The 60,436-nt window shown below is 35.9% G+C and overlaps 2 protein-coding genes and 1 long non-coding RNA gene across 3 annotated transcripts; 2 read left to right on the forward strand and 1 right to left on the reverse strand.

Annotated features, from left to right (window-relative positions):
* Positions 1-14,699: 14,699 nt before the first annotated feature.
* LOC136256153 (protein NLRC3-like) lies at positions 14,700-25,663 on the reverse strand. Its single transcript, XM_066049094.1, has 4 exons — positions 25,353-25,663; positions 18,603-21,342; positions 15,006-15,190; positions 14,700-14,945 (listed from the first exon to the last, which is right to left on the reverse strand). The coding sequence occupies exons 1-4, from the start codon at positions 25,520-25,522 to the stop codon at positions 14,825-14,827; spliced, it is 3,216 nt and encodes a 1,071-aa protein (XP_065905166.1). The 5' UTR covers positions 25,523-25,663; the 3' UTR covers positions 14,700-14,824.
* Positions 25,664-41,607: 15,944 nt separating this feature from the next.
* LOC136256963 (uncharacterized) lies at positions 41,608-42,377 on the forward strand. Its single transcript, XR_010701749.1, has 3 exons — positions 41,608-41,664; positions 41,797-41,881; positions 42,078-42,377. It is a non-coding gene; the product is annotated as an uncharacterized lncRNA (long non-coding RNA).
* Positions 42,378-59,017: 16,640 nt separating this feature from the next.
* Positions 59,018-59,872, forward strand: LOC136256396 (uncharacterized). Its single transcript, XM_066049349.1, has 3 exons — positions 59,018-59,190; positions 59,410-59,514; positions 59,665-59,872. Exons 1-3 carry the CDS (start codon positions 59,077-59,079, stop codon positions 59,782-59,784), a joined length of 339 nt encoding a protein of 112 aa, XP_065905421.1. The 5' UTR covers positions 59,018-59,076; the 3' UTR covers positions 59,785-59,872.
* Positions 59,873-60,436: the final 564 nt, after the last annotated feature.

Below are 60,436 nucleotides of genomic sequence, written 5' to 3' on the forward strand. Positions count from 1 at the left end.
CTCAGAGGTATCAGGAAACCTGAATACCCAAATCAATTAACAGTATAGCTGATGAAGAAGTTTGGGAAAGTGAGGGTGTTTGGGAGGGAGTTAGTGCACTAGTACTGGTATTTACATCTGTTTTTATCTAACCATTGTTCCAAGCATCCTGCCATATACAGTACCAATCACTTAAAGTTGAAAATTTATGTACTGAATCACAAAACAAACAAACAGCTCTTAGATGCTGCAACCTCGGTAGCTAACTTTATAAATGCTAAGAAATAACTATAATTATTGTTTTTCTTGCATGAGGAAGCATTTCAATCCAAGCATCAAGTTTATAGCTATACAACTGAAAATACATATTAAACCACTTGACAGAAGAAGTTGTTTTCAGAAATAATTATTTAAATGCAGTTTGTATCTGTACCATACAGCTTCTGGAGTTTGCACTCACCCTGAAATTAAACCTTAAGTTCAAGTAATACAGCAGCATTTATACTGTCAGTGTTCCCAGGAGTTTAAAAAAAGGTGGCCTAAAATTATAATAATGATGTTTTCTTAAATATGACTTTGGACTCTAGTTGTCATAATATGTGGTGATGTGGCTATATAGTTGTGAAAGTGAAAATCAGATCGAAATAGCAACCTGCAGTCCTGCACCACAGCACAATGACTATAAAGTTGAAGATATTTATGTAACTTTGCATTCTAAATCTCTCACCATATTTATGTGACCTAATATCCAATCTTGTTCTCTTAGGCCACCATTTGACCTCATAATGCTCTTTATTCTCTTTGACAATCCACTATCATACATTCCTTAAAATCCAATAACATAAAGAATAAAACTGTAAAATTGCTTCCAACTTAACTCATCCATCTTGTAGCTACCCACAATCTTCCAGTACAATAATATCAGTAGTTTGGTTAAAATAGCTTCCAAGCTCAATCTGTGATAGCCATTTTCCAAAAATTTTCCTGTGGAAGCATGCATGCTCCAGACCTCCCTTTAGCTGGAGGATTACACATGTGCATGTACTTTGCACTCAGGTGAGTCTACTTACCCTTTCTTACCACACAAGCCCTCTCTTCATAGTTACTGTTTGGACATTATAGCTTGAGCCATGAGACTGCAAAGCACACTATACTTCACACAAATTGAAATTTTTTTTAATATCGATTATGTGTAGCTGATACACATCTGTTTCTGCTTCCTGTTCTTTAAGATTTAAAGAATAGATTGTTAGCTACTGCATGCCTGTGCCCTTTATATGACAGCCTAGTGTTACATCTGCCTTTGTGGAATAATGGTATCAATGGTGTTCTAAGGTTCGTAATGTGTTGAGTTCACTTGATGTAAAGAAAGCTGTAGATCTAGATGGTGTTAGCCCTTACATTTTGAAGTACTGTTAAAATGAACAGTGCATATTTTGTTTAGCCATGTGTGTAGATCTGGGGAATTTCCACTGTCATGGAAACTGTCTCATATTATTCCTGTTTTCAAGCAGAAGGACAGTGTTACTGATCCCTGTTTTTACCGTCCAATTGCTGTTCTTCTTACTTTAGCAGTGGTGTTTGAACAGGTTGTTTATTCACAGATATATCGTCATATTTCCCCACATATTCCAACTTCTCAATTTGGCTTTATGAAGGGTACTGGCTATGGTGCTTAGGACTTGTGAAGCTGCAATAGCATTCAAGCATTGAAACTTTATCAGGAGTGTTGTATTGTATAGGGCCTTTGATAGTGTGTGGTGGGCTGGTTTATTGAAACATCTTTGGAGTGTTGATTTGAGAAATAAGGCTTATGACCTTTTGTGCTCCTGTTTATGCAATAGGAGGTTATTTGTGGTGGCTAATGGAGATAGTTCTTCTCAGCAGAACTTCACAGCTGGTGTTCCTCAGAGTGGTGTCTGGTCCTCTATATTGTTTAATTTGTACATTGTCCACCTTACTACACAAGTTTTAAATTACGATTTGTTTGAATATGCTGATGACTCATCTCTTGTGAAGGTGATTAAGAGGAAGGAGGATCAGATAGCAGCTGCTGAAGAGATAATTGCTGACTTAAATCATGTTTTTCCTGGGGTAGAGTGTGGAACATTAATTTTAAACCAGTTAATTGTCACTCGCTGTGTATATCATTGAAGCATGATGTTGAATGTCATCCCCAAGGGGTAGGTAATGACCTGAAATTTCGCAGATCATCTCTGAAATTATTTCTGAAAGATGAAATATTGTCTGAAATTTATGCAATTTGAAAGATGAAATTTGATGATCGGGGAAAATTTGCAGAATTTTACAGAGTCTGAAATTTATGGATTTACTAATTTTGAAATTACTGAATTTCGTGGAGAAATGTAACTGGAATTTGTCTTGAAAGATGAAAATTGGGCAGCTATATTTCTAAAAGATGAAATATGGGCAGTCATCTTTGAAATTTTGTAGACAATTTTGGCTAGTTACCTACCCCTCGGTCATCCCCCTCTATTTATGGACTCCCTTTCCATAGAAGAGGTTGATAATTTGAAGTTTTTAGGGTTTTATTTTGATCATAGATTGACTTGGAGCTCTATGATTGAAAATATGTCCACCTATTTCCGACAGAGAATGGGAGCACTATACCGTGTAATCGATTTTCTGGGTCCAAGAGGCCTTGCTGTTGCTTTCAAATCTTTTGTGAGGCCTGTATGTGAATACGGTAGTGTTGCCATTATGGGTGCTTCAACCACTCACTTATCTAAACTTGATGCAATACAGAAGATGGCTGAGAAACTAAGTTCACTCACTGCATTCTTGCCGTGTGGCCAGTGCTGTGGGCCTACTTTGTATATAAGTTACTTGATTTCCGAGGTCGATGGCCTCTACAACCATTTTGTCCAACTTTTGCCACTGCTCCATTGAAACATTCTTATAGCTTAAGAAGCTTAAAATTAATGATGATCCTTTATTACTATCCTCATCAATTCAATACAAATCTTTGGATCTTTTTAGAAGCTTCCTTGGTGCGATCACTAACATATGGGCATCTACTCCTTTAGACATCAGGCTGAGAGGTTCTAAAGAGGGATGGTCTGCTGTTTTGAAACTGTTACAGGGACACCTTTGTATTTAATTGCATGTTGTTACATGCATGCTCTTTAGATGTTATTGTAAAAAAATCATTATTGTGTTTGGGTGACTCACACTACTTTGTAAGCATTGTAAGTCACCACTTAAGCAAAGTAACATCATTTTTTCAATCAAAATTATTACCAAATTCAATCTCAATAGACCAATTTTACAAAATTTTCCTGCCCTCCGACCCCCCCTAGATAGAGCATGCTTTGCATGCTGTATCAACAAGCTGTTACTATTCTTAGGCACCCATTATAAATGCCCCTGTTAGCACCACCACCCCTTCTGAAATCCTAGATCGCCCCTGCATGCGGTGCTTGAAAAAAAGCAAACTTCCTGTCATGGGAAATAAGACCAGTTTTGTACAGATCCAGTCACATAATATTGTTATTATAACGAGTGAACATGCACCATGATATCTTTGAACTGATTGGACATCAAATATTGTATATTGCTATGCGGGCTTGAGCCTAATAAATTATGCTCAAAAAATATCTCATTATTCCTTCCAAAGTTCCTAGAATTTTTTGCTGCCCTTATATCCTTTCTTAATTGTGTTACATTAATGGTTATACAATGCATTATTTACATATGCACAATGTTACTTTTTACACACAGGGAACTCAGCTGACTACAACTTCCAAAGAAGGTTTACCAGCTATTATAAAAGTTAACTATATGTTTTATCAATGTTTTAAGTGTGTACAACTTTTTTGCTGTTACAGTATATCGATAATGGCCTAAAGAATTCAACTGCTGGTTGTGTTTTTTGTGTGTTTTAACACTCACCAGCAATGTCAGGACAATGTGAAAGTTGAGCAGACATCAAACAACTATAGTACAAACTCACAAACATTTCAGCTTTGTTGATTCCTCTTGCTTACATACTTTCCTGTCATCTCAGCTGTTTTTTTGTGTTTTTTTTGGGATCATCAATGTACTGTAGAACTTATCACTACTCAACCACTCATTGACAATGACAGACCAAAATGTACAGCATTATAATAAGGGAGTCAAATGGTTTCTATAGCTTTAAGTTTATCGAAAGGAGTCGTAAGAATTTTTGTCAAAATTTATTAGTTGCCCCTTCAGTAAAATGAATTTGCCTTAGCAATGTGTGATCAAACTTAGCTAGGTTTGTATGCAAACTTACAGTATACTGTATCTCTAATTCATTACTAGTGTGCAATGAACAGTTTAACTCAGTACTGACCATTACTGTAGTTATCTGGCCATAATTGAAATTGTGTGGAAAGAATGTCCTTCAGAGTTTAGTACAAACTAGTAAAGTGTAAAGTATATACTCAGTGTTGGTACTTAAGTCCAAGCAGCCACAACTAGTTCATAATGTATCTGTACATGCTATATTATTAGTGCTTGAAGTCCGTAAATAAATAGCAAAGTTAACATTAAAATCTGCTAGATTGACGTGTGGCTTACACCTGTAGATCTCACTTAGTTTTTAAGCAATACAGCTGGCATTACTCTACTACTGAATTGATCATTTTTGGATAGCACTGAAAATGAAGATAATAATACAATGATAGATTCATGACCTGTTAATTATGACATTATTTGTTCATTCACTTTAATAATTAAATCAGGTAAGATGAAAGCTCGTTAGTGAGACCATAGATACTAAATACATAATGGATTGGAAACGCAATATATTTTTACGGTTACGGGCTCGATACGGTCACGTGATATGTTAGTGACAGCTGAGAATGCAGTGGAATGGCAAGTGGGCTGGTCAGAGGGGCTTTTTCTTTCCTTTTTAAGGATGGAACGTTTACTGGCACCAGTGAACAGAGCAAGACCGCACTTCATGAGGCGAACTTGTTAATTAGCAAAGTTGCTGAAGATAATTTTGCCGTTCCTTTCGACCACTTCGCAAGAAAGTTGCTGGCACTTCTAGAATCCTTGGTAGGCGGTTGCTGCAGCGCAGTTCGAAGTGAATGTGCTGTTATACAAAGAGAGAAGCTGTGGATTGCCTATAACCAGAAGCGCACAAGTGAAGTTGTCGTGATATCATCAGTATGGGAAGACTTGTTCGACGCAATTCATCAATGTCTGGACCCCTTGGTGTATCAAGCCGTGACACAGAAGTTATTCGAAGACATAATAACTAGAATTGCACCCGCCAATAACAGCAGCAGTAGTAGTAGTAGTAACAATGAGACACTAAGCTTCATTTCTTCTGTCGAAGAATGCATTGTGAGGTATGCAGCAGGCTATGTGCCATTTGCTTTGGTTAAGAAGTATGAAAAGCACCCTACACAGCATTCACTTGAGTGTATTGAGTGCCTATACAACATGGCAGTTCAAGGAGAGGATTCAGATTTCCTTGAATACACATGTGCTTGGATAACTCAAGTCAATAGAGGAGGTCTATTTGAACTCAATGATACAGCCTATTTTTGTTTAAAGAAATTGAATTAGAAACACGGATCACCTGCACCTTGCCATCTCACTTAAAGCGCAGCATAGAAACCAGCAGTAGCAAAGAATCACTTATAACCTCAATCATGAAGAACAACAAGGTGCAAATACATTGGTTTAATTTATGTACAGACATTCATGACACAACAGCAGCTATATGATGCTGCTCAAGGAGATTGTTGAACTCTGGCTGACAATTCGGGGCAACTCAATTGCTGGCCAATGGCTGGAGATGTACAAAAGCTGTACTGCAAAGAACACCAAGTGCAAGGCACGACTGAGGAAGGCTTTAAAAGAGAAGCAGTAGCTGAGTCAAGTATACAGTACTGTATGTATAAACAGTGTTATTATATATATATATATATATATATATATATATATATATACATTATTAGTAATTACCCCAGTTTTATAATTGTAGTGTGCATGTTCAATAGATAGCTATACCAGCATTGTATATGAAATACTAACGTTGTATTTATGTACAGTTTCTTTTCATGCTATATTCTCCGAGTTACTTTTGGAGGTTCTGCGTCGCTTTGGCAGTGGTGCACTATCAACAATATCATTTGGGGACCGAGTTGATGACTTCCTGCTCTGGTAGCTGTTACCCCTTAGTGGTGCTAGGGCTGCTGAACCTTGCACGCGAATTGATGCATTATTTTCCAGAAATTGTTTAGCCGATGGGTTGTCATTCCATCCTCCATGATATCTCTGCTTGCCGAAGAAACTTTCTAGTGGATCTTGGCAAAATCTTTCACTTAAAACATAACTGACATTGGGTACAGCTAACAGAAGAGGTATCAGTTCAAGAAATGACAGCATTATAACAGACAGCAATTAATAGTTGATTATACACACAACATACTTGCAATCTCTAATCCTTCTCTCGTCTCTCTCGACAATAGCATCATGTTCTGTTGGGCTGGTGTAAACTCCTGCCGTTTCTTAACATTTGTTTCCCATTCTTTCAGCCACTGTAGAAATTCCTCCTTCAGCCACTGATACATGCATGTATGTAAATTCATCAAGTTTAAGTTCATACCGTACATAATTAATTTGTACAGGCATGCACATGCACACAAATATATACAGACATGCATATTATGTACATTCAATTGATGTTACCTTAAGTCGTGGGTCGTCTGGTTTTGAGTACGAGTTCAAGTCTGGCTTAAGTGTCTTGAAACCTTCTGATGTACATCTCACATTAAAACAATCCAAAAACCTGTCAAACTTTCGAATAAAAGTGGCGGTCTCTTTTGTCTCCTCTTGCTTGAAATGTTCAAATGCACTGGCCACTGATGAACTTAGTACCTATACACATGCATGGACGATAATTTTTATACTAATTTTTCACAAACAAACTATTCTTACTTGAGCTGCCAACTTGACACGCATTCTGGAATAAGAATTCAGATGCAAATGTTCTAGCTTGATGTTTGGAGTGAAAGTCATCCCAGATAAGAACTGACACTTCTTCTGTAGATCAATTAGGTGAGTCCAACTTATGTGGTATCCATTATTCTGTGTAATGAAGTTAGCTACGTAACATAGTTATTTGAATGCAAAGTTATATTAACACACATTCAAGATCACTCATGCTCAGTGTTCCGACAATCTATAACTTAGCAACATGTTTAGCTCAACGTGAATTGGGTATATAACTGAATGAAAACTTATTAATGCAATGTGTATGAGTATGTGCAGTATAATATGTGCAGTCATTATGCCATCTAAACATTTATAGTAAAAATGAACTTATACTTACCCACAGAGCACGACTGTTACTGTGTGCAAATGAGTTGGACCAACAGTTGCAAGTCGTCTTAATTAAGTGAGGCACATCGGGCATAAATTAAATATCCCGCTTGTCACTGCTGTAAGGATTGGGGGTTTTGTACACTACCTCTCCTGGTGTTTGCCCAACTTTCTTATGCATCTGAAAAAACTTTCTATTGGGGGATGCTCCATCTGCTGTTATTGCAATAACTTTCAAACCACATTCTTCTATGTTTTTCACTGCTTCCCACATGATTGGAGATAGTTCTTCACCTGTGGTGTCTCTTGTTGGTACGCAAACAAATGGAAACTGCAAGGTTGTACAAATTCCTCTTACCATAAACATCAACATGTGTGTGGCAACATCATTGGGTGTAATCTGGGCTTCAGTCACTGCTCCATTACATCTCGATTCTATTGTATCTAGGATATTGTTAATATCACCCAAGTTGACAAATCCAATAAGCTCACAAGAATTTTTATTTTCTTCTTTAATCTTCATTTCATATGCTAATAATACCACATACTGATCTTTTTCTTCTTTAACATTGGCCTCTTTTACTAGTTCTAAGTTAATATATTTCTGAAAACCGCACCTCTCTTTTGTGTAGTGAGTATAGTCTCTTAGTGTCCTTTCTGAAGGTAATGTAAGTACTCCTGTACTTCTAATGGCATGATAAGCACTGGATGAGCGATATTTGACATGCAAGCACCATTTGATAACTGCTGGATGCCAACGAAGTTGGCGTTTGTCTGTTTGCTTTACTGCTTCTAGTTGTTGTTACCAAAAGATTCTTCGAAATGTACCTTCTGAATTTTCATTTTTGATTTCATTACTGACTTCTTTCATTATGCTACTTATGTCACTTTGTAAATCTTTCTCTAAAGTTATGCCTTCCTTATTTGTCAGCTGCTTCATAACTGTCTTCAGCTTTCTCTCAGCTGCTGTTGACCGCATTTTAAGATTTTTATAACATTGTAATTGTTCTGGTGGCGTAAGTAAACAAAAATTGGTGGTGCTACTAGTGGAAATCCTCTCATTTGTCACAGTAGATTGAGACTGAGTACATTTTTTTTGAATTCCAATTATGGTAAGAATTGCGAAGACTGTCTCTGTACAACACACAGTTGTCACATTTGGTACTGTTGGTTATTATTCTACAGGAATTACTGCGGACTGTTTGACTGTACCATTCACCATTTAATTCCACAGGAGCAAATGTGTCCAAACTTGCTACAATATCATCACCATGACGTGATGTAATTTTACCTCCTCTAGAAATTAGCATATCTACAAAGTAGTTGTCTGTGTGACCTGGACAAACATTGCAGTTATCCAACTTTACAATGAGAGAGATCAATGAGTCACGGTTTAGTTGTTTTGGAATGGAGGAGAGTATAGGTGATACAGAGTCACTCACGCAATGGCCATGCTCAAATGCTGTCCATGAAAAATCATTTCTAACTTATACAATGTGTAACTACTAATGGTTGAGTAGATGTTGTGGGCAGTGTGAAATCAGAAGGTATAGAGACTACCTTTCCAATGTTTACTGTGATTACTGCAGTATCATTTTTTTCAGTGGTGGTGGATATTGTCTAGTGCGGTGGCAAGGTGACTGACTGCATCAATTCATCTAAGGACTCATTGCACTGTATGGAATTTTCCATGACTTCAGTTAGGTCCTCATGCACTTGCTGACTGTAGGCCCTCTTGCGTTTAGGTGGGCGGCCGCCGCGAGCGGGACTTCTGCTATGGTCTCCACTACCTTCAGGCACTTTACCTCTGCGTATTTTTGGCTATTTAGTAGTTTTAAATTTTCTCCCTCCCATGGTCTTTAATTATTTTTGCACTCCTGGAGATATCGTCCTTCCATTGCTTAGCCGAACGAATCAGTAAGTCGCTTCTTGTCTCCTAGAAAACCCCCACAAAATGCCTAATTATATTACAATATAACATTATAATTTCCCAGCAATGTTTAAAACAAAGCATATTTATGCGTGCATAGGGCTAACACACAATTTATAGTAGGCTCTAACATCGTACAGTATTGAAGCGGTGAGCACGAAAACCCCCACAGTGGTTTTTGGCCACAAATTTCACATTGAAATACAATTAAACATACTACGAACGAACCAGACTAACCTTAAACACCTACCTTTCGTTAGCTACATTCCTTGCACACGCGAGCGATGACATTATAACGTAATAAACTATAATGACATGGTGGGTTGGGCTTATAAACCGTATCCATGCAATTCTTTTACGTATCACGTGACCGTATCGAGCCCGAACCGTAAAATGTATTGCGTTTCCAATCCATGTCTCACTTCACCATTAAGTGAGACAGGCACTTAATGGTGAAGTTTTAAAATGATACCCGGCCTTGTAGCTAATAATACGTAAGTGCTATATTGCTTCACCAACTAATTAAGTAAACCTGTATGGTTTCACATGTAATAACATTGATCAAGTCTAATAACAGTTTAATGATTGCACGTTTCCTTTGTACTCTTGTCTCTGGCTATTGTTTCTGGTAAAGTTCCTAATTGGCCTAGCCTTTTTCCTCCCTGTTTTCTAGATTACATAATCATGTTGTCAAATAATGTGAACGATTATACTTCCTATGTCACTGGATTTATTATACTTCATGGTATGAATGACTGTTTTTAAAAACACTCCCTGAAGTTGATAAAGCTTCACAGCCAAGGGCGGATTTAAGGGGTGCTTGGGGTGCTGAAGAACCCCCTCCAAATTTTACTATGTGTAAGCAAGAAGCTTCTATAGCAGCTGCAGTACAGATGCAATTGCATCTAATATGCATGCATTGGCACTGAAAAGATGGGAAGGGCAAGGGAATGGCTAATCTTTTCTAAGAATTACTAAGAGGGGTTCAAAATTATACTTATGGAGTAAGACGTAACTAAAAAGATGCTAAAAATCGAAATACTCTAATAGAACAGTCAACTACTTTAATAGAACATCCACCATTAAAACTGTAGTAGTTTTTTCAAGAAATTACCAGTGTATAAGCTGAATTTCCACCTCTTCTTGACCTGTGCACTAGCTGCTATCTCACATAAATAATTTCAACTTTATATTATAGCCACTGTGCTGTGGTGCAGGTTGCTATGACTTTCACAGCTACAGGGTATGGCCCCATCACCACATATTGTGACAACTAGAGTCCAAATTACACAATTATCGTTTGTGGCCATAACTGATCTCCTTTTTTAGCTCCTGGGAACACTGACAGCATAAATGCTGCAGTATCATTTGAGCTAAAGTTGAACTTCAAAAGGTTTGGGAGTGCAAACTCCAGAGGTTGTATGATACAAATATATATAAAGAAAAACAAACAGCTCTCAGATGTTGCATATCATCTTTGCTAACATTATAAATGCTAAGAAATTCTGATACACTGTTTTACTTGCAAGAGGAAGTATTTGAATTTTCAATGTGATCATCAAGTTTGTAGCTATACAACTAAAAGTATACCCACTATACATATTAAACTGTTTAATTTTCAGAAAGAATAATTAATGTTTTAAATGCATGATTCAGCACATAAAAAATATGTAAATTATTAACTTTAAATTGATTAGTATTTGGAAGGATGTATAATGTATAGCTAGCTGCATTTTAAATCTCTACATGTGACTAAATACATGACCTCAACATCCAGTGTATTTAAAAATTCTCTTATACAGGTCCATCATTTGACCTTATAACACTTCTTTATTCTCTTTAACAATCCACTATTACACTGTTAATCTGGTTTGCCATACATTAGTCTCAATAGTAGGAGTGCAATTAATCCCAAATCACATGGCCTTGTTTCTGTAATTGCACTGTAAACTTATAACACTTCTTTATTCTCTTTAAAAATCCACTATTACACTGTACATTGCCTTAAAATCCAGTAACATAAAAGTGTAGTTCTGATTTTCAGCTAAAATTTCTTCCAACTTAACTCATCCATCTTGTATAGCTAACCACAATCTTTCAGTACAATATTTTAGTTAAAATAGCTTCCAGATTCAATCTTGTGATAGCCATATTTCAAAATTTTTCTGTGGGAGCATACCCCCAGACCCCTCTAGCTGGAGAATTCTGCACACGAGTCTATACTTGCTCTTTCTTATCATGCAAGCTCTTTCTTCATTGTTACTGTTTGGACATTATGATTTGAGCCATGAGACTGTAAAACACACTATAAATAATAATATGTACTTCATTAATACAAATGGAGAATTTATTTACTATCGATTATGCATAGCTGATACCCATCTGTTTCCCCTTCCTGTTCTTTAAGATGTAAGTAATAGATTTTTATCAACTGCCTGTGGCCTTTATATGACAGCTAGTATTACAACTAACCCTGGGGAATAGTGGTTTCACTTCATCATTATTATGTTTAGGTGAGTAAAGTGACATTACTTTTCAGTCAAAATTGTTACCAAATTTAATCTCAGTAGGCTAAATTTGCAAAATTTTCCTGTCCCCCACACTCCCCTAGATTGAGCATGCTCTGCATAGTATAGTCATATCAACCAGTTGTCAGTTTTCTTATTCACGCTGTCGCACCTACTATAAATACCCTTGTTAGCACCTCCCTTCTGAAATCCTAGATCTGCCCCTGACAGCAGTCAGAAGAAATACTGTGAATTATTCCAAGTAACATGTGTAGGCTGAAGCACATTGAAGCCACTGGAAAAGTTGATTTCACATTTACAGTAAAACAAAGTACCCCCACAGAAATCATCAACTTAATTATTGCATAGCTAGGTTGCTTATTGAGAATGGACTATAACTATACACACACAAAAGCACACTCTATCACGGTCTACCTTCAGTACCTTGATCAATGGAGGTCTTACAGGCACAATCTATGTACCCACAGTTAATGAATTGCAAGTACTACTTGGCTTGCCAACCGATCCACTGTAACTTATGACTCAAGAAAACAGTGCAAGTATAAGTGTAATGTTGTGTTTGAGTGGATTCATAATGATCACTTAGCTAGATTTCAGTATAAAACACTAGAGTAAAAGATCCTTCTCTATAGCAGGTGTTACCAGTCTGGGCTACTATACCCTCGCCTGATTCCTCTGATCAGGCATCCAACCTTCCATCTATAAACTCACACAGCCAGACCACATTTTTTGTCATTGGGTTACAGGAGTATATCCCAGGTGGTACAGTGTGATATGTTATAGAATGGAATTCCATTAGTTTCTGTACTCACTTATCAGATGAATAGTGTCCATATACACTTGCTGATATTCTATTGTAATCCTATTATTCAGTCTTGCATGCCCATTTTTGGAAGAAAGTATATCCGTAATAGAAAGATGTTTATAACTAATAACAACAGAAGCCAGCAGCATTATATAAACACTCAAACGTACATTAATTATAACTACATGCTGTACCTCAAGGTTATTGAAATTAACTTTTAGATGACTAAATAACAAACTGCAATTATGGTTGCATCAATACACGGAGTGCTTCAACCACATTCAATGGCAGATATTATATATGCGCCACTAGTTTTTAATCTACTGAATATTAATTTTATGGGTTCCATGGTTCCATGATCCCACAGTCTGTACTGTATAATGACTACATTATTTTTATTCTGGCCTTTCAAGTAGAGCAAATCACCTTGAAACACCAATATTAAATGAAGTTGCTATTGCTCCGGCAGCCGGAAATATTTTATCAGGGCTATTGTTCCAGCAGTCCACTATATAGATTTCTCTCACTATCAAGCACACTAGTTGTATGCTATGCCCCGAGCATTCAACTTTATAGGGACGCATCTATATAATAGATTGCCCCGAGGGGACGTAGAAAGTAGTATTAGAATTAGGGTTAGGGTAGGGTTCAACTTTGTTTCTTCTTCACCTTTGTCTTCAATATACTAGAAATTACTCCACTTGGAGACATATAAGGTAGAAACTAAGGGAGCCACATAGCACAATGGCTAAGACTCTGGGCTAATACACTGGAGATCCCGGGTTCGATTCCCGATCAAGGATTTTGTGTTGTTGTTTGTTTTGTTTTTTTCATTTGAGGACCCTTTTTGTCTAAGCTTTATTTTTATTCACATGACTGCTGGAACAATAACAACAGCCTATTTTATATTCAAATTTTCTATTTAGTGTACACCACTGAAACAGCTATATTTACAAATTTTAAAAGGGTTTTTTTTCCAAATTTAATTAATGACTGCAGTGAATACTACATAAGAAAAATTTACAAATCCTAGCTACAGTAGACTGCAGAAAAAAGTTAACGTTTCATAATTTTAATTACGCTGTAGTAGCGTAATTACAAAGCGTAATTACGAATTATGCTCTATTGGTAACTATGAGTATATTGTATATATGGCTGGTGAAAACCTACTTTTTGCATAATTACAGATTACGGTCAAAATGTAATTACAGTACAAACATGGTAATTACTTAGTAATCACACCGTAATTACAATTACGAAACGTAAACTTTATTTTGCAACCTACTGTATAGCATACATGTATGTAGATCCAGATATGTACAGTAATTTTTACTTAAACTGGAATTTGGAGGTTTATGCCTTGGTGCACTAGCTATATGCATACTCACAATTAGCTAGGATAGTTTTAGTTAGTGCTTTAAAGCAAATTTAATCTGCCCTTCCATTGATGACAAATCTTTAGCGAACTCTCAAAGTCAGTGGCCGTGATCAATTTTTGGAGCCCTAAATCTAGTGCATCATATAATTGAACACATCATCAATCTAGATTACAAGCACCCAAAAGCAAAATTAATTACTTAATCAATTTGAATAATCATCTAAAGCATCTATTACACCAAGAATTTTATTTAGTTTCAAAATGTACAATGTAAATGTCAGAAAGAAAGCAAATAACCAACACATGGCACACTATAGCTATACACACATTTTAACTGCATCTCATTGCTATCTTAATACCTATAATATGGGACTTGGGACTGAAAAACATTTTACTAATAAAATACTTAAAACCAAAACACTTTAATTATTCAAACATCGTTGATATAATTGCTAGTCAGTACCTTGAATTAGAGTCAATTCTGTGAAATATTTATGCATCAACTTGAAGAAACCTGCAAACCAGAAAATTTCTCCATCTATTGGTATGTAAGTTGTTATTCACATCTACATCCATCTGTATATTTCAAGTCAATAGCTTTGAGTTGGTGTTATGAATGATCAGTTTATACATTTGATGAGTATGGAAAAACCAACCCTTTTGCAAATCCAGTCATATTAATGCCCCTGTAATACATTTACATACACCCAGTCCTGTATGATATAGTTGTGTGTAATAGCGCCATGCACCTGATAGTAATGCTAGTAGACTCTTATAATTTATTTTGTTATCACATGATTTGCTAATGCATATACACATAAAATAATGGTTACAACAAATGAACACATTATACAAATGGCTACTAAATTCATGCATATAAATCAATTGGTAATTTCCTGGACTTCTTTATACTGCCGATAAACGCCAAGGTCAGCTTTACAATGTGAGCAAGAATGATACACATCTTTACATGGGTCCAAAAAAAGCGGAAGAAGTGCAAACCTGTACATAGGATGAAATTTATACATATAGCTACTGTGTAGTAGAATTTGCAGTACTTACATCCAAAAACATGAAAACAACAGCCCTAACATTGTCATCAATGTGAACAAACCAATTTTGGTATTAGTTTCAGTTTCCATTTCTTCATCACATTTTGGGCATACAATCTTCACAGGGTATTCACCAAGGTTAACAGCTACTGGCCTTGATGATAGTGTGTCCTTGGTGATGATCCGCGATGGTGACTAATAGAAAGAAACATAATTATTAAATAGTATCATCACTGTACAGTAACCAACTAGTTTGACTACAAGATAAAACTGCTGAAGTTTCCCTACTTGTATTATGATACATCTTTTATGCAGCTACATGTTTCAGATAAAATGATAGACCCAATTTTGTACCTCTTATGTACAAAATCAACTCAATTTCTATGACGTGGCACAAAAATGACCTGATTTTCATCAGTTGACCCAATGTTACACACAGCAATATTTGCTGTAAAATTGATCCAACTTTAGCAACCTGGTTTTTATTATACAAAAATCGACTTGCTATTCATTAGTTACATAAATCAAAGTAATTTTACATAAAACTTGCTGTGGCTAGCTATTAAAAATCAAATGTTTTAAAAGGAAGTAGGGATTGGCATACACAAAGTAAGGAAACAAGAAAAATTAAGGAAACAAGCTCAAAAATGTTACAGCTGAAATGAGAATGATCCATGCAACAAAAAGTAAGGAAACAAGTTGAAAAAGATTAGATGGCGCTACTTGCTAAAATGACACATTATAATACCTATTTTCGACGAATATCTTGCTATGTCAGAATAGCCAACAGTAGGGATTAAAATGTGTATCATTTTAGCAAGTAGCCATCTAATCTTGTTCGACTTGTTACTTTTTGTTGCATGGATCATTCTCATTTCAGCTGTAACATTTTTGAGCTTGTTTCCTTACCCTTTATTGTTCCCTTACTTTGACTGTCGTAGCTATGCTAATCCCTACTTCCTTTTAAAATTTTTATTTTTAATAGCTACTTTGTTTACTTTTTATGTCTAACTAGCTATATTATACTCTTAGTTTTCCACATAATACAAATGTCACTTGAAGCTGCTATTTTTTTACCGTCGTATACAATAAGCTCCTATTAAATAATTATCGTTTTGTCTTTTAAAACGATTACAGCAACTGTTAAAGACTTCAGCTGCATTTCTGAAGGCTTAAATGTTAAGGATTTACAACAAAGCATTGCTGGAGAGTAGACCATTAAGAATGGAATCCCTCTTTTAAAATACTGATCTACCCCTCAAAGGCATGCACATTATTAGCTACTTCGCAAAAAAAGCTAAGCTGGTAAGACTATGAAATGACTATCCAGCATTAATACATGCTAGAGAGGACTCCTTGGCTACTATCACCCATTTACTCTAGTCTTACGCACACATATTCACACCTTCATTAAAATCACGTGTTTGGGCAGTGACGCACACCACAAATATTAAGCACCAGGTCTTACAGCAGGCAGGCAGATGAAATTCAGATGAATTCTGAAACTTTTAAAACTCACTGTATATCAAAAAATTTGACTTTCTGTTTCATTTAACCAAGGTACAGCATCATTACAGCAGTACTAATGCATTCCAAGTGGTTTTTTGGGTAAAACGTATTGCAAGGCTGTTTTTTTAAAGTGCAAAATGTCACGAAGCCATATGATATCTTATCAATTCCTACTATACAGCCTACTATCGTACTATATGATAAATTAATATCTGTACATTTCAAATAAAGCACACTTCAAATGGCGTGTTCTGGATGTCAATGTTGTGACACTGGAACAATCAACCCGTACAATAGCACAATAGCTATACATAGTGTAATATTATTTGCATGCATAATGACTTGTCAGATTAACTTGTCAGATTTGATTGTGGTTTCTACGTGTACATGTGTCTGATTTGAATCCCTCTCTCACTCACTGATTCACAGAAGAACATGGTCGTATTGTACTGAATTACACATCATTTACGGTGCTGTGACTACAGATATGATACTTAGTTATTACTTACTATATGATCACCACAACCATTGCTACAGTTGGCACAGTAGAGCATGTCACTGTGTTAGTGGGCAAACAAGGTGTCAAACATACCGTATTTCAGGTTGCTAGTGTGTTTATTATGAAGAATACGAGTGGAAATAAGGCTAATACAAATGTGACCGAATTTTGGAAAATCACCCATATGGGCACAGATGACACAGTAAATATTCAGTTCCCAAAAGCACCATTGAATATTGAATTTCTACCCACTTATGGGTACAATAAATCATAAATACCTTAAAGTACAATAAAATTTTGAGAAGTATTTTCTGTTATTAACAGCACCATGTTACATTCAAAAATCCTAATTGTTTCAGGCAAGACCATAAGGGTGATTTTCCAATATTTGGTCACAAATAATAATGAGAGTTTGCTACAGCCTACATGTAATTGGTGGTTAATCAATTTTAAGAATCTGAACATTCATCCTGAATCACACAATTTAATACTCTGTGTTGCTTAATATAATGGATCAAAGCATATTATCATATTTTTTAACTGGTTAGGCATTAGAAAGCTGTGTTCTGTCAATGCGCAAATGGTCCACGCATATATATACAGTCCTGGCGGAAAATTTATGGTGTCATAAATGTGCCTGCTGGACTGTTTGTGCTTGCATAACTGGTCCCCCGATGTCAGCACATAAATCTGGGCTGAACATAACTGGTCTGCCTTCAGCTTCATTTTTACAATGTAAATATAGCTATAGCTACGTACACGACAACTCATGCTCTCCAGTCCATCTAGTAATTATTATAGCATGCACATAGCAGTATAGCAATACTTCTTTATGCTTTTTTTCTGTCAGATGCCTACTTCCTCCATCAAGTCACATCCTTCTTCACATTCTCCAATAATTTCACGATCACTTAGTTTGATATTGATACTCATTTTGTTTATGGAGCCTGAGGTGGAACCCATAATATTATTCTTAGCTAGCTCAGTACATATATATATAGTTGATGAAGCTAAAATAACTTTCTGCTGCATGAGCTACAAGCCAGCCAGCTATTAAATTGCACCACTATATGATAATAATGATCTGTCCAGACAGGATATATGTAGCTTTACAAAGACTATACCACTGCAGTAGAGTTGAGAGAATTTTACAGCTGGATAATTCAAATGGCATGTGGTGTCCATAAAATATTGTGTTGCTCAGTTTCATAGAGTGAATTGATTTGAAGTAGACTTCAAAGAAGTGAGATGAATAGGTCCATAATTAAGCTGCTTTTTTAAAAATTACTGAGCTGGACAATTTTTGTATGGGTAGGACCACTTTTATTGTCACAATTGGTCCAGCTGGACTATTTATGCAAATATACAGTATTTGGTCCAGCCAGACCATTTATGCCCCTGGACCAAATAATATTTCCCAGGCAATGTCTGGGCAATTTAAACCCCAAGCTAATTAAAAAATAGCAATTATATGCCCTGGCAACAATATACAGCACAATGCAGTATAATACAATTTATACTATTATTGCAATAAATAAACAACGAGCTAAAGACTGTGCTAATTATTATAGCTACATGTATGAGGTAACACGCACTTACCGTTTTATTCCCAAGTCTTAAAATAAAACTATTGCAAAACTTGGGATAATTGATTCCAAAACAGTTGATGAGACTGATATTTAAAGTGTTCACTCCTTCCCATTGTCTCCTATTATTGATAATTTTCAACTGCTTTTGAATTTTGTGGGATATGTGAAACAGTTTATCTAAGATCAATAACTGTATCGTAAAATTGTAATTGTGTATTGTTTGTAGCAACATAACTGTATCTTTTTCTCTCAATGTTGCCATGTTGTCTTGCAACGAAATGCACTGTAAAGTTTTGTTTTTCTTCAAGAAACCAGCAATACATTTTGCACCTTCACTAGTAATGTTACAACCATTTAAATTAAGCACTTTTAAGCAAGTATTGTGCATTAGAGCATCTGAAAGCATTGCAATAAAGCTATCATCTACCAGTTTGCAATATGAAAGTATTAACCATTGAAGACACTTCTGTGTTTCAATCAGCTTCAGTGAGCCATCTATCTGACTTTGACTACCAACAAAATCAAAAACAGTTAAACTGTTGCCAGAATTAATATCACTGCAATAAGTTCCATTGTTGCTACATGAAAAATGAGTACAGCTATTACATGTCACAGGTAATTGTAAATATTTCAGAAAATAATTTGCTCTATCAGAATCTAATCCTTTACATTGAATCATCCACTTCTTTCCACTGTGTGCTACACAGTAGGATAAGGCAGATAAAACCTGAGGAGTTGCAACAGATTCTGGAATGGAAAACCAGCAAGTATCTCCTTGGAACAGATAGCTGTGAGACACATCTTTACACAGCTGGGGGTTTTGTGCTTCCATAATTGCTGCAATTAAAGTAACCTGAAATTCTCTTGATATATTCCTGGATATGTAATGAGAATACAGTTTTGTACTGTAAAATGTTTCAAATAGTTTACGTACATTGCTAAGTGAAATAAACTTATTTTTCAAAAAAGCCCACATGACATAAATAGATGATTTACAGATTAAATTTTTGATTTTCTGAATGCAAGTGTTTGGGAGAAGTTCTTTGAAGGAAACGACTGCAAATTTTGTCAAACCTGCATAGAATATCCAAATCATTTCAAATTGCTTCTTGTCAAAGAGTTTTCTCAACTGGGTTATTTGAAATGACTTAGTTTGCTGAGACAAATACCAAGCCGCCAATAGCTCCTGAAGAGTGCGATGGATGAACTCATAAGTTTTGCTAACAGACTCAAAATGTCTGTGATTGGTTACCTGCAACAGTCCCATCCCATCATAGTTTTCCAGGTTTTCACCATTTAAGTTAAAGCAATAGTGCTTAATTTTTGTTTCATCAAATGTAAGGACTAATTCCTTCTGTGTAATTTCATAAAAAGCCATTTTACCTAGCCTAAGCAACTCACCACTAATATTTTCTGGTAAGTCATCAAGACTTCTTATAGAAGCAATTCCACATGAAGTTTTAGCTTGGTAACGTCGTAACTGAATCAGCACTAAATTTTTGTACATATCTGTAAAGGTTTCTGGGAGCTTATAACCACTTTTTCTGAATATATAAAGTGCTATGCTCAAGTTTATAGGAACAAATACAAAGCATTCCAGCAGCGGAAGACGTTTAAGTTCAGATCTAAAAAGTTCCACAGCTTTCACTCCATTACTTCCCTCTAGATTTTGAAAATAATGAGTTATACTTTGTTTTACCTGTTGCTCCGTAAATCCTAGAATTTCAATTCTCCGTTTGATAACTGTGAAAGGTAGGCTTTTGATAGCAGAAGGACGACTTGTGATCACAATTACAGCTTCAGGAAGAAGGTCACCAAATATAAGACGTGTAAATAGGCTGCTATGTCGCTTGGTTTCTGGTAATTCATCCCATCCCTCTAAAATAATTAAAATACCTTTACCATTCCCTTCATAAATTTCATCAGTAATCACTTTAGCTGATCTTCCCATATACAGTTCAACCAGCTCATCGAATGTTTTTGCTCCACCAACTTCTACATCTCTCAATTGCAAAAAGATAACATAAGTAAATGTTTGTAATAAGCTACCATTTGCCCATTTTGTGCATATTCTTTTAGCCAAAAATGTTTTACCACTTCCAGGGTATCCTTGTATTAAAACTACTCTACAATTCTCAACAACTATGTCAGAATATGAGTTAAGGAGCTGCCTAGAATAGCCAGCTTGCTGTTTAAGAAGTAAACTGTAGTAATCAAAGAATGTAGTGTCTTCTTTGTGGTCCTCTTCACTGATTTCAATTAGTGCAATGTTGATGTCATCTGATACTGGAAGCTTAAAGTCAATGTCTGAAGTTTCTGTAAAACAGGAATTGGTGTATCGCTTTTGTAGAAAGTATTTGAAATTATTAAGCCAAATATTTGGGTATTCATCACTGACCATCCTAGCAACTAAATCATCCTGTTTCAATTCTCTGAGGCATAATAAGAAAGTTCTAAAGGAATGTACATCTTTGTCTTTCAATATTTCCATGATCTGTCTAACTTCATTGCACTTTTTTAACAGTGATTCTTCTTCACGTTCAGTGAAAAACTTCCTTTTCTTTAAACATGTAAAGAGCTTGCTGTAAGTAAGAGTTTTCATAATATATTCCTCATTCTTTAGAATACAATAGACCATTTTCATATTCTCAGCCACTTCATAAAACTCCTTGTGTGAATAGAAGACGTGGAGTAATCTTTTGAACTGGTTGACATTATGTACACTTTTTAGTAGTGCATCTACCATACACCTGCAGCAATAAGTACAACTTCAATCACAAATGTACCAAGCTGTATATAGCTATATAGTTAGTTTATTCAGTGAACATACAGAACAATACACATAATGTTTTAGACACATTACTATAATAACATACAATATGGAATTTTGAACTTTACCACGGGCGCATGTGCATATATTAGGCAATGCACAAATGTCCGTGATATCTAACATGCCACATGTTGAAAACTACTTGCATGCTTCACGGGTGCTTGTACTGGGCACTGAAAACAATGTAAGAATAATGACAAGTACTCATAGTTTGAACATATACATAATGACACAACAAAAAATGAAATTATTATTCAGTGTAAACAAACAAGTACAGAATATCGAAATGTGAGCTGATACTGATGTTTAAAATGTAAATTCACAGTGTTACCTTTATACACAGGGAACTCAACTATCTACAACTTCCAAAGAAGGTTTACCAGCTATTATAAAGGTTACTTATGTTTTATGAAGAAAGATGAGGATGTGACACAGTGTTACCTTTATACACAGGGAACTCAACTACCTACAACTTCCAAAGAAGGTTTACCAGCTATTATAAAGGTTACTTATGTTTTATGAAGAAAGATGAGGATGTGACACACAAAACACTGCATGGCCTTGTGGATATACCAGTAAAAGAGTTTTTCAATACAACACCACTTGTACAAGATCAAATGGATTAAAGTTACTGAAACCCCATGTTAAAACAAATGTGAAGAAGTATAGTTTTGCAGCTAGAGTGATAAAAGACTGGAATCGTCTACCTTCAGATATTGTTATGGCCACTGACACTAATTCGTTTAAAACTTTGCTGGACGTTTATTGGTCTAATCGTAGATTTACTATATTGTAACGTGTGGTATTATAAGTTTGCTTTATTCAGAACCACTAATAAATATATTTTTTAAATGTACGTTTTAAGTAGCTATGCAAAATTTTTTTGCTGTTACATCCTGTATATTCAGACTCATGAATCTTCAAGATGACGTTCTAAAGAATTGAACTGCTGGTTGTGTGTGTGTTTTTGTTTTTTTGTTGTTGTTTTTTTAACACTCAGCAGCACTGTCTGGACAATGTGAAGGTTGAGCAGACATCAAATGACTAGCACAAACACACAAACATTTCAACTTTTTGTCGATTCCTCTCGCTTACATACTTTCCTGTTATTTCAGCTGGTTTTTTTTAAGCACTGGAATTATCAATGTACCAATGTAAAACTTATCACTACTCAACCATCCATTCACAATGACAGACCAGAAAGCACAGCACTTTAAGGGAACTTGTCAGGTAATAAGGGAGTCAAATGGCTTTAAATTTATAGAAAGGAGTCATAAGGATTTATTAGTTGCCTTCAGTGAAATGAATTTGTTTCGGTAACATGTGACCAAACTTAGCTGCATAGGTTTGTATGCGAACTTACAGTATACTGTATCTCTAATTCATTACTATACCACGGCAGTGTGCAAAATAGAACAATGAACAATTTAACTCAGTACCAATCTATCACATTTCTGTAGTTCTCTGGCCATAATTGAAATTGTGTAAAAAGAATGCCTTTCAGAGTTTAGTGCAAAGTAGTAAAGTACATACTCAGCATTGGTACTTAAATCAAAGCAGCCACCTAGCTCATAAGGCACATCAGTACATGCTATATTATTAGCGGTGTTTAAAGTCTTTTAGGTATATAGTTAAATAGTACAGTTAGCATTAAAATCTATTAGCCATTAATGGTTTGACTTGAGACTTACACCTGTAGATCTCACTTAGTTTTTTTAGGAAATATAGCCAGTGCTTCTGGAATCACTCTATAGTTGATCATTTTGGATGGCACTGAAAATGAAGATAGTATGCAGTGATATATTCATGACCTGTCAATTACGACGTCATTTGTTCATGAGCTGAGTTCTCTTTAATAATTAAATCAAGTAATTAAGATGAGAGCTCTTTGGTGAGGCAGCCATTTAATGGTGAAGTTTTAAAATGTTATCTGGCTAAGGTTCACCAACTAATTAAGAAAACCTTTATGGTTTCACATGTGATAACATATCGATCAATTCTAATTACAGTTTAGTGATTGTACAGTATGTTTCCTTTGTATACCCTTGTCTCTGGCTATTGTTTCTTGTAAAGCTCCTAGCCTTTTCCTTCCAGATTGCACGATCATCATGTCTAGGGACCCGCCGATTATGCTCATTATTTTACCTATTATGCTATGCTGCACTGCTCAAAATTTTGCCTATTATGCTTAAATTTATGCTCAATATTTATACCTCAGTTCCCATTGTTTTCTAGTAAATTTGTACTTTATGGGAAAACAGTAAGTTTCTGAAGCACAGACTCTGAATCCTTGCTTGTCAAAATGCATGTCACAGAAAAGATCGATATACTCTAATAGAACAGTCAGATGTCTGATTATTCTCTGACTGTTCTATTAGAGTATATCGATCTTTTTGTGTGATATGTATTTGGTAAGTAAGAATTTATGGTAATACACAAGTGTTCTGCCTATTATGCTAGCATTATGCTCAATGCTTTTAAGCACCTATTATGCTTATTATTATGCCAGCATAATCGGCGGGTCCCTAATCATGTCATATAATTTAAACAATTATACCTCCTATATGTCACTGGATTTATTATGCTTTGTGGTATGGAGAACTGCTTTTAAAAGCACTCCTTGAACTTGATAAAGCTTCACGGCAGTCAGAAATACTGTGAATTAAGCCAACTAACATGCGTAGGCTGAAGCACATTAAAACCATAGGAAAAGATGATTTCACATTTAAACAAAGTATCGCTACAGAAGTCATTAATTAACTCACTGCATAGCTTGGTTTCTTATTGAGAGTGGACTACAACTACACACACAAGAGCACTCTATCACAGACTACCTTGATCTGTCGCATGAGTGGAGGTCTCACAGGCATGATAAATTGCAAGTACAACTTGGCTCGCCAATCGAGATCCACTGTAGCTTGTGACTCAAAAAACAGTGCAAGTTTAAGTGCGATGTTATGCTTGAGTGGTACAGCATACTGAATACATTATATGTTTCTATAATTATCACTTAGCTACAGTAGTATAATCTGATTTTAGTAAAACACCAGGGCAAAAGATCCTTCTCTACGCAGTAAGAAATAAGTAGTGCCGAGTACTGTGGCAAATGGTGAACGTCACTGTACATTATAGTGACCATCACTAAGAATTTCCAGTGACATTCACTATTTTCCACAGTATTCACTACTTATTTTTTACTGTGTATAGTAGGTGTTACCAGTCTGAGCTACTATGCCCTGACCAGATCCTCTGATCAGGTATCCAACCTTCTGGCTATAGACTCACTCAGCCAGACCACATTTTTTCTTTTATCATTGGGTAAATATCCCAGGTTAACTTAGAGTGGTACAGTGTGATAGAATGGAGTTCCATTAGGGTTAGCTTCTCTACTCTTTAAATGAACTTATCAGATGAAAAGTGTCAATATAGCTACACTTGCTGATATTCTATTGTAATCCTTAGCTATTATTCAGTCTTGCATGCCCTTTTTTGGAAGAAAGTGAATCCGTGATAGAAAGATGTTTATAAAACAGTGAGAAACCACTCAGTAACAACAGAAGCCAGCAGCATTATAAAAACACTCATACATCAATTATAACTGCCTACCTCAATCGGTTATTGGAATTAACTTTCAGATGACTAAATAACAAACTGTCATCATGGTTGCATCCGCTAGTATATGTGGGTTCCATGGTTCCATGATCTCACAGTCTGTAGCTACCGTATTATGATTGTATTATTTTTTATTCCGGCCTTTGAAACACCAATATTAAATGCACAACTAGCCGGCTGTCTAGCACACACACCCCCTTTACCCACTCAAAAAAAATGCTATAGCTAGCTTCTAGTAGCTAGACTATGTACAGTAAATTGATGTTATGCACAGTAGCTACGTAAGTATTATAAAAAAATGATAATGATAAAGCATACCTGTTTTTCTCAAACGATACCTGTTTCTTTTTGATGTTGCGGTATCTTTTTTCGGTTATCAAGCCACTCTCAAAAAGAGCTCTGAGAATATGTTCACAGTCATAAACAACGTCATCGATTTCTTCATAGAGTTTTGCAAACGTAATCTTCAGCAGTTCTAGTCCCTTCATTACAGCTACAGATAGCTACTAGCTACTGTTCAGTATAGCTAGCTACGTAGCTCAAGCTGCAAGGATCAGACGATTCAGGTATATATAGCTAGCTACGTATCAAGCGCTATAGAACGAAAAGCTCGCAGAATTTGGCCAGAAAAAAAACAAACAAACAAATAATTCAGGGTCAGCATCAAGGTCAGCATTAGGAACATGTCCGAGAGCTTGCAGTATTTATAGACTATAGCCCAGCCAAAGGGCCTATTTTTGGGGTTGATGCTATCATACATCGGGGTGTAAAGGAACTAGCCCTATGATGTAATTCTGTAACTATAGCTAATAAAATTTCGAGGGACAATTCCAAATATAGTCAGTGAGCCAATAGGGTCACATCGGTACCATTCAAAGTGGCCAATTCTGTCATACATTTCCTGATAGATACATGTCTATAGATTGTATATTGGCATGATAGCAATGCTGAATCAGTAGCTTTCCCACTGTCCAGCCCCTGTTTATGGTGTAACAAGATATCAACTCCAAGACACTTTTACATTTCATATTTCTTTTGATCTACACCACATATTTTAATTCTGTATTTTGTACATGATTACTCTCAAGGATTATCACATCTTTGTACACTTTTTACCATGGTAACAACCACAATTATGCCACTATTTGTATATCGATGGTTTATAGATTAGTATTTAGCCCGTGAGTTACTATGGTTGGTTGGTACCAATCAAGGTTCTGTTGGTATCATATAAAATATCTACTCATGGACATTAATAATAGGCATGATAGCTGTCCATAGCAGTAGCTTTCATCAGCAAAACAACAAAATTTAATACTGATTTGTTCCATGCTGCTTCAACTAAAGTATTAATTTGCTTTCGATTGGCTGCTTAATTATGTTTTCATGCATTCCCATGGAGATGAAGCAGTGGATTAATTTTGCTGAGATTCACTAATTTAAGTACTGGCTAGCTAGGTGAGTGGATTAGTGTTTCTAAGTAGTAGTTAGAAGAAGCTTACTACTGAAATTATGTTGATCCCAAGAGTTACTTATATTCAGAACCCAGTTAGTATACCTTTTTTCAACTGCTTGTAACAAAGAAACATGACAAAAATGTAGCGATGTAGCATAACTGTGTAGCAATTACTAAGATTTTGCTGAGGGAGAAGTACCAATTGTATTTTATCACAGAAATGTTGGCAGATTTTTACCATGAAGCGAGGAACTGGAGTGTAACAGTAGTAGCGCCATTCTACAGCCAAAACGACAATCTGCTGGAGGAAAAGCCCTACGGTGTGTGGAACTGCAAGTAGACGCAAGAATACATGAAGCGGCATTACAGTGTAATGATACAAATGTCTTAGTTCTTACCTCAAGAGACCTTGTTGCAGCAGAAGCATGGTATCTTAAATCTTGCTACAGGCTCTACACCTATGTGAAAGGTACTGATGAAGATAATAGCACTTTTCTGCAGTACAATCTGCAGGATCCTAATTAAGGTAGCTGAAAGGGAAGCGTATGGATGTGTGACACAGCATAGGCGGATCTAGGAGACACTGTCAGGGGGGCCAAGGGGGGGCAAGAAGTTTTAGTGCACAACAGTGTTTATTCTACTATGAGCTATGGGGAAATTCTAGAACACAAGTTATATTCATTTGCATAACCTTATTCAGCATATAGCTGGATGAACGATGGACATACAGTTTGTAAAACTGTAGTTGGAGAAAATTTTAAAAATCAGACCTCCCAGGTTTGAATTTCAGAGCATTTTTGATAATGCTTAGCTTAAAAGTGTATGATTTGCAATGCGTACAAAGATTGGTTAGCCTATCTGAGATAACCTGTTTGATGGTAAAGTGTATACCAAATCAAAATAAGGAGTAGCTAGCATTGTTACGATTTGTAAAATTTGTAAATTGATGACATCAGAATTGCGACTATTCTATTAGAGTAGTGACTGCTCTATTAGAGTAGTGACTGCTCTATTAGAGTATCTCGATCCTTGCACAAAATTCAAATTTATTTGCCTCACTTTCTTTACAGTGTACAGTTTAACTATAAATGTTAGGCACATTTATAAGCGATGTCTTCTATTTGCCAATTGGCTTTCTATACTTCTAAATGCAGTGTGAATGCATGATTCTAGTTTCTGGTATACATATGGTACTGTAGGTCCAAGGGGGGCCATTTCTACCATCAGCTTTGACTGACCTTCAAATTCCAGAAGATCTCACTAATTTTATGTTTACTTTAATTACTTGGGAAGCTGAATGCATTGAAACTGATGATAGAAGATGCTGAGCTACAGGAATCATTTAGTAGTTTTGGAAGAGAATGGATTGTACCAAGCCATCTGATGAACTAGAAACATTCACTTGCCAGTTATATTTGTCAAAAACATCAGCAACCAAGGTTGATGATCTGCGCTATGGGCTCTTTGTAGCAAAAAAGAGTAATGTTGAACCACATCATCTTTCACCCTGCAGTAATGCCATATTTCCGTGCCAACTATCAGACAGTAATTTGGAGATGCCTTATACCAAAGCCAGAAGTACCACTGCCCAATGGGCATGGTTGGAAGCTGGAGACATTGAGACTTGAGAGGTCAATGCACTCTTACAATTGATTGGATGGATATTGATACAGCTCCAGAGTCAGTTATGGCACTCCTGGCATGTAACTGTGCTAAGTCATGCACAGCACCAACGTGCAGCTGTGTTGTCAATGGACTAAAATACTCAGAACCATGCAGACTATCATCTTGCGAGAATCAGCCTACAGAAGACATTCCTCAAGGAGGACAGTTAGATGCCAACAATAATACAGATAGTGATGATGATGATTATGATGACTAAATACAACTATGGAAATATTTACTGTATTAGCAAATTACGATGGTTGTAACACTGTTGCATTAAATATATTAACTAAAACTTCCTATCTCTGAACAATAAGATCAACTAGTGGGTATATGTAACCTCACTCCACCATCAGAAATATATAACATGGCTTCTTTGGCTTTATCACAAATAAACATTCACAGTTAAACCAAGATGTCAATAATAATCTATATACCTGCCTTCTTCAGAAAATGTAAGGTAAAATTGGCCACCTTGAATGGTATCAATCAGTTAAATTTGGATAGTCAGCTCACAGACTAATGGTCTGAGTGTAACAACATAATATTATTAATTTTTATAAATAGTTAATTTATTGTTATCACAATTATACACATACAATGAAATCAAGTCTGCATAATCTACCTTTCTTTGTACATAATATAGGTTTAAGTATTGCACATGCATGTGAAGCTAGGTAGACACGCTTTGCTAAATTGCACAACAATCACAACATAGCTTTCTTTCAAATACACATTATTTTAGTAAATATCAGGTGCTACTAAATTTCTGCATTATTACAAAATTTAGAAGTATATAAAACTAGATACAATAGATCTAAAAACCATAAATATACAAATAGTGGCATAATTGTGGTTGTTACCATGATAACAAGTGTACAAAGATGTGATAATCCTTGAGAGTAATCATGTGTAAAAAACAGAATTAAAATATGTGGTGTAGATCAAAAGTTATAATCAAAGTATGAAATTTAAAATTGTCTTGGAGTTGATATCTTGTTGCACCATAAACAGGGGCCATACAGTGAAAAAGCTACTAATTCAGCATTGCTATCATGCCAATATACAATCTATAGACATGCATCTATCAGGAAATGCATGATAGAATTGGCCACCTTGAATGGTACAGATGTGACTTGCAGGCTAAATACTAATCTAAAAACCATAAATATACAAATAGCGACATAATTGTAGTGGTTGCCATAGTATCGAGTATACAAATAAGTAACAACCCTTGAGGGTAATCATGTGCAAAAACAGCATTGAGAAATGTGATGTAGATCTGAAGTTATAATCAAAATGTGAAATTTAAAATTGTCTGGAATTGATATCTTGTTGCCCATGTCTTGTTGCCCATGGTAACATAAACAGGGGCTGTACAGTGGGAAAGCTACTGATTCAGCATTGCTATCATGCCAATATACAATCTAGACATGTATCTTTCGGGAAATGTATGATAGAATTGGCCATCTTGAATTGTTCCGATCAGTTAAATTTGGGTGGTTGGCTCATGAACTAATATAGCTACTGTATAAGACCACATAAACTTAATTATTAGTTCCTCATCCCCACACTACATTATGCAGTCCTGTAAGTCAATTCATAATGCAACCATTGTGATGAATTTCAGCTTAGTGGCTAAAACTAATTTGTCACTTTATTTCCCTTGCCGCATCAACCATCCCCGAATGGAACAAATGCCATCAGAAATTGTTCATGTACACTGATGCATTAGAAAGTTTAAAATTTCACTGTCAGTATCAATTTATACTGTAACATGTATAATTGCAGCTACTTGTAAACTAGCTTCAATGTCCTCTATGGGTTCTGCAAGTGCAAATCAAGCAATAGTAATAGTGTTGACTGTTGAGTAGAAAAGTAAATGTTGAGTCTGTTGAGTGCAAGTGAGCTTTATAGATCAGATCATAATAAAGCTTGATAGCTATGTCACTAACCTTGGGTTACTATCTATGATCAAATTGAGGATCAGGTGATAGGGGAAAAGTTCCAGCAAACACAGTAAGGAAAATATTACTATCATGTACATACACACACAATTCACTCTAAAACTTTGGATGTATACACCACTGACATATCTCGATTCTGCTTTTTGCACTGATTACGTTGAATTCTCTTTACTAAACTTACAATTTATTACCATAGCAACAACCGCAACTATGTCACAACATTTTGTAGTTTTTATGATTTATTATAGACCAAAACTCTTATTAAGCAAACAAAAATTGCAATTCTAGACCTTAAATAGCTACAGGGGCAAGAATTTTGATTTGTTGTATAGCTGTAGTATGAAGTTAACTTTTAGAGGATCTTTGGAAGCTGAGGGATGATTCAGCTGCAATTTTAAGGCTTTAAATGGCTTAAAATTGGTGCTAATAGCATGAAAAATGTTAAAAACTAACAATGCCAATCTATACAGTAACTTTCTTGAAAATTTATGTTTCAGCAGGTGGGGCCATGGCCCCCCTTAGGGGGACTATGCATGGTCCCCATAGTCCTCCTAAGGAGGGCCATCATTCAAATTTTAAAGTATCTGTTAAGTTACAGCCATTTTTGGGATTTTCATATGCATATGGTTTATAAAAACAGTATCATGTCATTTTCTGGAAAGGACATGTAGAACAGCTTTAAATTAGATAGAAGCCAGGGTTTGTAAATTTCTCCTTAGTTTTCATTTTGTGATATTTTAAATAGGCTTGTGTGGAATTATCCTCTTGATTATTCTATTCAGAATTTCTCTCAAAATCTCTTCAGTAGGCTCTATTTTGTTTTTTGTTTTTAAGCTCGTCCTACAGATAGTATTATCCACAATTAGTTTGCAATTTTACCAACCAAACACATGATTAAGACAGTCTTGCAAATAATAGCAGTAAGTGTGCAATTGTAATGAAATTTCATGTATATATTCTTCTGACATAATAATTAGTGTAGCACAGATAATCAGATTGGTTATTGGAAAAACCATATACAGTGTATCAGATACTTCTGTGTGTATTGGTATCAGATCAGTTCCATGACAGAAATGTGCACCAAATAATGTTTAGAATACATACAGTTGCATTAAAATGTTGTTATTGCTGCCATTAACTGTAGCACTACTGGCACTATAACCAAGCTGAATTTGTCCTTTACAATCAAACTTTTAGTAAAACTTGCCCAAAATTGGCATGAAGTAGTACTATATTGGATTCAGCTACATTTATCGGCTTGAACAATATTGGTTATTGGAAGGCTTGAGCCAATTATGCTTTGAAAATTGCCCATTATGCTTTTGAGCAGTGCTCAAAATCCAGCCTATTATGTTCAAATTATGCTCTCAAAATCAAGATCATGCTTGAGAGCTGAATGTTTTATTAGAGAATATCTGCATTTCCTGACTGCTGTATTAGAGTAAGTGACTGCTCTATTAGAGTATCCCGATCTCATTTCCATAAAGTGTGAATAATCAGTCAAGAAATAGTAAAAATAATAACACTACAAGGTTTTTGATATGAAATGCAGTAATAATGTGCAGTGTGTTCATGTTGTGCAGTATTTTTGGCGCGCACTGCGTGTTTTAATTAAAATTCTTGAATATGCTGGCATAATGCTTGATGCTTTTGCTAGCCTATTACGCTCAAAGTTATGCCGGCATAATTGGTGCAAGCTTAGTTAATGGAATATCAGAAAAAGTCATATTGGTGCAACACTAATAATAATAAAGGTTGCATTGTTAATGGGTTAGCTTGTGAGTTGATTGAAAGTTTGGCACTGAAAATAAGTCTTGATGTTACTTATGACTGAAAATGGAAGCAATAGCTACATGGAAGCACTTAATTGTGTTATCCAATGACCACATACCTGTATATACAATTACAAAATTAATATCTTCTAAGGTGTGAATTCAAAAACAAATTTGAAAGCCATAAGTGTATCTCATTAAGGTCATAAACATCTTAGTACAATTATCCTTCATTGTTCACCTATTATTCTTGATTAATCCAATTATTCCTAGAAGTATACCACAATACAATCTGTAATCAAAGTTTCCAAAATTATGCCACCATAATTCCCTCATCCTTGATTTTTTAAACCATTCATATTTCAATGAAACTTATGGAAAACCACTAGTTATAAAAATGTCTTCTGAGTCACTGCAAATAGCTATAACCACAATAAAGGATGATCCATAATGGAATTATCTACATAGAGACAGTTAAGTACCACTTACATATTTAGTGCAATTGTACATTAGCATAATACCCCTAAGAATTTTAAATAAATAAATAAATAAAAGAGTAAAGTACTGTGTGAAATAATTATGAGCAAGCATGAAAAGCTCTGTAGAACATACACTATGTATGTATATAGTGGCACAATAGCATTATTGTATTGTAGGAAAAATGCTATGGGCAAGCAAATTAAAAACTTTCAGCAGATAATGCCTTGTTTGAATGTAGAAGAAAATCCACATCTGGAATGCACAAGGCAGTCTGCATGTACCCACTGATATGGCTACATATGGTAAGCTAAGAGACCCCTAAGAACCAGCACTGTAAAGTTTTTAACTATATAAAGAATAACAGTGAGTAACAGTAATGTCCGGTATAATTCCCTGACTGTTCTGTGACGCACCCCTGTTATTATTATTATTGTTAATTAGCAAAGCCCACTAGGGGCAACATGCTAATGAGCATTACAATCACATATTATATTATATTACTGACAGCGTTCTTAAATGTTTCAAGTTCTATTGTGTCGATGTTAGGAATCTGAAGGGAGTTCCATTGAATAATTGTTCGAGGGAGGAAGGAGTATTTGTACACATCAACTCTTGTTTGCAATTGAGTTAGCTTGAGAGGATGTTGAGCACGGGTGTAGGATACTAGAGTTGGTGATGGTAAGCAATGATCAGGTATTACTAGTAAGTTCCTGACAATCTTGAATAGGAAGGTGAGTCTAGCAATTGTTCTTCTGTTTTGAAGTGTAGGCCATTCAAGACTGGTTAACATGTCTGTGATGCTATCATGGTTTTGGTTAGATCTATGTTAAAAAAAAACAAGCGGTGCAGTGTTGAATCATTTCTAGTTTACTAATACTGGTGTGATGATAGTGGTCCCAGGTGGCTGAGCAGTATTCTAATGATGGTAAGAGCAATTGTTTGTAGACGTGTTCTTTAATTTCTGATGGTGCATTGTGGAGATTTATTTTTAAGAATCCAAGGAGTCAATTTGCCTTGTTACAGATGTAATTGATGTGAGGATCCCATGATAGTTTGTGGTGGAGACGGATTCCAAGGTAATTGTGTTCTAATGCTGTAGCCAGTGGAATGTTGGACATTTTGTATGTGAAAGTACTTTAAATTTGTTATGGTGTGTTGTTACCAGTAAAATTTTACATTTGGAGATGTTGAATTCCATCATCCAGTAATTTGCCCATCTTGTTAGTGAGTTTAAATCATCTTGAAGTATTTTGTGGTCTTGTGATTTTTTAATGGTTTTGTAAATAAGAATATCATCTGCAAATAGACGGATCTCACTTTGGATGTTGGTAATGATGTCATTGAAATAAATCAAGAAAAGAACTGGTCCAAGGACAGACCCTTGGGGAACACCAGATGTTACATCACAAATGGATGATTTAGAGCCTTCTACTATAATTTGTTGTGTGCGACTGTGAAGAAAGGATTCAAGCCAGTGTAATAAATTCCCTCTTATTCCGTAGTGCCTTAGTTTGTAGAGGAGTCTTGAGTGAGATACTTTATCAAAAGCTTTAGAAAAATCTAGTATTGCAGCATCAACTTGTAAATTTGTGTCTATTTGTTTGGCAATGTCATTGATGGTGATAAATAATTGTGACTCACAAGAGTGCTTAGACCTAAATCTGAACTGTCTGTCAGAAAGAATATTTTGATCTTCCAGATGTTTCATTATTTGACTTACTATCATGTGTTCCATTGATTTGCATAATACTGATGTTAACGAGATGGGGCAGTAGTTTTTTGGGTCAGATTTTTGGCCTTTCTTGAATATTGGACTGACATAGGCATGTTTCCATTGGGATGGTACAGTTCCAGTTTCTAGCGATTGTTTAAATATGTGAGTAAGCATAGGAGAAATTTCAGCTGCTGTTGTCTTTAGTACAAGTGGATATATAGAGTCGGACCAGGAGATTTTGATGGATCACAGTTGGTTAGAATGTTGTAAACTCCTTGTTCAGTGATTTCAAATGCTGGTAGAGATGGATGTAATGAAGGACCTTTGTCAAGAATGGTACTGCTGTTGTTATCAGTTGTGAATACAGATTTGAAATGATCATTTAAAACAGTTGCCTTTTCAATTAGGTCTGCTAAAGCATTGCCATTTTCGGGATGTATTAACGTACCAATGCCATTGTTATCTTGCTTACAAGTTTTCAGGTAGTGCCAAAGAAATTTTCTGTTGTGTGATAATGATACAAGATTTGTCACATATGTTTTGTGCTGGTGTTTAAGTTTAAGGTTTACCTCTTTCTGCAGCAATTTGTATTCGGACCAATCGGTGTCATGATGATAGTGCCTGGCTCGATTATAAAGTCTTTGCTTCTTTCGGATTAGCCGTTTCAAAGTGTTAGACATCCATAGTAAGTGAGTTCTAGTACTTGATGTTTTGGTAGGAGTGTGGTCTTCAATAATTTGCTGAAGATTCTGCATAAAAAAGGTCCAGTTTTCTTCCAGGCTTTGATAAGACATGTGATTTAATTCAAAATAGGTATGAGAAAGGTTGCATAGTTTTTCTCTGATTGTGTCCCAATCTGCCAATTTGTAAAGGTAGATTGTTCGGGAAGGTTTCTTCGACATATGACTGGGAATTTGAATGGTTGCTAATACTGCATCATGATCATTTAACCCTGGTGCTGGATGACAGGATAGTACAGAGTCAGGATGAGTAGTAAACAATAAGTCTAATGTATTATGGGCTCTTATAGGAAAGGGGTGACTAGTTGTGACATCTGGGTATCGTGAGTCTTACGCCACTCCAAGTAGATTCCTTGCTTCCCATTTCATTGATCTCAAAAATGCATGCAGGCGAGGCGGGCAGTTTGTTTTTCATTATTTATTATAAGCAGCTATTGCTGCTAATTCTTAAAATATATGACTTACTCAACAGCATTAATAAGCAAGAAGATACGAACTAAGAGCACTAAAGGTATTAGCTAGTACCTGTTTGTTTTTGTAGGTGGTACCCCTATAGGCTTTGTTGCCTCCTGTACCCACCTCACCTTGTGGTTAAGCTAATATAAATACCTGTGTGCAAGTGCTACACAACCACGTGATAAATGTGACTGGGCCTGCAAAAAATAGGGCATGTGGGCTAATGATTTTTGCCTACTTTTTTCAAATTTCCATCACTCATAACTTGTACTATAATTATGCTATGGCAATGCAATTTGCAGCTCTCAGTAACCATTTAATTGGCTTTATGACACAGGTTACAGAATGGCAATATTTTCCTCCAGTACTGAGATATGACCTGTTGTGTGATGGGGTGTAGTTTGTGCCCACATGTCCTGTTTTTGCAAGCGCAATCACAAATAATGAATAGCATTAACAGCATAATGAATAAAACCATGCAGAACCTACTTAATAAACATTGAGATAAAAATTCTGGACTATTTTTACTGTGTTGGCTCAGCAGCTACTTACAGATTTAAGAGATACAAACTGTGACTGTTCTATTAAGGTGGTTGACTGCTCTATTAGCAGAATTATTTTGATCTGAATGTTTTGTACCTTTGGAAAATTATACTTTTACATACTTAACCATTTTCTGGAAACCTCAGAAACCCCCTAGAGCAGTCTCTGTTAACCACACTACAAACATATGAGGTGCTACATGCATGCCCATACTGCTTATCTAAAGTGGAATATAATTCTGTTATTATACCTCAATTATCTGATCTCAGGTGTTGGGTGATGTAGCTTTATTACCTGAACTTGTACCCAGGCAATTGCAAAGTTATCATACAGTATGATAGTACTGTATAGTAGGGACAATGAAGGTGTGGGTGTGGCCTGCAATAAAATATCACCCAAAAACCTGACTTTTTCTCACAACGGCATGACAGTATTGGTTGAGTAAAATCAAGCCCAAAGGTGCCTTCAGATCGACCAGAAATGTTTTTGTTAAGTTGCTACAGAATTTTAATTTTTTTTATTTGACAGAATTTTCTACTACCTGCCTGGTGCATTCAGTCAAGCATAGCAGAAAATTGTGTAGAGCTACAGCCCTTCTTCTTTCATGAAAATGTTTTAAATTCGCTTAAGAAGAAACCTTTGGCACATTGGTAAGCATACAATGCATGCGCTATTGTGTTGCCTTTATCCTTCTGTACCAGTGAAGGTTCTTCATCGATAGTAGGGCTTCCATCAATGGGCGTGGCAACAATATGCAGTATAGTATTGCATAACGTGTACACTATCATCAGAGACAAGTGTTTTGTTTTTAGCAAAGTTAACTTAGCTAACTACTTGCATTTTAGAACATTTGCTGTGGCCATACCAAGGCACTGTTCACTACATGCAGGCGTGCCGAGATCCAGACTCCTAAAAAGTAAGCTCCACTCTTAATGGTAGACTCCCCAGCAATGTTTCACTGTTAAATCTTACCATTTAGGCCTTTAGAAATGCAACCGAAGCCTTTAACAGTTGCTTTAGAAGATAAAAACGACAATTATTTTAGAGACGTTTATCACAGAAAGATAGCAGTTTCAAGTGATATTAAAGTAATATTATTGTTGTAAGCAAACGTAGAAGTAAGTGTTTTGTCATATAAAATCTTGTAATAAGTGTTTTTTTTTACTGATAAACTGATTTTAGTTTTATTGAGAAGAAAAATTTGTCAGCAGTTAGAGTCAGTCAGGCATCTGCCAAATGGGGGTTCCAACCCTTTGAGTCCCCCAGATCTGCCTCTGCACTAGCTGCTTCTAGATCTCTTGTTCACTTCATCATTATCCAGACTGGTAGCATGCTTTCCTTCATGACTTTTTTGATTATGATTATGATTAAATACGGGTAAAGGCACAGCCTGCATACCCGATCAATGCAGTAATTATACAAAAATAACTCTTGAATCAATTAAATAACTTATACAAAAATAAATCTTGAATCAATTAAATGACTATCTAATAATGATTTAAAAGTGTTAATCGAAGAACTATTTACAACATAATTAGGCAAACTATTCCAATTGTTGGTGATTCTATTGATAAAGTAATTAGATCTACATAATAGTCTTGAGCGTTCCTTAAACAATTTGAATTGATGCCCCCTGGTAATAGATCTTGAGTACGTATATATATCAGTAAAATCGGTGGTGAAATAATTGTTAAGAATTTTGAAAAGAAATATTAGATCACCTCTCAAACGTCTATAATGAAAAGATGGCAAATCTAGTTGTGTCAACCTCTCTGAGTAAGATTTGTCTTGAAGTTGTGGGATGAGACGAGTAGCCCTTCGTTGTATCTTCTCTACCTTTCTGTTGTCTAGAATATAATGAGGCCCCCAAATAGGATTATTGTATTCCAAGATAGGTCGAACTAATGTATTGAACAGACAAGTTAGCATGGTAGAGTCAAGGTATTCAAATGGTTTCTTAATCAAACCAAGTACTCGGTTAGCTTTGGTAGTAACTTGAGTGGTGTGATGATGGAATTTGAGCTGATCGTCAAAAACAATACCGAGGTCGCTGTGCGTTGCATTGATGTCAATAAATATTCCGTTGAGACAGTAAGGACCATAGTGGTGGGCTGGGCCGAAGTGAAGGTGTTTGCACTTGGAAATATTAAAATTCAAAAGCCACTGTTGTGACCATCTTTGAAGTAAGTCTAAGTCACTCTGTAACGCAGTATAGTCTTCTCTATTTCTTTGTGTTTCTTCACATGATGTGTCAAGCAAACCACATATAGCTATAGCTAAACGCTACTATTACCATGTAAACAAATCAAGACACACGGTAGTGTGTCGTGAGGCCCAAGAAGCCGGCGCGCCACACCGTGAGTATATTGACAGGAAGAACGAAAACGTCATTTTCACACCTTTGTATCTCGGTGATCACTTATCTGATTAGAACCAAATTTGCTACACAGTTGTCCGCCAGCCAAGGAAGTCTACATTCCAAATTTGAAGGAAATTGCTCCAGCCATTTCCGAGATACGAGCTGCCAAAGTTTCGTTATTTTTTCTTCGTTTTTTTTTTCTTCTTCGTCTTTTCGCACACTTGCAAAAATTGCTATAACAAGCAAACGCGTACTCCGATCGCCTTGAAATTTGGCACACAGAAAGGGAGTCCAAAGGCGAATCCTAGCATCAAATTTGGTACAAATCCGATGAATGGTTCAGGAGTTATGACCGATTATTCGCGTAAAACAAGATCGATTTGTTGTCACGCCTACAGGGTAAACCGCCTCATGGAATGAGTTGAAAACTGCTATGTAGATGGAGTAACCATCGTAGGAGTGCCTTTTGGTGGTTTGAAAGGAATCGAGATAAAGACCACGGAGATATGACACAAAACCCAACCTGTGTCACAATTACGCGATCGATTTTTATGAATAAAAAAGTATTAGTTTTCACGCCTACTAGGCAAACCGCTTAGAGCAATGAGCTGAAAATCGGTGTATAGCTGGAATAATCTTCATAGAAAGTCCTTGAAACCGGAGGCACGATTGTTGTCTTCACAGAAATATTGTTTTCAGTATTTCGCAAGATGCAAACTTTATTTTTAAAATTTCGTACTCCACACATAGGACCGGATGAAACATGCTACTTAGCCAAATGGTATCCAGAGTTGTTGTAGTTGAAAAGTACTCACAGAAATAAGTAAATAGCTCGCTGGGTGCCCGGCACACGGTTGCTTTCTTTGAAAAAACAGACAAAGAGATACGACGTTTCGAATTCAAACTGCCCTACCACCCAGGGCAAGAGAAGCCAACTCTTCCTCATAGTGTTTCGATACGGTTGGGTGCATAGTCTGTCTATGCTGTTAGTTTGGAAAAGATCTGAGACTTCTCACCATCTGGGTGACGAACGTCAAAATTTTCTGCAGCATCAAAGAATTGTGTCGCACTTTCTAACCAATTCCAGCGCCTCTGCAGCCACAACAATCATCAATTATAAACTAAAACTATGGCAAAAGATGTCCCTGAACGTTTGGTAGCAGCGGTTGTCAATTATTATTTCATCCACGGCTTCCACGCCTCGTTCTAAGCTATGCATCAAGGGAGGCAGCAAAATCGTCCAAATTTGACTTCACCTCTTACGCTCCACAGCGGCTTCAAATCTTCACTAGATCACCCTACATCACCATTATGCTGCAAAACATCCAAAAAACAAGCCGAAAAAAGCACATAATCTGTCATTTTTGATTCGAGCTGGGTGGAGCTCCTGGTGAGCTGCTGGTATACTGCATCATATGAAATCCCAGAAACACCAACTACTACTGTTCTATACCATATGCGTATTTTGTACCATACGCGTATGGTACATACCATATGCGTATACGCGTACGGTACAACCATACGCGTATGGTACGGAAAATCGTACCATCTGAGTATAGCTAACCTGCATGGTATGCGTATAATATCAAGCAGAAGGTTTTTGCACTGCCGTACCTATTTACTACGCCTGATGGCACTCTGTTTTCATTTCTGTTCGGGGAAGAGGGAGGGGGGAGGGGCTAGTCTTTCTGTTCATTTCATTTCATCAAAGTATCTGACATTTCATCAAAGTATCTGACAGTTCCACAAAATACATGCAATAGAGCCATCACCCATATAATTATGATGGTTTATGTAAGCACCTGTGGATTATTTTCTTGATGTCTTCTGACTTTTGTACATATTGATTTATTGCCTCGTCCTGCTGTCTACTGCCTTATTTGTCATGGATTTCCATCTTGCATTTTTATAATAAATGACTTCATTTATCCACAGTGTAATTGATTTGAAAGTACACAAGCTGGTATACTGTATGCGTTCTTTAGAATATAGTTGAGTTAAAATGACCAGATTTGTGAAAAGGTACCTTTTCCACACATTTTACATACCAGCAAACAAAATGATGTAACAATTGACTCCTTACACTGATAAACTTGCTCTTAGTATCAAAATGCAGATAGATACTAGTAGCTACTGTACACCCATGGATAATTGCATGCAGGCATGCACAATTATAAGGTATATATGTTCAAAAACTTATGAAACCCCAAATTTCAAATATGCATGCATGGGTCAAATTTTGTCTGTGAAAAAGGTACCTTTTTGCAAATCCAGTCACAAATTATCTAGCTGTTGCATAGCAACTGCACACACTGACAACGTGTGGTAAATGGTAAATTTTAATTTTTGTTTCTTCTTCCACACAGTACATTGTGGCTGCAATTGCTACACATATATTGCTTCTTATTGGATTCATGATCCATTGTTGATACAATGAAAATTCAAAAACTATAGGCCATTATTACAAATGCTACTCCTCCTTCATATCTATAATAGAGTTAATGATGTAATGTAATGATGTGACATGATGTAATATAATGCAATTTATGCATACCTGTAACATTAATATTGTGTACTGTAGTTGTAACAGTTAGTTGTTATTGTGTTCTTTTAGTTATTGATTAATAATATTATATACAGTAGTCTGTTTTGCCTATAAATGGTCTGCCTACACTTCCCTACAATTAGAACAATACCCACACATAATATTTATGTGTTTATACTCCTGAAGATAGTCAAAGATTAGTACAATAATTAAAAGCTATATAGAGCGATATTACCCAAAACTCTACTATAGGGGTTTCTCTATACTTGTATATATGAACTTTGTAAAAATGTGTTTGGGTTTAAAGGCGCCCAATTATCCCTTCAACATAAAACAAGAGCAGTATGCTCCTTGTCTTACTCAGAAACTGAAATTTGAAGTTTGATCTTCTAAAGCATTACTTAGGACAAAAGACATTCATTTCTTTTAGGCCGTAGATTTGTGCCAGCATATTGATATTCACGATTTTTCAATGAATATAACTGGAATGCTTAGTGATATAAACGCTAAGCCAGTAGAGGTAGCATTGTAGCTATAAATATAAACATAAGATTTTGATATAATTATCCATATATTGCATTCTGATTGGTTACAACATAGCAACCATATTAAATAATTTTCATCCATTGGAAAATGGAGCCAATTTTTTCAGGCATATATATTATATTATTTCATTAAATATTTTATTCTATTGTTGCTACACATAATCTATTGTTTACCTTTAATTTTTTAGTACACTAGCTTATAATTCCACTTAAAAATGGATATTTATATGCCTGGTGGCACTAAAGGTGTGTTGAACAGACAATTTTAATCAGATGAGCTCGAGAAGTACAAGGTATAATGATTGCTCAAGCAGAGGAAGACCTGGAGAATGCTGATACAGTAACATTGAGGGAGGACTGGTAGCAAAGAGATATAACTGTAGAGAAAGTAATGTTTTTAGTTTGCAAAGTAATGTAAATCTGCATGGCTGTATAGCTTAATATAGCAATATTAGACATGCTATACTCTAACACTGATGTGCATAGTAATTAATTGTGCAATAAATTTTTTAAACTGTAGTTCGCTGAATCTTTGCTATTGAATGAGGCATGTACATTGCCTGCTGAGATGAAGTAGGAAAACATAACATGGCAGAGATTTTATGGTGAGTTTATGAGTTCTAATGTATAGTTCAGTAATGAATGTATATTAAGTAGCATTGTTTTATTATTGTTAAGTGCATTGTATAGCTACTCGCTACTTACTGTCATGCTTGTGGATGGGAAGACAGTGTGTTTAGCTACTCTTATCTGAATGTACTCTTTAAAGTTAACAACATCCACATTAATTTGTGCTTGTAGGTCCAGTGTGATGAATATACTATTTACAGTATGTATAAACAAGAAAAGTACGTAAACAAGACATTGGATCTTCAAAAGAAGAAGAGTGTACATATATAAAAATGCAAATACAGTGAGGAGCCATGCTGCACAACTGATGACACTTACGAAGTTCATTTTTCCAGTTATTAGCTTTGCACAAGCAGTATATGCATATATGTATAATTCAGTTAGAACTTACTAGCTACCATGCATGTTGTAATTGCTCTCCTTGCTTATTTACCCAATTCTGTTGTAAATTGTCAGTTATCCACACTTATAATTGAGTATACATATAAGACCATCTGCATGCTTCTGATAGCTACTGTATAAAGTAGCATACATGCACAGTACCATTTATGTAAAGTTCTGCAGACAAAGTGAGATCATGTACATAGATTTAGGTACATTAGTATAGGACTATAGTGGGAAATGCATGGGCATGCATGGCAAGGATAAAATGCATGCAGTGTGCTGATGAATAATATAGTTACAGCTCAGTAGTAAGCAGATTATTGCGTTGTGTTCTAAGTTTGCTCAGCTAGAAATGCTTGTAAAGACAGCCCATTGTAGCTAGGTGATGGCAAGGCTAGAAGATACTAAGAAAAGGCATAATACGCTGCTATACGCATATGGTACGTACCATACGCGTATGTCTATACCATACGCGTATGGTACGGAAAATCGTACCGTACGCGTATGGTATGTACCATTCGCGTATGGTACATACCATACGCGTACGGTACAAAATACGCATATGGTATAGAACACTACTACTACCAAACGTTTTGATCCATCATTTATCATCATTCTAAACAAAATTAAGTGACCAGTGTGGCATCAGAAGTACTGGAAAGCACTTTGGTACCATTGAGAGAATCCCTTGAAATGACGCACGAAAAGTTTGACGTTCTTCACCCAGATGGTGAGAAGTCTCAGATCCTATCCAGACTAACAGCATAGACAGACTATGCATCCAACCTTATCACATCACTATGAGGAAGAGTTGGCTTTTCTTGTCTTGGCTGGTAGGGCAGTTTGAATTCGAAAATTTGTGTTTCGTTTTCTGCTTTTTGAGAGAAAGCGACCCTGTGCCGGGAGCCCAGTGAATCATTTGCTTATTACTGTGCGTACTTTTTAACTACATTAGCTCTAGATAATATCTAGCTAAGCAGCAAGTTCTATCCTGTTCTTTGTGTGGAGCACGAAATTTAAAAAATAATAATTTAATATTAAGAGAGGCATCACGTGAGATCACGTGATCTAACAATACTACAGTTAGCTTGTTTGGCTGCCTCTTGCTACTCCTTGTGTTCCATGGGTTGGTAATAAAGTGTGGGCCTGTTTTCAAGCGTCAATTGGTAAGTTACACTTTATATGGGCTATAATGTATTCATGACAATATTAAGAGAGGCATCACGTGAGATCACGTGATCTAACAATACTACAGTTAGCTTGTTTGGCTGCCTCTTGCTACTCCTTGTGTTCCATGGGTTGGTAATAAAGTGTGGGCCTGTTTTCAAGCGTCAATTGGTAAGTTACACTTTATATGGGCTATAATGTATTCATGTGTGACTGAATTTGACAAAACCCGGCTTCGACGCACAAAACTTCGTTAGGAGATATGGCGATTTTAAGTAATCATTGTGTAATAACGTCCCAGTGCCTACAGCTGTGCAAACAAAATTTGCACCAAGTATGCATCTATTTACTAGCTATCACTGAGTGGGTGTATACATTTCTGATACCCAAAATTAGCCCTGTTTTGGGCAGCTTTTCTCGAGTGAGTAATAATATCACAGGTGATAGTAATAGGGTGGGAGGGTGGGGGTGGATGGTGGTCTTAATATACGGGTATAAAATGGAGTAAGAAGACGATTGGAATCCAGAGGCCAAGTTTGGGCTCTCCATGGCCCTCAAATCACTCCAAATTGACCGAGAACACTATTGGTGAGGTCTCTGTGAAGTCCCAGCTCACTACACACCATTATCACAAAGCCATGGCCATTCAATGGCGCCAATCTCCCACTCGCGGCTTTGACAGGGTCGGAAGAAAGCTGCCACAGAAACCAGACTTGCCAGTCCTGAAGGAAGTACAGTGTGGAATGTGATAGTGTATTAGGCCAGCAATCCATTTCTGGTAAAAACGTAAGTTTGATTTTGTGTGTGTGGAAGCCTTGTTATGTGAAATCCGGTCACATATTTGCATCTCACGAAATACTAAAATCGATATTTCTGTGAAGACAACAATCGTGCCTCCGGTTTCATGGTGAATCTTGCAATGGGATACCACAATGAACATCCCACAATGGTAGGGGGATCGATTTGTAAAAGTTGATTTTTCGGATTGCGGACCCTATCTAATAGAACAGTCACCCTAATAGAGCATTCGGCTAATTTATTTACTCCATTATAGAATTTTATTACATCACAAGTTATTCTGTAGGGAGTTCAGCTGCAAACAGTTAATCTTATAGACAGTTCAGCAAGAAGACAGTCACCATGTGGAGAGTTAAGCAAATATACCACTATAGAGATTCAGAACATTACAAGTCACACTGAAGAAAGTTCAGCTATAAACAAGTCATGCACTGTGTATAGAATTCAGCTACAATTGAGTCACTCTCTAGAGAATTCAGTTACACAGAATTCTGCTACACACAAGTCACTGTGGAGAGAGTTCAGCTACAAACAAATTACCCTTTAGAGTGATCAGCTACAAACAAAACACTTTGCAGGGTGTTCAACTGCAACAAATCAATTACCTTTAGAGTGATCAGCAATGAACAAATCAACACAAATCTACCTGTAGAAAGATCAGCTAGAAACAAATCACCCTGAAGAGAGTTCAGCTACAAAAAATCACCCTGTAGAGACATCAGCTAGAAACTAGACACAATGTAAGGAGTTCAGCTACAAGCAATCACCCTGTAGAGAGTTCAGCTAAAACAAATCAACCTGCAGAGAGATCAGCTACAAACAAATCACCTTATAGAGAGTTCAGCTACAAACAGATTACCTGTAGAGAGATCAGCTAGAAACTACACACAATGTAAGGAGTTCAGCTACAAACAAATCACCCTGTAGAGAGATCAGCTACAAACTAGACACAAAGTAAGGAGTTCAGCTACAAGCAAATTACCCTGTAGAGAGTTCATCTACAAACAAATCAACCTGTAGAGCAATCAGCTAGAAATAAATCACCCTGAAGAGAGGTCAGCTACAAAAAATCACCCTGTAGAGAGATCAGCTAGAAACAAATCACCCTGAAAAGAGGTCAGCTACAAAAAAATCACCCTGTAGAGAGATCAGCTACAAACAAATTGCCCTGTAGAGAGATCGGCTACAAACAAATCAACCTGCAGAGAGATCAGCTACACACAAATCAACTTGTACAGAGTTCAGCTACAAACAAATTACCCTGTAGAGAGATCGGCTACAAACAAATCAGCCTGTAGAGAGTTCAGCTAAAACAAATCAACCTGCAGAGAGATCAACTACAAACAAATCACCTTATAGAGAGTTCAGCTACAAACAAATTACCCTATAGAGAGATCGGCTACAAACAAATCAACCTGCAGAGAGATCAGCTACACACAAATCAACTTGTAGAGAGATCAATTACAAACAAATCACCCTGTAGAGAGATCAGCTAGAAACTACACACAATGTAAGGAGTTCAGCTACAAATAAATCACCTTATAGAGAGTTCAGCTACAAACAAATCACTCTGTAGAGAGATCAGCTAGAAACTGGACACAATGTAAGGAGTTCAGCTACAAACAAATCAGCCTGTAGAAAGTTCAGCTAAAACAAATCAACCTGCAGAGAGATCAACTACAAACAAATCACCTTATAGAGAGTTCAGCTACAAACAAATTACCCTATAGAGAGATCGGCTACAAACAAATCAACCTGCAGAGAGATCAGCTACACACAAATCAACTTGTAGAGAGATCAATTACAAACAAATCACCCTGTAGAGAGATCAGCTAGAAACTACACACAATGTAAGGAGTTCAGCTACAAATAAATCACCTTATAGAGAGTTCAGCTACAAACAAATCACTCTGTAGAGAGATCAGCTAGAAACTGGACACAATGTAAGGAGTTCAGCTACAAACAAATCAACCTGCAGTGAGATCACCTACAAAAAAGCACCTTGTACAGAATTCAGCTACAAACAAATTACCCTGTAGAGAGATCGGCTACAAACAAATCAACCAGTAGAAAGATCAGCTACACACAAATCAACTTGTAGAGAGATCAGCTACAAACAAATCACCCTGTAGAGAGATCAGCTAGAAACTAGTCACAATGTAAGGAGTTCAGCTACAAGTAAATCACCCTGTAGAGAGTTCAGCTAAAACAAATCAACCTGCAGAGAGGTCAGCTACAAATAAATCACTTTATAGACAGTTCAGCTACAAACAAATTACCTTGTAGAGAGATCGGCTGCAAATTAATCAACCTGCAGAGAGATCAGCTACACACAAATCAACTTGTAGAGAGATCAGCTACAAACAAATCACCCTGTAGAGAGATCAGCTAGAAACTAGATACAATGCAAGGAGTTCAGCTACAAGCAAAATCACCCTTTAGTGAGTTCAGCTACAAACAAATCAACCTGCAGTGAGATCACCCACAAAACGCACTTGTACAGAGTTCAGTTACAAACAAATCACCCTGTAGAGAGATCAGGTAGAAGAATTCACCTTGTAGAGAGTTCATTTACAAAGAAACCATCATATAGAGAGTTCAGCTACAAAGAAATTACCCCGTAGAGAGTTCAGCTAGAAGAAGTCACCTTGTAAAGAGTTTAGCTACAAAGAAACCATCATGTACAGAGTTCAGCTACAAAGAAACCACCTGTACAGAATTCAACTACAAACAAATCACCCTGTATAGAGATCAGCTAGAAGAAGTTACCTTGTAGATAGTTCAGCTACAACAATTCACCCTGTAGAAAGATCATGCTAGAAGAAGTCACCTTGTAGAGTGTTCAGTTACAAAGAAACCATCATGTAGAGAGTTCAGCTGCAAACAAATCACTCTGTAGAGAGTTCAGCTACAAAGAAACCGCCATGTAGAGAGTTCAGCCTCATACAAACCACCTAGTAGAGAATTCAACTACAACAAATCACCCTGTAGAGAAGAAGTTACCTTGTAGAGAGTTCAGCTACAAAGAAACCACCATGTAGAGAGTTTAGCTGCAAACAATTCACCTGCAGAGAGAGTTCAGCTAGAAACAAATGACCCCGTAGAGAGATCAACTGGACGAAGTCACCTTGTAGAGAGTTCAGCTACAAAGAAATCATCATGTAGAGAGTTCAGCTGCAAACAAATCACCCTGCAGAGAGTTCAGCTACAAAAAAATCACCCTGTAGAGAGTTCAGCTAGACGAAGTCACCTTATAGAGAGTTCAGCTACAAAGAAACCATCATGTAGAGAGTTCGGCTATAAAGACACCACCATGTAGAGAGTTTAGCTGCAAACAAATCACCTGTTACAGAGAGTTCAGCTACAAAGAAACCATCCTGTATATAGTTCAGCTACATTTCAAGTCACCCAGTAGAGAGATCAGCTGCAAAAAAAATCCTGTGGGGAGTAATGAGCATGTAATAAATATATGTATATAATTTGTATAATTACTAATAAAATCAAAAATAATTGAAGTACTAAAATTCTTCTTTAAGTTCTTTTCTTCTTCTTGTGGTAAAGAAAAAAACACATGGGTTAAAAAAGCCCCAAAGCCAGCCATAAGCCGGCTTTGCAGTATACAAATACAAAAAGAAGTGATATCTAATCAAGCTGTAAAAAAAGGTGCGGCCCCCATAAAGGCCATGGTGAAAAAAGATGTGAAATCCAAGGTGGCGGCCAAGAAATGGCTGTGATGGTAGGTTAATGGTTACATTTTAATAACGGCAATTCAGGTGAATTTTGTGCCGCTTGGTCTTGGCACCAAATTCACCTGAATTGTTGTTATTAAAATGTAACCATTAACCTACCATCACAGCCATTTCTTGGCCGCCATCTTGGATTTCACATCTTTTTTCACCATGGCCTTTATGGGGGCCGCACCTTTTTTACAGCTTGGCTATTTTTGATTAGATAGTAAGATAACTTGATAAACTTCTAAGTGAATATGGTTTAGCAATACTTATGTGGCGTTTTATACATTTAGCTAAACGGCAAAGATTTGCTGACTACTTGTACTCTTAGATTACAATGAACAGTTTGTGGTCGAACTCACCACTGCATATACCTGTATATACAGTGCTATCATTAACTATATTATTGTGTATTGTGACCAGTTTTGTGAAAAGTGGTCTTCCCATGTATACATCCAATTTATCAACTTTAATGATTGATAGCTTCAGACAGATTGAAGGAAACTAATGACATCAAATCTGGTCAATAGTTTGCACCAGCATTGCTAAATTGATGAAAAAAAATTAGTTCTATATTCAGTCCCTACATATGGATAAGTGTTAAAGACCTGTTTTCAAAAATCCAGTTATATTAATTTGCACTACTATACAGTGTGTTTAGTGGTCATGAACTTGCAGAATAGGGGCAACGTACTGTAGAATTTTATTAGGAATGTTAGCAATTTTACTAGGAATTTTATTTAAACTAGAGTAGGGGCAACGTACTGTAGTACCACAATAAAAAGTACTGAAACAAGCTGGATTGGAGTAGTATGTTATGTCCAATTGCTGTAAAATAAAAAGAAACAGTAATCCCTACAGTGCTGTGGAGGTTGAAATGCACAGTAGGGATATTTGCTTCCTATTGTTTTACAGCAACTGGACATTACATACTACTCCAATCCAGCTTTTTTCAGTACTTTTATCATGGTACTACGTTGTCACTACTCTAGCTTAAATAAAATTTCTATTTTTTTCTTATACTTGTAATTATTACAATTTTTCAAAGTATTACCTATCTATTTTAACACTTCCTTCCAAACATGATTTAACATAAACCATCTTTGACCTAGGGCAGGTGCATGAGGCATGCAAAATAGTTAAATTCTTTAGCAAATAATCTACTCCAGTGCATTGCACTGAACTATCCACTGCCTTCCACTGTGTGCTATGCAGTAGGACATGCAGTACCAAAAAAGTCAGCATGTTTCCCCATACAACAAGTAGCTGTTGCATATATGTTTTTAGGGTTTTCTGCTTCCATAGCAGCTATTAGTGTAGTCTATGAAACTCTCATGATATGCAGTGAGACAAGTTATAAGAATACTGTTTTCCAAAGTGAAATTTTCTCTTACTTTGCCTACATCAGGGAACCTATTATATAATTAAGAATGCACTCCTTGCAGAAGTATTCTGCATTCAGCCGAATGCTTTATTTCTTTCATTATTATTAATTACTATATGAGCAGGCAGCACAGTTTGTTTAACCCAGGATGTAAAATCAACAATATTTATTACAGTGTGTATGTTATGATAAATGCTTGTAGTGTTCGATAGCTTGAAATTTTAATTCTCAGGCTGTGACTCTCTGAAAGAAATTCCTTGAGGGAAATGAAGCAAACTATGGATTGAACATCTTTCTTGTTGAAGGTGCTTTGCAATTGATTTTCTGAGTTGTCGATGCATAAATATCAAGGTGCAAGTAACTCCTGAAGAGTGCAATGTATAACTATATAGTTTGCCTGATTGATTGATTTTATTTCAGTACCAAGACCAATTCTAATCAAACCTGTCATGACCAGAGAAGAAAGAGCAATTGAAGTAGTCTATCTGAGAACAAGGTGGCAATTAGCTCAGAATGGCACTGACCAGAATTTTGTCAAGCTAAGAGGAAACAACATTTATGTCAACAAGAGTCTCTTTGGCACAATTGAAAGGTTCAGCAGCACAGAATCATATGTAATGACTCCTATTACTACCAATGATCATTAAGTTATTAACTTTGACGATAAGAGCAACTGTACATGTTAAGAAAAATCAAACCCCTAATCATGAAAAATGATTGAGCAACTGATAAGATTAAGAGCAACTTTTGTCTCCAAAAAATAAAGGTGATAATCATTTTGTAAATATCATAAGCCATTTTACTTAGCATTTCATCAATTTCAGGTAGAGACCCACCAATAAGAACAACTGTTACATGTTAAGATTGAAGGTGGGTGGCTGTAACTGATAAATTCTTTCTCAAGAATTTATCAGTTACAGCCACCCACCTTCAATCTAAACTCTCCTTAGCAACTGTACGTATGTATGTATGTATATGTAAACAAGTAACATAGGGTAATGTACAAGGCTGTTGGTGCAAGTTACCTTCAGGCCTTTGGTGTGTTTACACCATAAAGTTTTAAATAAATAAATAATAAATTAAGTAGTCCCATCCCATCAAAATTATCAAGATTTTCAAGAAGAGTTGAATTTAGGCAGTCCTTTTTTTATCTTTGTCTCCAAAAAATAAAGGTGATAATCATTTTGTAAATATCATAAGCCATTTTACTTAGCATTTCATCAATTTCAGGTAGAGACCCACCAATTATGCTGGCATAATAATGAGCATAATAGGTGCCTGAAAGCAATGCTAGTATAAATAGGCAGAACAATTGTGCATGACCATAAATTCTTGCTGATCAAAATTCAAAATACATATCACACTCGAATAGAACAGTCAGAGAACAATCAGACAGCTGACTGTTCTATTAGAGTATATCGATCTTTTCTGTGACATGCATTTTGACAAGCAAGGATTTAGACTCCGTGCTTCAGTCACTTACTGTTTTCCTATGAAGTGCAAGTTTACTAGAAAAACATGGGAACTGAGGCATAAATATTGAGCATAATTTGAGCATAATAGGTAAATATTGAGCACTAATTTGAGCATAATAGGAAAAATTTTGAGCAGTGCAGCATAGCATAATAGATAAAATAATGAGCATAATCGGCGGATCCCTAATTTCAGGAGGTAGATTTTCTAGATCACTAATAGATGCACTGCCATATGAAGTCCTAGTTTGAGTGTTGTAACTGAGTCACAACTAAAATAATTTTTTAATGCATAACTGTAAACATTTCAAACCACTTGTGATGAAAATGAACACATATAAATGCTTGACTACAAGGTGGTCAGGATGTTTCTCCTTGTTATTTTCATGTAATTATATCCATTTTAAAGTCCTTTGTGCTTTTCCCCCATAAATGTAAGCATTGTGTGTTTATTTCCCATAAATGTAAGCATTTATATGTGTTCATTTTCATCACAAGTGGTTTGAAATGTTTACAGTTATACATAAAAAATTATTTTAGTTGTGACTCAGTTACAACACTATAGGTAGACTCCTGTAAGCGTTCGAGCGTAAATCGGATGGCTGCAGGTTCGAGGCTACCTAGGTCCAGTCATGGATTTTTTTCTCCTTTCTCCAACTTTTCAAACACAGCTAAAGTCTTTGAGCAGGCTGTAGGACCAGGTGTCCTACAGACCTTCAGCACTTGTGCTGTAAAGCATTAAGGTTACGGGATACCCCACATGTACACTATCAATCATTTTTCATGATTAGGGGTTTGATTTTTCTTAGTGCATTGTTATCAACTATTTATGCATTCTTAACTTCTCATTAATCGACATGGAATTCAAATGCTGTTATGGAAACATGAGTTGTCCCCATGCCAATTAGTGAAAACTATGAAACAAAAATCAGACCAATGAAAAAAACCGTGAGAACTTACTAACAATTCTAAGATTTGAAGAACATCACTTGTGAGGGACTGACAAGAGGATTTGTGAATAATGTGTATAGCTGCTGAAATATGACTACAATATGGCCTAAAGCAAGACACTGTGGTCACAAAATTAATTTTTAAATTGATATCACAAGCACTAGAAACATTATTTCTAACAAATGGCTCCGTCAGGACCTAGACAAGAAGCCAAACTAGTAGTCTGTTTATACAAAATGTTAACAACTAGTTTGACAGTCCTGATTTTTGGTTCAGGAAAATACTGTATCGCCATTAGTCAGCAAAACTACGCATGCGCTTACATGTGCGCCAGTTGCTAAGTGTGTTGTTTCTATGTTATCTTGTACTGTTACGTGTGTTTTCTTGTACCTTGTACCTGTCCAGTCAGCATGCTATGATTCTCCCAACTATTTAAGCCTGTTACCAGCTGATACACAACACAACAACACCACGCCCGCCTTGATTACGTAATAAAAATTTTGTTTGACAGTCGCTCAGTATCCCATAACCTTAATAAATGTTTAAATAAAAAAGTGGAAGACGTTTTAATTCAAAACAAAATTGTTCCTCATCCTATACCACTTTTATATTTTTGGAAGTAAAGTGTTATGTTTTGTGCAACTTGCTGTTCAGTAAATCCTAGTATTTCAATTCTATGTTGAGTGTGTTTAAATTGCAAACTTCTAACAGCAGATCAGAGTAATTACAATTTTAACCTCAGGAAGATGGAAACCATGCACAATGCACATATATGTCTACTAAGTGTATCAGTTATACTGAGAAAATGTTTTAGTGGTTGCATGCATCATTTACCACTAGTTATCATTCAAATGTGCTAAACACAATCAAGTAATGAACTTTGTAAAACTCAATAGCTGTTTAACTATAATACTGTAGTAGAAAGAAGTGTGTTACATAAAACTGTTTCACCAATAACTAGTTTTGCATCCTGTGGCTTTTGGTTATCCTTTAAACCACTAAAATTATTTTTTAGTAGTAACTGTTCTACATAAATAAATATAGTACACAAATCTGAAAGTGATTCAACCACATAAAATAGACTAGCTTAATAATGGTGTATTGATAGACTGACTAATGTATTTATACTTCAAGCTATTACAATTTATCAAGGGAAATTAGCTACATAACTTATAATTAGCTGTATACATAAGGTTGAAAATAAGTGTTTCTGCATTAATTTAAATAGTGTAGCTATTCTTCCTTTGTGTCTGTTCCTATAAATTTAAGCATTTATCTGCACATTTTCATCGCAAATGGTTATAAAACTTCTACATGCAGGTATGTATAAAATTTATTTTAGTCTTGAATCAGTTATATTATACAACTCTATAAAACTAGGACTTCGTAGTGCATCTATCAGTGATCTAGAAAGTCTACCTCCTGAAATTGATGATATATTGCTTAGACTAAGTAAAATGGCTTATAATCATTTACAAAATATCAACTTCATTTTTTGAAGGCAAAGATAAAACTTAACAATTGTTTCACCTACACAATTATAGTAGTGATAGCTATTATCCTCATGTAAAACACCTGGCCCAACAACACCTGCTACAACATCTGTAATTTTATCATTTAAGAATTGATGTAGTCATACAAGTTCTTCTTTGACTGAAATGCATACAATGATTGGACCAATCTAGTAGACCACTTCAAAGTTTATGAACAATTTATGAACCTATTACTAACCAATACTTAATCATGTTATCAATCTCTCCCTTCCTCAGAGTGACTGAGGTCTCCACACGAGAAGTTGATATCTTACGCACTACAAAACGATAGTTGGAATTTTTGCTGTTGGGTATGACAGTATAACATTGAAATTATAAGGAACGACTTTAAATGTGGAAGACGCTATAATTCAGAGCAAAATTATTCCATTACCATTTCATATTTTTGGAAGTAAAGTGTTATGTTTTGGGCAACGTGCTGTCCAGCAAACCTAAGCATTTCAATTCTATGCTGAATGTGTTTAAATTACAAAAAACAACAGATGGATGAATTGTGATTGCAATTTTAGCTTCAGGAAGAAGGAAACCAGATATATACAGTATGTTTACTAAGTGTATCAGTTATACTGAGAAAATGTTTTAGTGGTTACATATACTGTTTACCACTAGTTATCGTTCAAATGTGCTAAACACAATCGTGTAATGAACTTTGTAAAACTCAATAGCTGTATAACTATATAGTACATGTACCAAGAAGTGTGTTGCACAAATTTGTTTCACCAATAACCAATTTTGCATCCTGTGGCTTCTAGTCGATCCTTTAAACCACTAAAATTATTTCTTAGTAGTAACTGTTCTACATAAATAAATATAGGACACAAATCTGAAAGTGATTCAACCACATAAAATAGACTAGCTTAATAATGGTGTATTGATAGACTGACTAATGTATTCATACTTCCAGCTATTACAATTTATCAAGGGAAATCTATAAAAATTAATATACTGTAGCTGCATAACTTATAATTAACTGTATACATAAGGTTGAAAACAAGAATTTCTGCATTTACGTAAAATAATTGTGTAGCTAATCTTAAACCAATATCTATCAATTTCTCATGTGGAGACCTTAGTCACTCTGAGGAGGGGAGAGATTGATAACATGACTAAGTATTGGTTATTAATAGGTTCATAAATTGTTCATAAACTTTGCAGTGGTCTGCTAGGTTGTTCCAATCAGTGTATGCATTTCAGCCAAAGGAATACATCAGTTCTTAGATGATGAAATCATAGATATTGTAGCAGGTGTTGTTGGACCAGGTGTTTTACATGAGGATAATAGCTATCACTACTATAATTGTGTAGGTGAAACAATTGTTAAAAACAAGAAACATAAGTGAGAACAAGTTGTTGAATCACTCCCCATGTGTGTAGCTACACTGCTAGTTGTGCTAGAACAGGCTATATACTACAGGGGAGTTTCCCTAAAGGGCCTTCACATATACTTGAAATTCAAACACTCTATAAAAACAATTTCTGAAGTATCTGTAACAATAAAAGACCCAAATTTTTCATTATGTAAAGATTCCACTTAACTGCATGCATACCTATATTTACCATGGTTTCCCACTTATTGATGTGTGAACTCTACCTGGGATCAAACTATAAGTAATCTTAATAACTACTTATATACTCCTGGCCACTGGCACTGGATGCCAGTGGACCTTCAGCATACACTAGATTTTAAGGACTACTAATGTTTATACTGTACGTATCTTGTTGTATGTGTGCTGCAAAGCAAATAATAAATAAATAAATAAAAATGTATGAAATACAATAATTAGAAATGTAGACAACAGAATGTAATTTGGGTATTTGATTTGATATGTTATTTAGACTCCATCAATTGGCTATAGCTATTCTTCCTTACAAGAGTTAAAAAAAGTAGCTACAAAACAAACATTCACACTACACTAAAGCTCACAAATATAAACAAAAAAAAGCAAAAAATACAATGAAAGTATTGTGTTTTCGCACTGATGTAGATATGCATAATATTATACTGTGTCTATATGAACTAAATCTTCATAGAAGATCCTAGCTTGAAAGCCTTGAATTAAGACATGCAATAAAAATCAACCTCTGGCAGCCACACTTATGTACTGTATGTGCACGTACACTATACATACCTTCTATGAATAACCAATTATTAAGAAAATGTTTTAGTGGTATAGTGAGTAATGACATAGTAATGATTTATACAACACAAATTTGCTATTCAGGGGTGGATCAGGGGGGCTTTGGGGGCTGAAGTTCCCCTCCTTCACTTTTAGGCTTTACTTGATAAGGCCCCTATTTGGTGATTATTAGTTTCTCATCCACCGCCCGCATCCTTCTTAAGCTACCGTATGGTAAGCCATTATTTACTCTGTGCATGCTCAGAAGAACACGTGATACCAAACTGATATAATTTTGTGTTGATGAACGCTACAATTCGCTATATATCGCCAGGAGAACTGTTGTCTCCTTAGCAAATTACTCCAGTACCAGTTGCAATGGTGTTCTATCGACTTCATCAAAGCAGGCTTTCAGTTGACTGTCGAAAAACAGTTGGCAATCACGAAAAGTAGAATCAGCTGGTGAAGGAAATGTTTGTAGTAAGAAAGAAAGACAACTTGGACAAGGTCTGTACATCAGTGTGTTAATATTATAAAATAATGGCATAATGGTAATACCCTCCCGCCCGCATCATAATAATTAGAAAGGCTGGATGAGAAACTAATAATCACCAAATAGGGGCCTAATATGCTGAGTATTACAATGAAATTTGTCTTAGCATAATTATATGATCACTAATAATACAAATACTCCTAAATAAACATTTTTCCAAGGTATTATCAGTGGATTTATGTTAAAGGTTATGCAAAAAGGACCCGGATCAACATGGAAGTTGTACAAGATCGAAATACTCTAATAGAGCAGTCACCTAATTACTCTAATAGAACATTCAGTGGAAGCATAATTAAGTTGGTTCTGTTATGAAATTTTTTCAAATCTACTTGTACCTATACATACAATGAAGTGCTTTGGTCTGTTTAAAAGGTTTGATTAATCTACTTGTGTAGTTATTATGGATGGCAATACTAAATCTAGACATACAATTTCCATTGAAAATGCTCTCAGATTCAATCTCATATCATTCAAATTTCAAAATTTTCCAGTTTCAACATTATTGTTCTAATATGCACCTATTGTTGACAATGTACAATTGTAGGAGGGTCAGGTGCATCATGTGCTTGGTTTTCTGAACCTAGCTACACAAACCTTTCCATTAACAAATGTTGCAGAGAGCCATACCTATAATCTATAGGCAGTAGCTATACAGTATATAAAATATCTACAGGCAGAAATATACATTTTATGTGGAAATGTCTCCAAATTGCAGTATTTTATTCAAATTTTCCTGGGGGGGGGGGGCATGTCCCCACACCCCCCTAGTTCCAGCATGCTGGGAGGTGTGCTTTGCACATCCTCCCAAGAGATTAGTACCTTCAGTTAGCCCCCCCCCCCCCCCCTTTTATAAATCCTAGATCTGTCCCTGCTATTAGAATGTAAAGTGCCTCTTTAATTCAGACTTTAGTTGTACATGTGGTCGTTTGTTGATTCAAGTGTTTAGGGGACCTTACATAATGCACTGCATTGGCTGCACTTACTGAAACATTTAATTTGTACACTTAACATGCAAGGAAGGACATAACTATTACCAGTGTTGGGCAAGTTATTTTTCAAAAGTAACTAGTTACATATTACATATTACTTGCAACTGAACAATTTAGTTACAGTTACATATTACCCATAAAATAAAGTGACTATAATAATATTACATAATTATTATATTACTTTGTGTCCACAGCCTTAAGCTGTCACGTGTGAAACTACCACCTTATCACATGACATGATTGTGTTGTTGGACAATGTGCAAATCTTGGTTATAAGTAAGAAGCTGGTGAATAAGCTTCATTCGGTAGGCTTCATTACTTCGTTGTGGCTAGGCATTACTCAGTGGATTACTAACAAGATTAGTAACTTCGTTAATAATAACAACAATACAGCTCATTACATCAATCACCATGTGTAAGTTTATGTCTGTGTAGATGGCTTCTTCCAACCACTAAAATGATTTCTTAGTAAGAACTATTCTATAGTACATAATGCACCTATCAATGTATCACCTCACTACCTCCCTCTCAGGCATATATACATGGGGCTATAGTGGGGATTTGGCACAGCCGAATATCAAATGCCCCATAGTAGGGCAAACCTAGCATGCCAAATCCCCCTACTGTTGGCCCCAGTTGCAATACGGGTATATGACATACTATAAAAGTTGTAACAAAAAAAAACTTGGGTGCTTAATGAACATGCAGTTGTCAAATGCCCCATAGTGGGAAAACATTTTCGTGTGTAAAGCCCACCTATTCCCAAGGGGGTTGGTGGGGCAATACACTGATAGGTACATAAGTCTGAGTGGGGTTTAACCATAATTATACATAAGTTAGATTACTGATGATGCAATGCATGAGTAGTGTACTTAATGTACATTATCATTCAAAGTATATCAAGGATAATCAGTTTGAAAACATGGAGATTTCTACATTAAACCTGTTCTTATACCAATCAATTATTTTCTTGACAGTTTCACTATCATAATATTATTGTCATATATACTCAACAGCGACAATTGCACTCATCACTATACTGTACATATATATTACAATGTAGAATTTTATCTATACTCATGCTGAGACTTCACTTGAGGTAGGAGAGAGATCATCATAAACGTTGAACTGGAGGTTGGTTAGTAATAGGTTCCTAAATTGTTTATCCAAAGTATCGGCTTTGAAGTGGTCTGCTAGACTGTTCCAATCATTGCATGTTGTATATACCAGTTCTTGAGATGATAATGTGTTACATGAGGATAATAGCTATCATGTTTTATAGGTAGAACATAGTGAACTATTCTGAACAAGAAGCATCAGTGAGAACTGTTCCCACTAAAGTTGTTGAATCACTCTCCATGTACACTGATGGAATAGGGCAAACAAACTACAGTGGAACTTTTGGACCATACTGTGCATGTACTTATAATGGGAATTCTTTATAACCTTACATGCGCTCACAAATTATGACATTCGGTAAGTACATGCACACATAGTAAAGATTATTTGGTTATTACAATGTACAGTAGTTGTTTGAGCAAGCAGTACTTAATTCTACCAATCTGTTATATACTGTACACTGTTTTGTGGTAAATGCTCTTATGCATATAAATAGTCAGCACAGTATGTACAGTACTGCTGTTACTGTAATTTTTCAGTACGTAGTGCTGAGTGATGGGTTATAAATTCTCTTTATACAGTAATTATGTAGCATTTTTACTATTGTAAACAACTTGAAAGAATAATCTACTGTAGCACTATTCATGGTGCCCATGTTCACACATTAATGTAAGATTCAATGACACTATAGCTACATGTACACTAAATGCAATGCATATAGTTCTAAGCATTTGCATACATGCACACATGTAATGCACGTGCATGCAATATGCAGTGCATGCAATATGCAGTGCATGCAATATGCAGTGCATGCAATATGCAGTGCATGAAGATATGGAGATCTTACTGTATAAAAGAAGAGCCTTGCAACAATTGTGCTCAGTTGGCTTATCAAAAATTATAGCACTCTTTCACTGATAAACTTTCAGCTTACAGTATTTTTGAAGTGGCCATGAGCGGTGACAAGCAGAATCAACAAGCAGTTTTAAATACTAAGTGGGGTCAGCCTATAGATATTTATGATACAATGGGAGTTATTGAAAGTATGCAGAAAACTGCTGAAAACGTATGTGAACATTACTCTATGTATGCTTTAGCTAATTATGTTGTTTCTGACATCTGGTTACAGACTGTATATACATAGCTACTGTAACAGTAGATTACAGTGTTCTTTAATGGAACATGTGATCTACTATGCTGAATACAAAGCTAACTCATTGTAACAATTGATTTACTGTACAATGTCAGTTAATGTGGAAACATGATGCTATATAAGATCTTTCAGGTGAAAGGAGATGTTGAGATGAAATTGGGTGTGATAAATCCATTTGTATTCTACAAAGCCATAAAATACAAGCAGAAGAAACTTGGAACAACTAACAAGATTATAGTAAGTAAACAAATGTTTTATAGCTATGTTATGTACATTGCAATGAAAAGCACAATTAATCAGTACTACAGGTATATAATTATAGTGGCCATTATATATAATATAGCTGCAGGTATCCAATAACTGTTTACAATATTTTGTACTTTCCAGCTGCAAGTGTGCAACACACCTCGATATGTTGAGGTCAAGGTCCAAGATAACAGTGATGATACACAAACAGTGATTGAGAGTCATTTTGTAACCAGGGCTGAGTTTACAGACGATGATTAAAGTTTTTGCTTCTGGGACATAGATTTGAGGACATTTTTTTCATGTTATAGTTGTACAATGTTGTGTTCATGATGAATAATTACATCTATCCTGAAGCAGTTCTATGGGTTTCTGGAAACCAGTCAGCTATTGAATATCAAAAAATATTAATTGCATTACAGAATTGTAATTCTGCAAGTCTACCAGTGAGGTAGCTACAATAGCTGATAGCCTAACCAGCACAATAACTACATAATCACATAGTGATGTAGTTTACCATACATTAGTCCCAATAGTAGGAGTGCATAGTTTTTCTCCTGTAATTGCACTGTAAAGCAGCCAAAGAAATAACAGAATCACACATTCCATATAAGTGCAATAAGAAAGTGATTATCCAATCAAATAAGCTGAAAACAGAAACCTTTTAATATCTTTTGAGTAGCTAATCAGAATTGCTGACATGTGAAACCTTTTAAGTGCAACAGCAAATAACTAGTCAATCAGATTAAAAACCTTTTAAGTGTTGACGCAACCGCAGGTGTAGTTCCTTGCGTTCCTTTGTGCATTCTGAACATTTATAGCCCTGCTATATATCGCTTCCATATTCTCTCAATCGCTTTAAGATTCACATCATCGATTTTGCCATACATCATGGCATGTAGGGCAATGTGTC

Source organism: Dysidea avara, chromosome 5 (genome assembly GCF_963678975.1).
Source record: "Dysidea avara chromosome 5, odDysAvar1.4, whole genome shotgun sequence".
Lineage (NCBI taxonomy): Eukaryota > Metazoa > Porifera > Demospongiae > Dictyoceratida > Dysideidae > Dysidea > Dysidea avara.

Coding starts and splice junctions, on each gene's coding strand:
- LOC136256153 (XM_066049094.1), bottom strand. CDS start 25,522: ATGAAGGGACTAGAACTGCTGAAGATTACGTTTGCAAAACTCTATGAA. Junction 21,343..25,352: donor GTATCGTTTGAGAAAAACAG/GTATGCTTTATC, acceptor TTATTGCTGCAG/GTGTATGGTAGATGCACTAC. Junction 15,191..18,602: donor TAAGACTTGGGAATAAAACG/GTAAGTGCGTGT, acceptor TCTTTCTATTAG/TCACCATCGCGGATCATCAC.
- LOC136256396 (XM_066049349.1), top strand. CDS start 59,077: ATGAGCGGTGACAAGCAGAATCAACAAGCAGTTTTAAATACTAAGTGG. Junction 59,191..59,409: donor TGCAGAAAACTGCTGAAAAC/GTATGTGAACAT, acceptor AAGATCTTTCAG/GTGAAAGGAGATGTTGAGAT. Junction 59,515..59,664: donor GAACAACTAACAAGATTATA/GTAAGTAAACAA, acceptor TGTACTTTCCAG/CTGCAAGTGTGCAACACACC.